We start from the raw sequence: 72,089 nt of genomic DNA, 5'->3' as shown, positions 1-72,089 counted from the left end.
TGATACTACAGTGGGTCACAGTGATGTGCACAGTGACATGCTCATACAAAAATCACTGACAAGGGTCTATTTCAAGCTGGCGATAATTACCATTGAAGGACAGGGAAAATAATGTGAGACTTAATTTAAATCCCATCCAGGAGTGACTCGTTTGGACAAATGTATAAAAATATTCTACTTTCCTCATGTTGATGGCCACATTAAATGCACGCTAAACTTGTAAAAATATTCCGACCTTTTAAAATACAGTGAATAGGAAAAGCTAAAATACTCCACTAAATCATTTTTAGAGGAGTCTGAATCACTTCTTTCCAGGAGTTGATGAAATTAAGTATCTACATTTTTCAGTTTGCAGCCCGCTGTAGTATTTGACACAATGTGTCTCACAGTGACATACTGGGGTGACACTGCAATTATAATCAAAACAAAAACCCGCCCAGCACCCATTGTTTGAATCGAGTCAATGTTTACCTGTACAGACTACCTAAACTCGCATTTCAGTATTAGTTCTCTGGGCTATTGTGCAATTATCATTGTTTAAATTGTAAATTTAATTCGCAAAAGTGGTGATTATTATTGTAGCAGTTGGTGGTTTTGAGAATCAGCTCTGTGTTACTCTGTGAAGTATAAAACATTATAGTAATTTAATAAGAATGATCAGTATCCACTGTACAATTATAATGAGATGAAGATTTATCGCGACTTCATTTTGACAGTGGTTCTGAATATTTAGAATAATGCAGGTTTTTGTTTGTTTTTATGCAAAGTCAGTTATTGTGTGACCCAGTCCAGAGAATGTAACGCTGTGATTATCTTGGTTACTGGGGCCAAGGGACCATGGTGACGGTGACTTCAGGTAAGAATGTGAACTTTCTCAGTGACTTTATTTTTTGCTAACGTTCCATTCATGTGAATAATTCCTGAATTAAATGAAACTTAGATCCTGTGCTGAGCTTGGTTTGGTTCAGTTTGATTTTTGTTAAAACTGACAATAGACTTACATTCAGTCTCAGAAAATGACTGAAGTAGTGGTGGCGGATTCAGATACTCAGTGTATATATTTTTTAAAATCAGATGGGCATTCTGTGTGGCTGACCTACTTGAAACACCTAAAGTCTCTCAATCAGTCAGGTATAAGCAAAGTTTAATGACACCCACTATCTGTGAGTTTTATTATCGACAACAAATGGCAAGAACTTAAAGGTGTTGGAAATATCACTAAACTGGATGAAAATATGTTAATTTATTGAATATATTCCCTGGGTGCATAATGCTCTTACCATGATTGCATATTGTCATTTGAGTTGTTAATTTTGTTGATGACAAGCACGTTGGATACTGTCATGGAATCTTCTAGCGGTGCTGCATTTCATTCTTTTGACTGGATGCTGAATGTGTTTTATTTGCTTCTGTTGAAAAGTTGATTGGGTTCTGACTTTGCTTTATTTGATTCTGTTGAATTGAGTTGTTCCATCTTGTGGAATTGAACTGCGTTTTCATGCTTTCAGTAATCGGTGTTTTCTATCAGCAAAAGAGATTGTCTCTCTGGATGACTCTCAATTACGAATATCTGTGAAGTTCTTTGTTTGTACTGAATCGTTTCTGCATTTGTTAAACGCGAGGCAATATTTTTTCTGATTGATTGAAAACACTACATCCGTTTGTAACTGTCTGAAGACCAACTTAAGGCAAAACGACAGAAGTGTGAGAAATGAAAAAAAACGACGACTTTTTAGAGCTTTTTTTATATACACAATCTCAGTTCTCATTTTAAACTAGTTAAAGTCTGTTTTGAGTAGCCTCATTCAAAATAAAATTTGGGACTAAAATCTTAAGCTACCGAATTCATCAGATTTCATGATTGAGACTAACTTATCATAACATTCAATTATAATGTTTGTCCATTGAACTAATTTTATTTTGACCTTAAGGCGAATAATCAATAGATGCCTTCAGCTGCTCTCCTGTGCACTGCACAAGATTGACATGATCAGAAATACTATATAGGTTGATAACAAATTGACTTGTTGCCGAAAATGTTAAAGCTTTAAGCTTTGTTCAATAAGTTATCTCAGAACCAAGGCAACTGTTATGACTTTTTATTTCTATTTGATTTAATTATTCGCTTGTGTGATGGTGAGCAGTTTTGATGGTTTCCAATTTGGGATATTTATTGTGAGATTATGTTCTTGGTTCTGTTGAAAATGTTTGCAAAGAGACAGTTTTGCTGCAAACACATCATTGATCCTGAGTGTTGTGATTTGGTAATCGTTGTTCAGTTGATGAGAGAATGTGCTTAGGTAAAATTAAGCTAATATATTGTTGAAGCTGTTTTTGATTTCTACATTGCTTTAGAAATGTTTGCATGGTTGTTGACAGCGAACTGCTCCAGTTTCCTCATTCAATGAAATCAGCTTTGCAGTTGAACTTTCATTAAACCTAATATTAAGTGAAAGGCAAATCGCAAAGAATTTGGAAATGAAGGGAAACCAGATCCGTTAGGGCGCGAATTTTATTTGAAAGTAACAATTGGGACTGGTCTAATCCAAACCTTAAATTCGAAACTCAGAACTCAATTTTCTACTTAAATCACAAAGTCTGTCTTGAAACAGTTGACAAGTCACAAGAAATATAAATAGAATTTCAAAAATATTATGTTCTAATTTTTCTTGCGATTGAGCAAAAATGCCATTACTGTGATATCATTAATCAAGAATTACCTTTCAATTCCGCTGTACCCGACACACAAGTTTCCTGGCTGGAAGAGATCGTTGGAAAAGACGATTAAGAAATTCTGCTCCAAATATTTCGATGCAGAACAAATTGATTTCACTGAATTGATCAGTTTTTCAGTTTAACTTGAAATAATTAATTCTTATACATCTGATTAAATTAGATTTACAGTATTAAAAAATGTAACATTAACTGAGTGATTTAATCCATGCCATGCTTTAGATGTTCCCAATCCGTGTGTTTTAAGTAAGTAGATACATTTTGCAACAACATATCAACTGAAGAGTCATTCATTAGGAAACAGCTGCTATTGTCGATTATGTCACCAAGTCTAGATATCGAATCAACTAAAATAATCCATCATCAACTCACCATGGGGATAAATGATGCAAAATCGGAGATTTTAAAGATTCCCTTCGGCCCAACAAGTCCAAACCTACGCTGAGCAACCACCCAGACACGTTCCCCGACATTTACCCCTAACACTATGGACAATTCAGCTTATACACATCGCCTGACCTGTACATCTTTGGACTGTGGGAGGAAACCAGAGCATCCACAGGAATGCCACCCAGACACGGGGAGAATGTGCAAACTCCATGCAGACAGATGCCCGAGGCGGGAGTTGAACCCGGATCCTCTGGCACTGTGAGAACCACTGAGCCACCGTTCCGCCCCCTTAATGTGCCTGTCCATGCTTTCCGACAGTTGCAGAATTCACAAATTTAGAGAAGACAGGAACTGGAGGGCAGTAGAGCACATTGTTTATTTAGACACTGAGAATAGAGGAACATTCATTTCAATTAATATACTGACGCGATTTTTGGAATGTAGCAATCTGAATGAGATTGCTCACATTAGTTAAGTGTTGATGATCATTTATTTCGACATCAGTTAAAGCGGGGAATGCAGACAGAAACTGTTTTCAATTCATACATTTGCTTTTTAAAAAAATCACTTTTTAGAAAGAGGTATCAAGGAAATAACTTGCCATTGCCAAGCACATCTGAGAGTAAATACTTGCCCTAATGTATCCAACAGACATGCATTTACACAATGGAATGCAGTATTGGTTTTGAGTAGTGCGTGCAAAATTTCCAGAGTTCAAGAAATATTTTAAGAATATGCAGAAATAATTTGGAGAATATTCCATTTCCGCCGGAACTGTGCTTCAATTGGTGAAATGGTACACCTCAATAATTTTCTTATTTACAATTGATTAAGTTTATTAAATCAGTAGGTAATCTTACTTCACTGTGAAAACGTTCTGAGAAGCATTGATGCTTTCTCTCTGGCTCGTCCCTATTATGAAATTTAAATTACAGTGAACACATTTGATGTGACGAATTGAGCAGATATATCTGCTCAGATCAAAACTGTTGTACAGTGTGTTCCCGTGTTACTCGACCGAGTTGTCAGCTGTTCCTGACCAGTTGTAAATCGACCCGTTCGGACACCTGAATCTCAGACATTTGAATTACATGCGGCGCTTCAAAACCACTTTTGTCTGCCAGAAATTAGGCATCACAGAATTGAGAGACCTGACTGAATTCTTACAATCAGAATAAACACCTCAGTAACAAATTGTTAGACCCCTGAAGTCAGGTGTTAGCAATGAAGGATATATCATTCAGTGAGACAGAGGGAAATATGCTGCATATTTTCTTTCCGCCTCTCTTCTCAGTGACGCATTTAGTGGCACAATGTAGAATCAAATTATTAAGAACTTATTGTCAGCATGTAATGTTACTGGCAAAGGTGATGTTACACTTCAAAAGCTTCTAATCTATTTCAACCTAAGCAGACCATCTGGTGCAGCAACATACATAGGATTAAGGGGAAGGGAGTTCACAGTTGAAATCCAGTGACAGTAAATTTATGGCAGAGCAAATCCTAGTTTTATTCCTCTACAGTTCCCATAGAGCTTGAAAAATTCGGAATTGCTATCAAACCATTCTTGGATAATTGTTGAAATGCTACTTTCATCGGGTAAGCATTTTGTAACAATCCCTGGTTGCTGAAATCCTTGGTTAATTATTAACAAATTTGTGCACTCTCAAACCGGTAGTCTGTGTTGTCGGAGATTGTGTTCAGATCTGGTATAATGTAGTGGTAGTGTCTCTGACTCTGAGACATGTGAATTGTGTACATTTACAATGTGTTGGAGAGGAATGTAATACCATGTCTTATCCGGTTAATTGGGGGGAAAAACATTGAGTTCTTTGAGTTCTGTTGGAAGTCCACTCACAGAGGCCTGTGAAATCGATTTAATCGCTGTCCAGACTTGGGCCTCAGGTATTAGACGGAGGTTTGGCGATTTGCAGCCTGTTTCAACTCAATATTTGTTCCCTGGCTTTTGGGAATTGTTAGCTGGGTTAATAGTGTAACTCCTCAAAGAAATCCGGGATCTTGACTTGCTGTTCTATCAATACCATTTATAACTAACCCACAATTAATTATTCCCAAAGCATATTTGATGACATTAAGTTGGAGCAGTTTTCGTTTGTATCAAACCATTACTGTTCAGTCCGGTGGGATTTTGGTTGAATCCAACACTTTGTTGTTAGCTTTTCAACCAGTCTTCAACGGATATCTCAGATCATCCAGTACACCTTCTTATAATGCTTTTCCAACAGAAGTCAGGTAAACTTAATCACTGTCTAAATCAATAGGTATAATTTCTCGTGCGGGAGAATATGAAAACAATTTGCTGAAGAAGGATCACTGCACTTGAAATGATAAGCTTCCTTTCTCTACACAGGAGCTGCCAGACCTGCCGCATTTCTTCAGAGAATTCTGTTTTTATTTCGGATTTCAAGCATTCAAAGTTTGTTGTTTCATATAAAATGTACTTTATATGAAACAAGTTGTTCAGAGAGAAAATATATTTTACCAAATTGTGAATTGTCAGAAATATTTAATACCACGTCATCGTTGAAAGTGAGTGATCTCATGTAGAGCCATAATTTCAGAAGAAACTGTATGATGAAGTAACAACCTGTTCCAGAGGGCAATGGCTGCTGTATGGAATTATAGAATCTCTATAGTGTGGAAACAGGCCATTTGCCCCAACAAGTCCATACCTACCCTTTGAAGAGTAACCCACCCAGACCCATTTCCCTACCCTATAGACCGTACATTTAACGCTAACAAATACATCTAACTTAGATATCCCTGAACACCACGTGTAATTTAGCATGGCCAATTCACCTGACCTTCGCATATTTGGAGTGTATTTGGGTGGGAGTTATTCTGACCACTCAAACAGAGAATATCAATGTTCCTGTTCCAAATAATCAACACGAATTTTTAAAGAATGTTTTTAACAATTAATTTGTTGATATATCGTATTGAAAAGTGTCCAGCAACTTTGCTAGCTGAATGAATGACACAATAATAGGAATATATGATCAGGAATAAAGCACTCAGCCCCACTTAAAACATGGTACATCTGCGAGCTAACCTTTGACTAAAACTCTTTAACACATCTGATTAACAAGCAATAACTATCCCAGATTTAATGATTCAACTGCACATAACAAAGAGAAAAACAATTTCTGAAAGATATTTATGGTGGAGTAGGCTGAAAGTTGGAAGCTGGTGATCTCGTGAGGAGGTAGGTTGGTGATGTGGTAGATTTTGAGCTGATAGGCCGTGAGGTGTTGGGTGGCTGCTGGGTAAGCTTGCATGCACCTAGTCTGGCAGGGTGGCATCAAAGCAAATCATAATGGTCACAAGGAAATAACTTGGTTACATTGTGCTTAGTAGGTGAGGGGTCGTTTGAGCAGCAATGTAGGGTGTCTCCCTGGTGCCAAGATGGTTAATTGAGTGGCCAGCAGGCTGCAGGGCTGGTTAGTTGAGAGCTGAGGAGGGTGCAGGACTGGTTAGTTGGAGGTGGGCAGGGTGCCAGGCCAATTTGTTGAGAGGTCAACAGGGTGCAGGGCTGGTCAGTTGTGAGGTGGGGAGGGAGTCATGTTGGTTAGTTGAGTGGTAAACAGGGTGTCAGACTGGTTAGTTCAGACATTGGCAAGACGTCAGACTGGTTAGTTGAGAGGTGGGCAGGCTGCCGGGCTGGTTAGTTGAGAGGTGGGCAGGGTATCGGGAAGTTTAGTTGATCGGCTTAGCAGAGTGCTGGGCTGTACTGATGTGACAAGCGGATATGATGTCAAAATGTAAAAGTCGGAGTGTGGCGAAGGGCAGATGGGAACAGAGCTAGGATGCAATATGCACAGGTTGACTTGGGTAAAATGAGAGGTCAGTGGTGAAGGTCTGAGGTCATATCTGGTGGAGTGGCATCCTGTCAGGGGTTGTGAAAAGTCTGATGTCAGGACTAGATTCACCAAGGACCAGGTGCAGTGTAGCAGGAGTGGAATTGAGTGAAAGGAATCGAGATTACATTCTCGTCCAGAATATGGATTGCCTTGAATGTGTGTTATCTCTTGCGATGAGGGTCATGTATTCCGAGGGTGAATGAGCGTGTAACAGTGTAGGGGTTGTCAATGTGAGTGGAAATTGAGGGTGAGAGAGAGAGTCAGAGCGGTGGTTAGTCTGAGAGATTAGAGTTTTACCATGAACTGCTTGTAAGTTTAATAGTTATTGAAGTAAAAGAGTACTTGTTCATCTCTCGAATCATATTCACATAAATGCTCAGTTCAGCTAGCTGTCACACTCCAAAGTCTCTGAACATTAATGGTCCTCTAAGTTTCAGAGGCCTCCAGAATTCAGATAATTGTCAAGTCGATCATTGAGCTTCCAAATAATTGGCATGATATCAGCTGTGACAGACATTCTCTCAGTCCCAGTGCCCTGCAACTGCCTTCTTCACAGAGAGGAGATTCTGACTGACATTGATAAGCGAGGAAGTGATACTGGACTAGAAACGTTCACTCTGGTTTCTCTCCACTGATGCTGCCAGTTGTTGGGTTTCTCCAGCAACTTCGGTTTTTATTTCCAATTCCAACTTCCACGTTTTCTGGGTTTGCATTTTGTGAGACGACTGTGCTCGTCACCTGCAATCCAATGAAAGTGTTAGTTGGGGAGATTTTCTAACAGTTACTTTTCGTGGGATCAGGGCGTTCTTATTTCTAAGTTATATAGTAATGGTCAAGGTCGAGGGCATGTTTCTGAAGAGGGAAACAATAGATCATGATGAACGACTGATTGGAAACAAAAATAAACTCAAGGTATGCTGAAGATTTTAGCAGGAACACACTGGCATACATTTACAGCTGAGGAAACATTTGGGTCACCAATAAGGTCGAATTAACCGCAAGTAACTTGCTCAATTGTTCATTCTATCCTAGAAACTGTATCTACCCCCACACTTTATGGACTTGTCTCCTCCTGTCAGCAACACAACGCCGACGGTTCAGTGATCTTTGGTTGTTTGGCCATGGACTATTCCCCTGACGTTACCAAGGTGACCTGGAAGAAAGGTGGGCAGCCAATCACGACTGCATTGAAGACTTATCCATCCGTGAGAAACAAGAAGGGAACTTACACCCTGAGCAGCCAGTTAACCCTGCCTGAGTCGGAAGCGGATTGCAGCAAAATCTCCTGTGAGGTTCAACACAGCGGTTCAAAGCAGAGCACTGGAATGCCATGTAAGTCTTGTGGGAACTGAGGTGAACAGTACATCTGTGGTTAACATGAATACGGCATTAGTTATAATACATTTGACATAGCCATAGAGATATGCAGCACAGGAAAAGGTCATTCGGCCCATCCAGTCCAAGCCAATCAATAACAGTTCCCTAACTGTTCCAGTTCAATATGTCCGCAATTGATCCATTGCTTTGTGTGACTTGGCATTTCTTATATGCATCTAAATATTTCTCACATATTATGCGGGGCTAAGCTTCGACATGACTTACTGGCACTGAGCTACAGATTCACACCCTCTGTGTGATTTTGTTTTCCCCGATATCCTCCTGTCCTTACCTTAACCCTATGCCCTTGAGACATTGCTCCATCCATTAAGGGAAAAGGTTTTGTTCTGTTTACTCTGTGTATGTCTACCATAATTCCAGACATCACAATCATCTTCTCTCTCAATCTTCTCTGCTCCAAGGAAAACACCAGTTTGGTGAATCACATTTTATAATTAAAAACTTCCAGCCCAGGAAAAATCCTGGAATATCTCAACAATGCTGCCTTCTGTCTAATCACATTCCTTCCATAACATGGAGTCCTATACTATGCATGATGCTTCATGTCTGGCTTAACCAGTATTTCATTAATTTCCAGTATCATCTCCCAACACCTAATGTAAATGTCTTGGCTCATAAAAGCAAATACCCTTCACACATTCTTAGCCTTTTTATCCCCCTGCCACATTACTATAAGGGATCGATGGGCATGCAATCCTTTTCAGGGTTCCACCATTCAAAACATAATACCTCTTAGTTTCTTCTGACCAAGTGCATCACCTTACAGTTATCCAGAATGATTTCAATTTGCCATTTCTCAGCACAAGTGGCCAACCCTTCTGTATCTTGCTGCAATCTAAAGCTATCATGGTCACTACCTGCCAACATGGCAATTTTCGCTTCATCTGTGAACTGACTAGCCAAATCTCCTGCAGTATATTCTAAATCACTTTTACGTAATAGAGACATCAATAAATCAACACTGAATCCTGCAGAACACCGCTAGACATATACTTCCAGCCACACAAACATCCTACGGCCATTATCCTCTGCACTCCGCCACTCAGCTACCTCAGGATTCAATTCGTCAAATTGACTTGATCTCACCTGGCTCTGATCTATATGATCATCTGGACATCGACTTATTTCTGCGAAAACACCATCAAATTGGTCAGACATGACTTCCTCACAATAAATTCGTGCTGAGAATTGTTGATTACTCTTCCAGATGAAGGTTAATTCCCCTCTCCATAGTTACAATGTCTTCCCTACTACTGAATCTAGCTTGAGCCGAGCCTGTGGTTTCATTGTTTTTCCCTTCATCCGTCCTGCATAACAATACCACACTGGCAGTTTTGCCATATCCCCTGTGGCCAGGAATTATAAATTATTGCCAGCGACCCACTATTTCATCCTTTGCCTGGCATACATTTTATCTGTCCTGGAAATATAACTATTATTCATCCAGCAAGGCAGCACATCACATCATCTATCCTCATTCCTGAAAAAAAACATCACAACACTTCACCATGTTTTCGATACCCACATATTCCCTCACACTGATGAACATCAACAATCTTTACCGCCCTTCTACATCTTTCCCTGTCTCGCTTGAAGGCATTATATTTGGAATATTGAACTGCTACTCCTGCCCCTCTCTCAACATGTCTCCATGATATCAACACTTTTTCCTTTATGCCGTTAACTCATCTGCCTTGTTTATCATACTCCTTTCATTGAAATGAATACCATCCAACCTTACTATCTCACCCTCTGATTTAACTGGCCTATCATTTCTGTGCCTTCTTGACTTCCTTGCTGTGACCTGTAGTTTTGGCATTACATTGTCATTATCACATCGTCCAGCTAATTGTAATGTGTTGATCTCAGCTTCTATAACACTCTGCATAATTATGATACTTGTAATATCAAGGTTAGTATCAATTAGCCATAAAAAACTTTGTTATAATAGAAGTGAATATATTTGTTATCAGATTTGTCAGATAATTTATGCAATGTTTTCCATAAAGGTCCACTTCTCCAGCCAACTCTTCTTCTCACCGTGAGTCCCAGTGAAGAAATCGCAAGCAGCAGGTTTGCAACCATCGTGTGTTCAATCATGGATTTCCATCCGAAGGAAATCTCCGTGACATGGTTGAAAAATGGCCAATCCGTGGATTCTGTTGTCTTCACATCTCCTGTGTGTGAGGCGGATGGGAACTTCTCGGTGATGAGTCGGCTGACAGTCCCTTATGGTGAATGGTTCAACAGCGCAGTGTATACCTGCCAGGTCACTCATGGAGAGAACACTCAAAGTCAAAACATCACCACACCCCAGGGTAAGACATACATACGAGAGAACTAGAAATCATTTTGAACTCCGATGTTAATCAGATACACACATTTATCAAATTTAGTGAACAGCACTAAGGTGTACAGCATCCCATTCACAAACGTGTCATGTATTTCAGTTTGAGTGTTACATTGGCGTTGCTCATAATTCAACATTATGTCAAATCAGAAAAGCATGTTTCCCTCTATATTCAAGACATATAGACAGTGAGCTGGATTAACCGTCTTTTTTTAAAGTAGTTTGTTGGCAGACCACATTTGGAGCGGCAGAGTGCCGAATCCATACCTGGTGACTTGCTTAAGGATAAAGGGGTTGGGGATGGGGGAGGGGTCCGTGTCTTGTGGGGGCCGGGCAGCAGGGTCAGAGAAGTATTTCTTTGAAACATAGAACATGCTGAGAGGCCGAGATTGGGTGAAAGTGGAGTAAATGTTTTGGCCAGTAGGCTAGAGTAGGACATGATGGCATATCCTTGGAGTCATAGGGTGCACCATTTGGCACTGAGATGGGGAAGAATTTCTTCAGCTAGAGGGTGGTGCATGTGTGGAATTCATTGCTGCAGAGGGTTATGGAGGCCAAGTCAGTGACTGTATTTAAGGTGGCGATAGATCGGTTAGTACATGGAGAAGGCTGGAGAATGGGGTAGAAGAACATACCAGCCATGATCGAATGGCAGGGCAGACTCGATTGGCCGAACTGCCTCATTCTGCACCTTTATCTTAATATCTTGTGGTCTCAAAATGACATGATTGAAATGTGCAGCGACCCTTTTTTCAAAGTAGATAAAAATGTGTTCAGTGCTTCATTTCCAGCACAGGAATGACCTGTTGTCCTTGGGCATTGTACGTCATAGATTTTATCTGGTACTGAGCTCTTCAACTTCATTCATGGGACCAGATCGCAGACCAAGTTTGTATCACATTTGATTAATCTGGATAAACATGACCTAATTAAGCCTCTTTAAGATACTCTCTGCAATTAGTGGATGTGGCAGGAGAATACATTTTAGTGGTAAGGCGACAGTAGGGATGAACGATCTAGGAATTTGAGTCAGGCTGATTGAGCCCAGGGTGAGGATGGAAATGTTCATGCAGTAAGCAGTGGAAGTCTGAATAATACTCGTGCAAATTTCCATCAAGTTGGTAGAATAATTTAAGATACTCGTATTTGTTTAGTCTTTGTTCTACTAAGAAATTCACTGTTTTGTTTTTAGATCAACTCCAAATTTGATAGGAGTAATAATATCTCATGGTATGTTTTAGAGAATGATCTCACACCAATAATGTCAATTATTTTCAATAACGTTAAACATATTGAATAGAATTTCTGTGACTGATCACTGCCCCGTAACACCTTATATCCTCTGCAAATGCATGAGAACAAAGACAATAATTATGATTGTTTACAGTTTGCCCAAAATTGGGGATATAATGTGGCATCCAGAATGCCCAGCAGCATTTGCAAGTAAGTTTCATGAACATAGAAATGAAGTCGTTATGTTCAGAATACTCTTGTCACAAGTATCAATGGATGGTCGTAAGTGAGAGAAGAAGTCTGGAAGGAAGGTAATTCCATGTGTTACGCCATGGTATCTTTGATTTTACTTTTTCACAGGTTTCACTTGTTACAAATCCAGTGTTCTTTATGAATGATTACACGGGGTATGTTATAGATAATAACAAATGTTTTCACAAATCAAAATATCTCAACAACAGGAACCATCATTTTAGCAATAGTTGGAAGCTGCCATGTCAAAGGTGGTTTCTTCACTTCATGTGGGAGTAGCCTGAAGGCTCGGTGTTTTGATTCTAAAGAGGCATTTTTCATTGATTTGATTTTTGTTTCATAGGAGGTAATGAGTGCCACGATTACACAGTTAAAATCCTACCACCGCCAGTAGAACAGGTCTTACTGGAGGCGACGGTGACATTAACCTGTGTTGTGTCCAATCTTCCTTCTGGAGTCAATGTCACCTGGATACAAGAAAAGAAGACTCTGAAATCAGAGATTGCTAACCAGCCTGGAGAAGATCCCGACAGCGTGATCAGCAAATTGAGCATTTCTACTCAAACCTGGCTGAGTCACGTTAGTTTTGAATGTGTGGTGAACCATCCGTATCTACCGACTCCTCTGAGAGACTCCATCCGCAAGGGAAATGGTGAGCGGTGAGATGAAAGAACAAAGTATTCCATGTGTAATCTAGATCCAGTTACATACATGGCATGCTTAGATTGGCTCCAAATAACGTTGGGAGCATGAAAGATGTGTCTGATAGCAGGATAGCTAAATATTTGATCGAGAACAGAATGGACCAAAGGTTGATCTTTTATGATCATAAGTCAAATGAAGTGGGAAGAAACCTGGTTTGTGTTTTTAACATCAGCAATGTCAAATGGACAGGATGTCTTAGAAACATGGTGTCGACTTTCGAATTAAACTCTTTACTCTTAATGAACAGAATGGATATCATTCTGCTGGTTTAGAAAATGAGAGTGTATAAAGCCCAAATTTAAAAACAAAACTGGCATATTTTAATATGTAGTGAAATTGCAATATTGATTCTGGATTTTTATAGTTAATTTATATTTGTTTCAAATATTCTTCAGGAGAAAAGCTACTGGAGCCATCAGTGTCTATCCTACTGCCACCAACAGAAGACGTTTCCGCTCAGAGGTTTCTCTCCCTCACCTGTTTAGTGAGAGGCTTCTACCCCCGAGAGATCTTCATCAAGTGGACAAACAATGACAAGCCAGTGAATCCCAGTAACTACAAGAACACCGAGGTGATGGCGGAGAGCGAGAACACCTCCTTCTTCATGTACAGCCTGTTATCCATTACAGCAGAGGAGTGGGCCAGCGGTGCTTCTTACTCCTGTGTGGTGGGACATGAAGCGATTCCATTGAAGATCATCAACAGAACAGTCGATAAATCCAGCGGTAAACCAAGTTTTGTGAACATTTCACTTGCACTGATGGACACTATTAATTCATGTCAATAAAAAACTCAAAGTTGCTTTTAATAATTCAACAAAAGTAATAAAGCTTTTTCCTCAAATTGTGATTTAAATATACAACCGTTTAATTAATTGTGTTTCCCACTTTTACTTACATTCCACCTGTAAAGTTAAGTTGGATTATTAACAGGTCTAGGACTCGTGTCTTGTGCAGTTAATGTCCCCTGCTCAGGTAAACTTAGGATCGGAGGCAGAGTAAAGCTCACTCAATGCCAGATTCTGCAAAGTACCTTAACCATCTTAAATTCCATTAAAACGAAATCTGAAAATGCCCAATTTCTCTCAAGTAAAGACCACGAAATTTGAACTTTGTTTTCCTGATTCCCCGATTGCACATTCTCACAAAATTCATGTCGGCTTTAAACTGCCACAATGCAACAATTGCGAACGCAATCTTAAGAGACATTTGGAATTAGTTTTGATTGGAAAATGCCAATCGCAAACAGTGCAGAGTAAGTTGAATATAATCCTTGTTTCTGTGGAACGAGGGATCTTGTACCAGTGCAGTGGTTGACAGAATGCATCTTTATTTCCACACCAAAGAGACCCGAAAGGAAGGTTATTGTTGTTGAGCCGAGGTAGGGGGAGAGGGGAATTATTAATGGTCTGTACTCTTACTCACTCTGCAGAGTTTTCAAGACAGAAGTCCTCTGTAATGTAACCCAGTTGCTGACAGTAACAACCAGCTTCTTATTTACTGTCCGAAGATTCCATGTTTCCATATAAAATAATACATTTGTGTCTGCCGAATTCGATTGACCCTATTAATCGTTTGTTAACATTGACTCCCCTTAATCCAAAACTGGTATTTACATTATCCCAGTTTGTCGTCCATAGTTTTGTCTCAGTTTTCTGGAGCACATGGGGATAAATTCTGGTATTCGAACATCTGACATAATTTTGCTTCACGTACAGAACATTTGTAGATATTTTGTAATCAGCATGTTCAGAAATGCAATTCTGCATATCTGGAGTAGTGGGGATTTGAGATCAGGTCTCTGGTCTCAGAGACAGAAATTCTTTCGCTGTAACAAAAGAGTTGCTCACATCGAGGGCCGAAGGGCCTGTTCTGCGCAGTATTGTTCTATGTTCTAAAGCATTTATCTCTCCACGACGATCAGAAATGTTCCTGACAACATCAGAGTCAGATATAAATGTTGACAATCCATAAAAACTGGAACAATAATTCAAATTACAGTCTAGTATAACAACTGAAACAGTTTCAGAGAAATGCTCACAAATACACACATTAAAAACACATACACAGGCTCTCACCTAAAGACACATGCTTATGCACAACATAAACGTGCACACAGATGAACTGTCACACACTCTTACATACACAGAGCCACACATGCAAATGGTACTTGAACACTCATCTAAGCTCCCACAAAAACGCACATACACAGAAAGAATAGCACGTGCACAAGTGAACAAGGATATCCACACATAATTACGAAAAGCATAGACGCAAATTAATACACAAATGGACATGACTGCATTTCTATTCATGCAGCATAATGCTGACAGACATACATTCGTACGCACACAGATACAACATCTGAAAAATATCCTCCCACATGTAAACTCACACAGACACATATGAGCACAGAGTTAGACATTAATATTATTATTTTTTAATTTTCATAATCACAAACATATGATTGCAGAGGCAGCTTAATTTATTTTTAAACCACTTTGATCAGCACTTATACATGGTCACACGCACACATAAATTCAGAGTCTCTCATGCAGACGCGCAAGTAATGGGGCGTTTATTAAACAAGGAGAATGGCACAAGCGTCAGCAAACATCCAAACATAATAACACAAACAAGCACATCAGACAGTGGTTTAGGATAGATTGCCACACAAACAGAGATCATCACGCAAAGATAAACATCCACCAAACATGACGTTGCATGCTCACATTTATTGAGCACAAAAAGGAAAATAACCTAATGTAGGTAGGACCTGAAATAGACAGATCCTACTGTCTATTGGTAGGATGGCACTAACGAAAACTAAACACGCACAAGGACATTAAAAGATTAACATAGGCGTCAACGAAGTGCCATTTTAGCATGATGATGCTTACACATTGTGAAGGGAACAAGATTTACATACAAAATACACGTGAGCACATCAGCAGTAAAGAATATGAGTATGTTTATTCATGCACACACTCCAAAATGGGCAAGTGCAAAGTAAGAGACACGCCCACAAACACAAGGAAAGATATACACATCAAGCAGTAGAAAAAATAAATTAAGAGAGACATGGACAAAAACTTAATCCTAAATATGCAGATCCTACAAACAAAAATATGAAGCAATGTTTTTACTGTGGATGAAATTTATATTCATGATTTGCCAAGCAATTGGTCACCAATATATCATGAAGATGAGAACCATATTTGAACCTTTATCCAGTGATGGACAAAACTTTGAACTAAACTGCGATCACAGCCCATATTTAAAGTATAACGATAAAATTAAAATATTTGTTCTCAGTAAGTATTCCTCAAATGATAATATTCTTCAATGATAGATTAAAAGGCAAAGTAATTCAAAGTTTTCTGGCACGGACAGTAAGGAAAAATGTACAGTTAGTATTAGTAATTTCTTGCTGAGAATCAGTAATGCATTAGTACATGCAGATAGAGTCAGACCTGAGAAACACCTGACTGCCTGAAGAAGATGTAACGGTCTCTAATTACAATACTTAGGTGCAGATAGATCAGTCAGGATCAATAAACAATCTGAATACATTCTCTCGGCTTTATATTCATAGATTCAATAGATCGCACTTGGATTGAAGACTATGAGGATGATAATGGCAACATCTGGACAACTGCTTCCACATTCATCACCCTGTTCTTCCTGAGTATTTTCTACAGTGCTGCCGTCACTCTGGTGAAGGTGAGAGTAATCAAATATTTCACACAGCAAGGAGCCAAAGATGTCTTGTGAAATATCAAAGTGTGCCACTGAATACAACTGAGAACCTGAATGCATCTGATCATAAACATCTGCATCATGACTTTATCTCTCTTTTCCAGGTTAAGTGAATGAGTTGTGGACACCGTAGATTTTCCTCATCTATTTATCAAGGCTTCTGAATTCCCAATCCACAATCTGTCCTGTTGCTGACTCGAACAGTGAGTTCACTTAAGTTTGTCAGTGTGTAACTGTAATAAATATTGATGGCCTTTCGCTTTCACTTTGATATCTTTGAGATTATTATAGTTGGAATAATTTATAGCTTCCCAATTCAACTTGTTTTTTTTTACTTGTTCCTTATTCAGAATGGTTGACTCCCTTATATGTTGAGCCCTTGTATTCTCTTTCTGGCGAATGTTACAGATGTACATAAAATTCACGGCTCATAGTGCATGCAATCTCGTCTCAATGTAGCATCCAGTCAATATATTCACTTCTATTAACTTTAACATAAGCTTTTCGATAAAAATGCTTCTGAAATGGTTAATAAATCTTGAATGAAATGCACTAACTTTGAGTTTGCTTGATTCTTTCTTCAAGTCCAATAAGCAAAAATATATTTTCCCAAGGATACACGTCCCATTCCCTTCCCAGCAAACACTTTTCACTTGATCTGTCCAGTTGTGTTTCATCCAGTCATAAGGTTAATGCTGCGCCACCAAGTGGACCACTAATATAAATGCATCTTTCACACTGTCTGTCTTCTCGAATTCTCCAGAGGCAGAATGATGAGACACCGTTTCCTCTTAAGCACAAATCGTCACACCCACGGGTCATGTGATAATAAAAATCAGGAACATTGCTCCACAGAAACGTATAAGAGGCAGGCAATGGAATTAGAAAGTTGAATCTGTTTAAAAACTAAAACTAAAAGTACTCCCAATGTCAGGACAGCCTGGGTTAGTAATGCATAACTCGACACCCCAAATGTCCAACTAAACGTTCATCAGCCAAAAATGTCAACGTTCAGTCACATATGCAGGCACAACACATGGACAAACCAGGGCTGGATTCTCTCAACTAAAGTTTTTCTCACACATATGACTCATGGAGCATAAATTCTAGGATCTATTTGACACACCACACCTCTCAAATCACATTAAGTGAGGCTGTGATATGTTTTATACAGGAATATTACTGAACAGAAACCCTCAAAAATTATAAATCACAGCTCGATTTCGATCAGGCAAGGCAGAAATCAGATGTACAGTCGGAATTCAGCACCAATCATTGAAACTGTTTGCAGAGTCTGGATCCGATCTGGTCTAGAGACTCTGAAGACGTCTCTACTGATCATAGTTTTTTAGTTCGGGAAGCTATATATGTAGTATGAATCCCTTATGAAAACAATTGTACATTTTTCAAATAATCCATCAATTTAGATTTGTCTCTGCCAAATCTGATATCTAGAACACCCAACGATCTGTGACTACTCGAGACCTGATAAGAAATTCACAAAACGAAGCTTTCCCATGTATTTTAATTTATCATTTCATCGTTAAACATGAAATTTATACCTCTGCAAGGGACAAATGATCAACTTAAATACAGACATTTACCTTCTTAAATTTGAAATGAATTGGTCATTTGAAGAAAATCGGCACACACAGAGGCTCTCCCTAAAACGTTCGAACATTAGTCGCATATGTTGTGGTTCTGCTCGCCGAGCTGGGAATTTGTGTTGCAGATGTTTCGTCCCCTGTCTAGGTGACATACTCAGTGCTTGGGAGCCTCCTGTGAAGCGCTTCTGTGATGTTTCCTCCGGCATTTATAGTGGTTTGAATCTGCCGCTTCCGGTTGTCAGTTCCAGCTGTCCGCTGCAGTGGTCGGCATATTGGGTCCAGGTCGATGTGCTTATCCACAGATCAATCACAATTGCTGTTTCAAAGCATCACGCCAGGCAAAAAGCGAATGCACCTTGAATGTCATAATTAATCCTGAGTCCGCTGCACATTTTACAGGAGTAGAAATTATCTAAAGCATTCGCTGCATTCAAGTAAGTTTCACTTTATCTTGTTTTGTGATATTTCGATTGCCAATTATATTTAGAAAGTGCCTGAATGCTCTGAATTCTTCTTCAGCGGGAACAGTTTCTCTCTAAGCGAATCTACCAAAATGTATCAGGGATTTAAGGGTTCAATCAAATTAAAAATTCCTGTTCAGCAAAGAACAGTCCTAATTTCTCAAAGTCGATGAGATGGATCATCCCAGGAACACTGTTGCGAATCAGTCATGCACCCTCTCTCATGACTTTGCATTGTTTTTCAAAAACGTAGCACCTGAAACTGGATGCAATATTCCAGGTGAGACAACAGACTGTTTTATTTCAGTTTAACAGAATTCCTTTGTACTTGTTGTCTGCAGCACTCTTTATGAAGTTGGTATTTATTTGTTCTTCTGTCGACATGTCATGGTACATTCCCTGATTTGAGCACACATACACCGATGATCCTCTCCTTCTGCTCACCTTTGGATTTACACTTTTACTATTATATGTTCTTCTGAGTTCATCACAAAATAAAGAAGCACGTCATACCTTCACGAGACTGAGATATATCTGACACAAGGAGGTCGTTACTGGAACTTCTGCTACTTTCCATTTGATGTCCTTCCCTGCAACATCTGTAAAAATTTGAAGTTCTATCTTGTTCTTCCAACATCGCAATAAATGACCTTAAATTGTTATTCATGTCTCTTCTTTAATTGCGTCTATTGGACCGAGGCAGAGGTTGTATCAACAAGTACACCAAACATTGAACTCCGAGGATGTCGATGAAAAGGCAACTTACATCCTGAAAAAGCAAACCTCTGGTAACAAATGTTTGGCTACTACAAAACAGCGAATGGGATGAGTTTGATTTCATCAAAAAAGCAAGTAGAAAATACTCTGAAGGTACAGCAGCCCAGACAAGACCTGAGCATCTTGTCTTATGATATAAAGCAGGGCATGTGATTGAAGTGTTTGTAGCGGAGCAGTTTGGGGCCAGTGACTATAATTCAATTAGTTCTAAAATACTTATGGAAAGGATAGGTCTTGTGTAAAAGTTGACGTTTCTCAGTGGATTAGGGGAAACTTTGATAGTATGAAACAAAAACTACCAAGAGTTAATTAGAGTAAACTGTTTGCAGGTAAAGGGAGAGCGAACAAGTGCGAGGCTTTCATAAGTGAGATAACGAAACTTCAGCGGCATTGCGTTCCTGTTAGAGTGAAGGTAAGGCTGGAAACACGAGGAAACAATGGAGAAATAAAGATGCTAATGTTCTGGTTAAGAATAAAAATGAGTTGTATATTAGATATAGACAAATGAGATCAAGTGAATTTCTTGAAGAATATAAGAGTTGTAGGGACATTTTTAAAAAGAGAAATCAGGAGGGAGAAAAGTGATATGATACGATATATAATATATGAAGGTTGTACCAACCTTCACCACTTCCTCTGGCAGCTCATTCCATACATGCAACATCCTCTGCACTAAAAAGTTGCCCATTAAGGCCTTTTCATTTTTTTTCCTCTCTCACCCTAAACCTACACCCTTTAGTTCTGGACTCCCTCAATCCAGGAAAGAAATCCTGTCTATCCACTATATCTACGCCACTCAAAATGTTATACTCCTCGCCCTCAGATGCTCCAGGGAAAACAAGCAGCTTATTAAGCCTCTTTTTATATTACTGAATGTGGCCGTGAAGATGTAGAAACCGGGAGGGAGTCCTTCATAAATCATGCTGCATTTTACATGAATGATATCATTGTTTTAATATCAGTTAGTTTGAAATCGCGGATGGGTGACTTTTCAATTTCTAGAGCTTGCTGTTAATAGAACCTATAAATTATTTCTGTATTTGTAATAACGTTTATCAACCGGTCATTTTACATTTAGTTGTTACAGTTATCATGTGAATTACTGCACTTCACTGAGTACTTAACCAAAAAAATCCCCAAAGCACAATAAAGTATAACTGCAAATTAAATACTGTCTCTAATTGTTACAAAATAAAAGTATTTAGCAATTCAATGACATCAAATTGCTGGGAATGTGGTAAACAAGTCAGATCTGAGGTCGGCAAAAATTTACAGAATGTCATTAATAAATTTACAGTGTGGTGAAATAATTGGCAAACGAAGTTCGATACAGATTAATGTAACGTGATGTATCTTGGTAGGAATAGTGTAGCAGGTCACTTATTCGAATTTGCACGTCTAAGTGGGAGAGACAGATAAAGAGATCTCATACAATTACATCAGTCACTAAAAAAATTGCAAAAGGAAAACGAAGACCATCAAAACACAAACAAAGCTCTAAGCTTTATGTATAAATGGAGAGATTTGAAAGTAGGGATATCTTGCTAAATACCTATTAAAACTGGTTTCGACTATAATTAAAAGTATTGCCTGCAGTTCCTGCTGCCACGTTATAGAATGGACACACAAGCAGTGGAGAGGATGAAGAGAGATTTAAAAGAGTGAAACACAAATTCATAGGTGTGTATATTTTTTGGAGGAGTTGTGCCGTTCACTTCTTTCTTGAAAAGAAAAACAGGCTGAGGGGTCAAAAATTATGAAAGGTTTTGATAAGAGCAGGTGCAGAGAAAACATTTCCTCCATGGAGTAGAGCAGAAGTAGAGGTTGTCAATAAAAAAAAGGAAGCACATGTCAGCTATAGACAGGATAGATCGAGTGAATACTTAGAAGAGTATAAAGGCAGTTAGTGTGTACTTAAGTGAGAAATCAGGCGGGTAAAAAAGGGGACAGGAGATGGCTTTGGCAAACTGAGTTAAGGAAAATCCAAATGGCTTTGACAAATACGTTAAGGACAACAGGGTAACTAGGGAGAGTATAGGGCCCCTCAAAGATCAGCAAGGTTAGATTTCATGGAATACTGTGGCTACTCACCATTTGGATACAGAACTGACTCAAAGGTAGAAGACAGAGGGTGGGAGTGGAGGGTTGTTTTTCAGACTGGAGGTCTGTGACCAGTGGAGTGCCAAAAAGATCGTTGCTAGGTCCATTACATTTCATCATTTATGTAAATGATTTGGATGTGAGAATAAGAAGTATAGTTGGTCCGTTTACAGATGACACCAAAATTGGAGATGAAGTGGACAGCGAAGGTTACTCCAGATTATAATGGGATCTTTTTCAGATGGGACAATGAGCTGAGAAGTGACAGATGGAGTTTAATTTAGATAAATGTGAGGTGCTGCACTTCGGGAAAGCAAATTTTAGCAGGACTTATGGTAAGGTCCTAGGGAGTGTTACTGAACTAAAAGACCTTGAAGTGCAGGTTCATAGCTCCTTGAAAGCGGAGTCGCAGGCAGATAGGATAGTGAAGAAGACGTTTTGTATGCTTTCCTTTATTGGTCAGAGTACTGAGTACAGGAGTTGGGAGATCATGGTGCAGCTGTACGGGACATTGATTAGGCCACTTTTGGAATATTGCGCGCATTCTGGTCTCCTTCCTATCAGAAAAGATGTTGCGAATCTTGGAAGTGTTCAGAAAACATTTACAAGGATATTGCCAGGATTGAAGGATTTCACCCATCGGGAGAGGTTGAAACGGCTAGGGCTATTTTCCCTGGAGCATCAGAGACTGAAGGGTGACCTTATAGAGGTTTATAAAATCATGAGGGGCTTGGATAGGATAAATAGACAATGTATTTTCCCTGGGATGGGGGAGTCCAGAACGAGAGGGCATAGATTTAGGGCGGGAGGGGAAAGATATAAAAGAGACCTAAGAGGCAACATTTTCACTCAGAGGGTGGTATATGTATGGAGTGAGCTGCCAGAGGAAGTGGTGACGGCTAGTACAATTGCAACATTTAAAAGACATTTGGATAGGTATATGAATAGGAAGGGTTGGAGAGATATGGGCCGTGTGCTGGCAGATGGGAATAGACTGGGTTGGGATATATGGTCGGAATGGATGAGTTGGACCCAAGGGACTATTTCCGTACTGTACATCTCGATGACTCTATGAGTCCCCACGAAATCCAAAAGGGAATTAAGATGAACCTGCGCTCCAAGGTCTCTTTGTTCAGCAACACTCCCTAGGACCTTCCCATTAACTGCCTAAATCCTGCTAAGATTTGCTTTCCCAAAATGCAGCACCTTGCATTTATTTGAATTCAACTCCATCTGCCACTTCTCAGCCCATTGGTCGAACTGGTAAAGATCCTGTTGTAATCTGAGGTAACCTTCTTCGCTGTCCACTGCACCTCCAATTTTGGTGTCATCTGCAAGCTTACTAACTGTAACTCTTAAGCTCGGTTCCAAATCATTTATATAACTGACAAAAAGTATAGGTCCCAGCACCAATCCTTGTGGCACTCCACTGGTCACAGGCCTCCAGTCTGAAAAACACCATCCACCATCACGTTCTGTCTTCTGCCTTTGAGCCAGTTCTGTATCCAAATGGTTGGTTCACCCTGTATTTAAGATCTAACCTTGCTGACCAGTCTCCTCTGGGGAGCTTTGCTGAATGTCTTACTGAAGTCCATATAGATCACCGGCACCGCTCTGTCCTCATCAATCCTCTTTATTATTTCTTCAAAAAAGCTCAGTCAGGTTTGTGAGACATGATTTCCCACGCACCAAGTCACATTGACAATCCCGAATAAGTCCTTGCCTTTTGAAATACATGCACATCCTGTCCCTCAGGATTCCCTGCATCTTTATGCGTTTCAAGACATCCAGCACTTCCTTCTCTGTAATATGCACATTTTGCAAGGTATCACCATCTATTTCCCTACAATCTATATCTTCTATATCCTTTTCCACAGTAAATACTGATGCAAAATACTCGTTTGGCATCTCCCCATTTTCTGCAGCTCCACACAAAGGCCGCTTTGTCGATCTCTGAGGGGTCCTATTCTCTCCCGACTTCCCCTTTTGTTCTTAATGTATTTGTAAAAACCTTTTGGATTCTCCTTAATTCTATTTGCGAAAGCTATCTCTTAAATATACTCCTCCTGCCATTATACTCTTTTTAGGATGCACTCGATCTATCCCGTCTATACCTTACATATGCTTCCTTCGTTTTCTTAACTAAACCCTCAATTTCTTACCTGGATAGGTGCAACTCTGACAATCCTGAACAAGCTAAACACAAAGCTGCCCGCCTGTTTGGCACCACATCCACAAACATTCAGTCCCTCCATCACCAGCACTCAGTGGCAGCAGTTATTACACTCTACATGGTGCACTGCGGAAATTAACCAAAGATTCCAAGACAGCATCTTCCAAACACAGAACCACTTCCATCCGGAAAGACAAGGGGAGCAGGTACTTGAGAACACCACCATCTGCAAGTCCCCTCCAAGCCACTCACCATCCTGACTTGGAAATATATCGCCATTCCTTCACAGTCGTTGGGTCAAAACCCTGAAATTCCCTCCCTACTGGCATTGTGGGTCAATCCACAGCACGTGGACTGCAGCAATTCAAGAAGGCAGCTCACCACGACCTTCTCGAGGGCAATTAGGGATGGGCTATCAATGCTGGACAGCCAGCGACTCCCAAGTCCCACAAATGAATAAACAATAATCACGATTGTATGAAACGAATTGAGTATTAACAATATTCCAAATCCTTTCACACAAACACACACAGAAACGTCTCAAGTGTAAAGCACTGAACGTGAATATTTTTTCTCGCATGGCCGCTGTTCAATTTTAGCTTGACAGCACTGAAATAGCTGTGTTCATAATACTGCCGCTTGGTGAAGTTCCATGCGCCAACTGGGGGGATGTTAAATGAATCATTAATGGCCTCAGCAGAACCTGCCAACCTGGCCCTGGCAACATTGTGTACACTCCGCCGCCCATGGCCTCTTCTACTCATTTGCTTGGGTTTCCAGTTCCAGTAATGACTGCGATCATGGATAGGAGGCTGTTCCAGTATGCAGTTGGGATACGCTGCTGTTAGCTATATGGTCTTGTTTAGGTGGGACATCCTAAGTCTTCAGGCGTGCCTCTTGCATTCCGGATATGGTATCCCACACAATGGAGGACGCACCTACTGCTAATAAAACGCTAGCATTGATGGGAACAGACTCCACATTGTCCAACTGAGTGGCCATCCTTTCCCTGTTTTGAAATCAATAACATACCATTCAGATGGAAATATAAGAGGCACTGCAACTTCTTCCTTCCCTAGGGTGAAAGTGTGGACTGCAGATGCTGGAGATTTGAGTCAAGATGAGAGTGATTCGGGGAAAGCAGAGCAGGTCAGGCAGCATCCAATGAGCAGGCGTCACCATTCCTGATGAAAGGCTCTTGCCTAAAGCGTCGATTTTCCTGCTCCTCAGATGCTGCCTTAACTGCTGTACTTTTCCAGCACCACTCTACACTTGACTCTTTCCTTCCCTTGAAATTTTACGGCCATTTATTCACTGAACGACCTTGCAGCCTGTCCCGTTGCGGGTACGTTGCGGTTCGAGTCTGTTTGTATTTCATCATTCTTTACACAATATATCGACAAGTAAATAAGGGTCGAGGACACATTGAATTTGGAACTGGGGAATGAACCCGGCCAGTTTTTAGATTTGAAGGTGGGTGAGCACTTTGCTGACAGTTCCCACAATTCGGTTATGTTTACTTTAGCGCTGGAAACGGACGTGCATATACCGCAGGGCAGGAGTTATAGCTGGGACAAAAGCTATTATGATGTGATTTGGCAAGATTTAGGATGCATAGCATGTGGGAGGAAACTGTAGGCATGGCACAATTGAAATGCGAAGCCTATTCGAGGAACAGCCACTGCGTGTCTTTGATAAGTATATGACTGTAAGGCAGGGATGAGGCTGTCGAATGAAGGGACCATGGTTTACTCAAGAAGTTGAATCTCTTGTCAAGAGGAAGAAGAAGGTTTATGTTAGGATGAGATATGATGCCTCAGTTACGGTGCTTGAGAAGTACAGGTTAACTAGGAAAGACCGAGATCGAGTGCTGAGGAGATCCCAGGAGTGGACACGAGAATCCATTGGCGGATAGTATCAAGGAAAACTCGGAAGGTTTATCAGGAATAAAAGAATGGCTCTAGTAAGATTAGGGGAGAAAGTGAGGTCTGCAGGTGCTAGAGATCAGAGCTGAAAATGTGTTGCTGGAACAGGTCAGCATCTAGGGAACAGGAGAATCTTCAGAAGGACTTATGCCCGAAACGTCGATTCTCTTGTTCCCTGGTTGCTGCCTGACCTGCTGCGCTGTTCCAGCAACACATTTTCAGCTCTAGTAAGATTAGGTCCAATCAAGGATAGTAGTAGGAAGTGTGTGTGGAGTCAGAGGAGATAGTTTAAGCACGAAGTGAATATTTTTATCAGCATACGTGATGGAAAACGACAATGTTATCGAGGAGAATATTGAGATACGGGCTACCAGACTAGATTGGAGTAGGGTTCACAACGAGGTGGTGTTAGCAATTCTCGAACGTGTGAAAGTAGATAAGACCCCTGGCACAGATGGGATTTATCCGAGGATTCTCTCGGAAGCCAAGGAGGAGATTGCAGAGCCTTTGGTTTTGAACATAGAACATAGAAGAATACAACGCAGTACAGGCCCTTTGGCCCTCGATGTTGCGCCGATCCAAGCCCACCTAACCTATACTAACCCACTATCCTCCATATACCTATCCAATGCCCGCTTAAATGCCCATAAAGAGGGAGAGTCCACCACTGCTACTGGCAGGGCATTCCATGAACTTACGACTCGCTGAGTGAAGAACCTACCCCTAACTTCAGTCCTATATCTACCCCCCCTTAATTTGGTCTTTATTTTGTTATTGTTTACAGGAATAGTGCCAGAAAGCTGGAGGATGGAAAATGTTGCTCCCTTGTTCAAGAAGGGGAGTTGAGACAACTCTAGCAATTATAGGCCAATGAGCCTTACTTTGGTTGTGCGTAAAATGTTGGACAGGGTTGTAAGAGATAGGATTTATAACGATTGAGAAAAGAATATGTTAATCATGGATAGTCAACACGCTTTTGTGAAGGGTAAATCGTGCCTCACAAAACTTACTGAATTGTTTGAGAAGGTGATGAAACAGGTGGGTGAGGGTAAAGCGGTTGATGTGATGAACATGAATTTCAGTAAGGCGTTTTATAAAGTTCCCTACGGTAGGCTATTGCACAAAATATGGAGGCATGGGATTGAGGGTGATTTAGCGGTTCAGGTCAGAACTTGGCGAGCTGAAAGAAGACTAAGAGTTGTGGCTGAATGGAAGTGTTCATCCTGGAGTTCATTAACTCGTGTTGGACCACAAGGATCTCATTTGGGGCCACTGGTGTGTGTCATTTTTACGAGTAATTGGGATGAGGTGTAGAAGGATGGTTCAGTGAATGTGCGAATGACATGAAGGTCGGGAGAGTTGTGGATAGTGCCAAAGGATGTTGTTGGTTCCAGGAGGACATAGATAAGCTGCAGAGCTCGGCTGACAGGTGGCAAATGGAGTTTAATGTTGAAAACTGTGAGGTGATTCACTTTGGAAGGAGTAACAGGAATGCAGAAGACTGAGCTAGTGTTAAGTGTCTTGGTAGTGTAGATAGACAGAGAGATGTCGGTGTCCATGCACAGAAAGTTGCCATCCAGGTTGATAAAGGTATTAAGACACCCTACGTTGTTTTAGCTTTTATTAATAGAGGAATTGTGTTTCGGAGCCATGAGGTCATGCTGCATCTGCGCAAATCTCTGGTGCGGCTGGTGTTGGAGTATTGCACATAGTTCCAATTGCTACATTATAGGAAGGATGTGGATGCTTTGGAAAGGGTTCACAAGATATTTACTGGGATGTTTACTGGTATGGAGAGGAGGTCATATGAAGGAAAGCTGAGGGACTTGAAGCTGTTGTCATTAGAGAGAAGAAGGTTGAGTGGAGTCTTAAGTGAAACATATGAGATGATCAGAGGTTTAGATAGGGTGGATGATGAGAGCGTTTTTCCTCGGATGGTGATGGCTCGCACGATGGGACATAGCTTTAAATTCGGTCGTGATAGAAATAAGACAGATGTCAGAGGTAGTTCATTTACTCAGAGAGTAGTAGGGTTGTGGAATGCCCTGCCTGCAACAGTGCTCGACACGCCAGTTTTCAGGACATTTAAATGGTCATTGGACAGACATATGGATTAAAATGGAATAGTGTCGGGTAGATTGTTCTTCAGATTATTTTGACAGGTTCACGCAACATCGAGGACCGAAGGGTTGAATATTCGATTCTCTATTTTCTATGTATGGAACTAACTGCCAGAGGAAATGTTAGAAACAAGTACAATTAAAACATGGGGGAGACACTTGAGCAGGTACATGGAGTGGAGAAGGTTTGAAGAGATATGGGCCAAACGCAGGCAAATGCGTTTAGGAAACCTGGTTCGCATTGACGAGATGGATTGCAGAGTCTGTTTCTGTGCTACACGTCTCCAGTTACTGGAAGAGAACGATACCGAGATAAGGCATGCTATGGAGACAATCACATGTTACAGAGATAGGGATGATCGTCTGGGTTGGAGTACGTTTCAAATATGTGGAGAAATAAGCGAGACGAGAAAGTTACAACGTTGGTAAGTGTTATAGGAGTTAGAATGATTGAAGACACTGGTCGACAAAATGTGCCACAGATACTGTTTCAGAGAGGGAACACAGAAGACAAGGATCCCAGGAAGCATTGCCACCGTCTCTTGGTAGAGCTGCTTTCACCTGTGTTGTACTGATGCCCACTCGACAGTACAGGACTGGATTGATGACTGTGTTCTCCTTTTGCTGTCTTACTACAACATACATTAAATTAGGGATGATGATTAAGCTTGGAGTGTGTCCGTACTGTGCTCCACCTCCAGAAATGTATCTACGCCACACTTTGTTAGCTGATGATTGGAGCCCTCCTATTGATCTCTGCTCTGTTCACAGTGAGTGATCTTACCTCACTGCAGGATTTATTGAAAGCTCCAGGCCTCCATTAACGTTTGTCCCCCTGGATAACAAACCATCTTCAATGACGCGATGGACGAGACACTCAGCAACTGTGAGATCTATAGAGACAGGAACTTCCTAAATACATACAGGAGTCAGGGAGATAGACAGAATGGGAAATTAGACTGGTGAAGTAAGGCTGACATATAGATAATGGCACTGAGTACCACAGAGACCCTGATAGAGGTAAGTTTGGAAACAGATTTGTTAGGAGTTATCAGTTATCTGTAAGAATAATAGGATGGTTATGGTAGGGGATTTCCAACCATTGACTGGGACTGCCAAAGTGTTAAGGGTTTAAATGGAGAGGAAAGTATTAAGTATGTATTCGAAAACTTTCCGATTAACTATGTGGATGCACATATTACAGAAGGTTTAAAACTTGACCGGATGTTGGGAAATAAGGCAGGGCAAGCGACTTGGCTGTCAGTGGGGGAGCACTTTGGGGCCAGTAATCATAATATCATTAGTTTTAAAATAGTGGTGGAAAAGGGTAGACCAGATCTAAAAGTTGAAGTTCTAAACTAGAGGAAGGCTAATTATGATGATATTGCGCACACACTTTCAAAAGCTGATTGGGGCAGATATTCACAGGTGAAAGAATGGCTGGAAAATGGGAAGCCTTCAGAAATGAGATAACGAGAGTCCAGAGACAGCATATTCCTGTCAGGTTGGGAGGAAAGATTGGTAGGTGAAGGGAATGCTGGATGAGCAAAGAAATTGTGGATTTGGTCAACAAAGCGAAGGTAGCATATGTCAGGTACAGACAAGATAGATCGAATGAATCCTTGGAAGAGAACAAAGGCAATAGGAGTACACTTAAGAAGGAAATCAGGAGGGCAAAAAGGGGGCATGAGAGAGATTTGGCAAACAGAGTTAAGGAGAATCCAAATGCAAAACATGAAATGTATGCAGTATGAAGCAGAGCGGGCACAGTCTCGGACGAGAAACAGAGTTCAGGTTTCAAATCAAATCAAAGATGTGTTCATTTTATTTTGCTGGATCTCTATCAATACTTTTCACACGACGTCCAGGGGAATGAATTCGCTGGCTCAACTCTCATGCATCAACATTGGAGTTATCATATAACCCTCTCACCCTGTTAGCAAAGTGCTCAGCAATATCATAGAGCCATTAGATATGGACAGCAAGGAAAGCACAGACTTCAGTCCAACTCGTCCATGTCCAACAGATCTCCTAAACCGATCCTGCCGCGATTGCAAGCACTTGACCCATGTCTCTCTAAACCCTTGCTATTCAAATACACGTCCAGATTCCTTAAAAGTACTGGAATTGTACCAGCCGCCTAACAACTCATCTGGCAACATATTCCAGCCACTCACCACCCTCGGCGTGAAGCCGTTGCCCCTCACTGCCTTTCGAATTTTCACCCTCACACACCAGATCTATACCCTTTATTTCTGCACTGCCCCACCTGAGCGGAAGGAACTTGTGTATTTACCCTATTCATGCCCCTCATGATTGAAAAACCTCTATAAGATCAGCTCCCAGCCTCTGACGCACCCGGGAAGATAGTGACAGGCTATTCAGCCTATAAATGTTTCCATCTTTTCCATTTTCAAATGTAGGATGTAGCAAGTGGGACACATAAATAGCAAGCGGGAAACATAAATAGAAAGTGGGAAACATAAATAGCAAGTGGGACACATAAATAGCAAGTGGGACACATAAATAGCAAGTGGGACACATAAATAGCAAGCATGACACATAAATAGCAAGTGGGACACATAAATAGCAAGCAGGACACATAAATAGCAAGTGGAAAACATAAATAGCAAGTGGGACACATAAATAGCAAGTGGGACACATAAATAGCAAGCGGGACACATAAATAGCAAGTGGGACACATAAATAGCAAGTGGGACACATAAATAGCAAGCAGGACACATAAATAGCAAGTGGGACACATAAATAGCAAGTGGGACACATAAATAGCAAGCGGGACACATAAATAGCAAGTGGGACACATAAATAGCAAGTGGGACACATAAATAGCAAGCGGGACACATAAATAGCAAGTGGGACACCTAAATAGCAAGTGGGACACATAAATAGCAAGTGGGACACATAATAGCAAGTGGGAAACATAAATAGCAAGTGGGACACATACATTGCAAGTGGAAAACATAAATAGCAAGTGGGAAACATAAATAGCAAGTGGGAAACATAAATAGCAAGTGGGACACATAAATAGCAAGCAGGACACATAAATAGCAAGTGGGACACATAAATAGCAAGCAGGACACATAAATAGCAAGTGGAAAACATAAATAGCAAGTGGGACACATAAATAGCAAGTGGGACACATAAATAGCAAGCGGGACACATAAATAGCAAGTGGGACACCTAAATAGCAAGTGGGACACATAAATAGCAAGCAGGACACATAAATAGCAAGTGGAAAACATAAATAGCAAGTGGGACACATAAATAGCAAGTGGGACACATAAATAGCAAGTGGGACACATAAATAGCAAGCGGGACACATAAATAGCAAGTGGGACACCTAAATAGCAAGTGGGACACATAAATAGCAAGTGGAAAACATAAATAGCAAGTGGGACACATAAATAGCAAGTGGGACACATAAATAGCAAGGGGGACACATAAATAGCAAGTGGAAAACATAAATAGCAAGTGGGACACATAAATAGCAAGTGGGACACATAAATAGCAAGCGGGACACATAAATAGCAAGTGGGACACCTAAATAGCAAGTGGGACACATAAATAGCAAGTGGGACACATAATAGCAAGTGGGAAACACAAATAGCAAGTGGGACACATACATTGCAAGTGGAAAACATAAATAGCAAGTGGGAAACATAAATAGCAAGTGGGACACATAAATAGCAAGTGGGACACATAAATAGCAAGCAGGACACATAAATAGCAAGTGGGACACATAAATAGCAAGCAGGACACATAAATAGCAAGTGGAAAACATAAATAGCAAGTGGGACACATAAATAGCAAGTGGGACACATAAATAGCAAGCGGGACACATAAATAGCAAGTGGGACACCTAAATAGCAAGTGGGACACATAAATAGCAAGCGGGACACATAAATAGCAAGTGGGAAATATAAATAGCAAGTGGGACACATAAATAGCAAGTGGAAAACATAAATAGCAAGTGGGACACATAAATAGCAAGTGGGACACATAAATAGCAAGTGGGACACATAAATAGCAAGCAGGACACATAAATAGCAGGTGGGACACCTAAATAGCAAGTGGGACACATAAATAGCAAGCAGGACACATAAATAGCAAGTGGGACACATAAATAGCAAGTGGGACACATAAATAGCAAGTGGGACACATAAATAGCAAGTGGGACACATAAATAGCAAGCGGGACACATAAATAGCAAGCAGGACACATAAATAGCAAGTGGGACACATAAATAGCAAGTGGAAAACATAAATAACATGTGGGAAACATAAATAGCAAGTGGGACACATAAATAGCAAGCGGGACACATAAATAGCAAGTGGGACACATAAATAGCAAGTGGAAAACATAAATAGCAAGTGGGAAACATAAATAGCAAGTGGGAAACATAAATAGCAAGTGGGACACATAAATAGCAAGTGGGACACATAAATAGCAAGTGGGAAACATAAATAGCAAGCAGGACACATAAATAGCAAGTGGGACACATAAATTGCAAGCAGGACACATAGATAGCAAGTGGGACACATAAATAGCAAGCGGGACACATAAATAGCAAGTGGGACACATAAATAGCAAGTGGGACACATAAATAGCAAGTGGGACACATAATAGCAAGTGGGAAACATAAATAGCAAGTGGGACACATACATTGCAAGTGGAAAACATAAATAGCAAGTGGGAAACATAAACCGCAAGTGGGACACATAAATAGCAAGCGGGACACATAAATAGCAAGTGGGACACATAAATAGCAAGTGGGACACATAAATAGCAAGTGGGACACATAAATAGCAAGCGGGACACATAAATAGCAAGCAGGACACATACATAGCAAGTGGGACACATAAATAGCAAGTGGAAAACATAAATAACATGTGGGAAACATAAATAGCAAGTGGGACACATAAATAGCAAGCGGGACACATAAATAGCAAGTGGGACACATAAATAGCAAGTGGAAAACATAAATAGCAAGTGGGACACATAAATAGCAAGTGGGACACATAAATAGCAAGTGGGAAACATAAATAGCAAGTGGAAAACATAAATAGCAAGTGGGAAACATAAATAGCAAGTGGGACACATAAATAGCAAGTGGGACACATAAATAGCAAGTGGGAAATATAAATAGCAAGTGGGACACATAAATAGCAAGTGGGACACATAAATAGCAAAACGGGATACATAAATAGCAAGTGGGACACATAAATAGCAAGCGGGAAACATAAACAGCAAGCGGGAAACATAAATAGCAAGTGGGAAACATAAATAGCAAGTGGGACACATAAATAGCAAGCGGGAAACATAAATAGCAAGTGGGACACATAAATAGCAAGTGGAAAACATAAATAGCAAGTGGGACACATAAATTGCAAGCAGGACACATAGATAGCAAGTGGGACACATAAATAGCAAGCGGGACACATAAATAGCAAGTGGGACACCTAAATAGCAAGTGGGACACATAAATAGCAAGTGGGACACATAATAGCAAGTGGGAAACATAAATAGCAAGTGGGACACATACATTGCAAGTGGAAAACATAAATAGCAAGTGGGAAACATAAACCGCAAGTGGGACACATAAATAGCAAGCGGGAAACATAAATAGCAAGTGGGACACATAAATAGCAAGTGGGACACACAAATAGCAAGTGGGACACATAAATAGCAAGCGGGACACATAAATAGCAAGCAGGACACATACATAGCAAGTGGGACACATAAATAGCAAGTGGAAAACATAAATAACATGTGGGAAACATAAATAGCAAGTGGGACACATAAATAGCAAGCGGGACACATAAATAGCAAGTGGGACACATAAATAGCAAGTGGAAAACATAAATAGCAAGTGGGACACATAAATAGCAAGTGGGACACATAAATAGCAAGTGGGACACATAAATAGCAAGTGGAAAACATAAATAGCAAGTGGGAAACATAAATAGCAAGTGGGACACATAAATAGCAAGTGGGACACATAAATAGCAAGTGGGAAATATAAATAGCAAGTGGGACACATAAATAGCAAGTGGGACACATAAATAGCAAAACGGGATACATAAATAGCAAGTGGGACACATAAATAGCAAGCGGGAAACATAAACAGCAAGCGGGAAACATAAATAGCAAGTGGGAAACATAAATAGCAAGTGGGACACATAAATAGCAAGCGCGAAACATAAATAGCAAGTGGGACACATAAATAGCAAGTGGAAAACATAAATAGCAAGTGTGAAACATAAATAGCAAGTGGGACACATAAATCGCAAGCGGGGACATAAATATCAAAACGGGACACATAAATAGCAAGTGGGACACCTAAATAGCAAAACGCGATCCATAAATAGCAAGTGAGATACATAAATAGCAAGTGGGACACATAAATATCAAGCAGGACACATAAATAGCAAGTGGGACACATAAATAGCAAGTGGGACACTTAAATAGTAAGCCGGAAACATAAATAGCAAGTGGGACACATAAATAGCAAGTGGAAAACATAAATAGCAAGTGGGAAACATAAATAGCAAGTGGGACACATAAATAGCAAGTGGGACACATAAACAGCAAGTGGGACACATAAATAGCAAGTGGGACACATAAATAGCAAGCGGGACACATAAATAGCAAGTGGAACACATAAATAGCAAGCGGGACACATAAATAGCAAGCAGGAAACATAGATAGCAAGTGGGAAACATAAATAGCAAGTGGGAAACATAAATAGCAAGTGGGACACATAAATAGCAAGTGGGAAACATAAATAGCAAGTGGGAAACATAAATAGCAAGTGGGGCACATAAATAGCAAGTGGGAAACATAAATAGCAAGTGGGAAACATAATAAGCAAGTGGGAAACATAAATATCAAGTTGGAAACAAAAATAGCAAGTGGAAAACATAAATAGCAAGTGGGAAACATAAATAGCAAGTTGGAAACAAAAATAGCAAGTGGAAAACATAAATAGCAAGTGGGAAACATAAATAGCAAGTGGGAAACAAAAATAGCAAGTGGAAAACATAAATAGCAAGTGGGAAACATAAATAGCAAGTGGGAAATATAAATAGCAAGTGGGACACATAAATAGCAAGTGGGACACATAAATAGCAATTGGGACACATAAATAGCAAGCGGGAAACATAAATAGCAAGTGGGACACATAAATAGCAAGTGGAAAACATAAATAGCAAGTGGGAAACATTAATAGCAAGTGGGACACATAAATCGCAAGCGGGGACATAAATAGCAAAACGGGAGACATAAATAGCAAGTGGGACACCTAAATAGCAAAACGCGATACATAAATAGCAAGTGAGATACATAAATAGCAAGTGGGACACATAAATAGCAAGCAGGACACAATGAATAGCAAGTGGGACACATAAATAGCAAGTGGGACACTTAAATAGTAAGCGGGAAATATAAATAGCAAGTGGGACACATAAATAGCAAGTGGAAAACATAAATAGCAAGTGGGAAACATAAATAGCAAGTGGGACACATAAATAGCAAGCGGGACACATAAATAGCAAGTGGGACACATAAATAGCAAGCGGGACACATAAATAGCAAGTGGGACACATAAATAGCAAGTGGGACACATAAATAGCAAGTGGGAAACATAAATAGCAAGCGGGACACATAAATAGCAAGTGGGACACATAAATAGCAAGCGGGACACATAAATAGCAAGTGGGACACATAAATCGCAAGCGGGACACATAAATAGCAAGCGGGACACATAAGTTGCAAGTGGGAAACATAAATAGCAAGTGGGACACATAAATAGCAAGCAGGACACATAAATAGCAAGTGGGAAACATAATAAGCAAGTGGGAAACATAAATATCAAGTTGGAAACATAAATAGCAAGTGGAAAACATAAATAGCAAGTGGGAAACATAAATAGCAAGTGGGACACATAAATAGCAAGTGGAAAACATAAATAGCAAGTGGGAAATATAGATAGCAAGTGGGACACATAAATAGCAAGTGGGACACATAAATAGCAAAACGGGATGCATAAATAGCAAGTGGGACACATAAATAGCAAGCGGGAAACATAAATAGCAAGTGGGACACATAAATAGCAAGTGGGACACATAAATAACAAGTGGGACACATAAATAACAAGTGGGACACATAAATAACAAGTGGAAAACATAAATAGCAAGTGGGAAACATAAATAGCAAGTGGGACACATAAATCGCAAGCGGGGACATAAATAGCAAAACGGGAGACATAAATAGCAAGTGGGACACCTAAATAGCAAAACGCGATACATAAATAGCAATTGAGATACATAAATAGCAAGTGGGACACATAAATAGCAAGCAGGACACAATGAATAGCAAGTGGGACACATAAATAGCAAGTGGGACACTTAAATAGTAAGCGGGAAATATAAATAGCAAGTGGGACACATAAATAGCAAGCGGGACACATAAATAGCAAGCGGGACACATAAATAGCAAGTGGGACACATAAATAGCAAGCGGGACACATAAATAGCAAGTGGGACACATAAATAGCAAGCGGGACACATAAATAGCAAGTGGGACACCTAAATAGCAAGTGGGACTCATAAATCGCAAGCAGGACACATAAATAGCAAGTGGGACACATAAATAGCAAGTGGGACACATAAATAGCAAGTGGAAAACATAAATAGCAAGTGGGACACATAAATGGCAAGTGGGACACATAAATAGCAAGCGGGACACATAAATAGCAAGCAGGAAACATAGATAGCAAGTGGGAAACATAAATAGCAAGTGGGAAACATAAATAGCAAGTGGGACACATAAATAGCAAGTGGGAAACATAAATAGCAAGTGGGACACATAAATAGCAAGTGGGACACATAAATAGCAAGTGGGAAACATAAATAGCAAGTGGGACACATGAACAGCAAGTGGGACACATAAATAGCAAGTGGAAAACATAAATAGCAAGTGGGAAACATAAATAGCAAGTGGGACACATAAATAGCAAGTGGAAAACATAAATAGCAAGTGGGAAACATAAATAGCAAGTGGGAAACATAAATAGCAAGTGGGACACATAAATAGCAAGCGGGACACATAAATAGCAAAACGGGATACATAAATAGCTAGTGGGACACATAAATAGCAAGCGGGAAACATAAATAGCAAGCGGGAAACATAAATAGCAAGTGGGAAACATAAATAGCAAGCGGGAAACATAAAGTTGCAAGTGGGACACATAAATAGCAAGTGGGAAACATAAATAGCAAGCGGGACCCATACATAGCAAGCGGGAAACATAAATAGCAATTGGGAAACATAAATAGCAAGTGGGAAACATAAATAGCAAGTGGGACACATAAATAGCAAGCGGGACACATAAATAGCAAGCGGGACACATAAATAGCAAGTGGGACACATAAATAGCAAGCGGGACACATAAATAGCAAGTGGGACACATAAATAGCAAGTGGGACACATAAATAGCAAGCAGGACACATAAATAGCAAGTGGGAAACATAATAAGCAAGTGGGAAACATAAATTTCAAGTTGGAAACATAAATAGCAAGTGGAAAACATAAATAGCAAGTGGGAAACATAAATAGCAAGTGGGACACATAAATAGCAAGTGGAAAACATAAATAGCAAGTGGGAAACATAAATAGCAAGTGGGAAATATAAATAGCAAGTGGGACACATAAATAGCAAGTGGGACACATAAATAGCAAAACGGGATGCATAAATAGCAAGTGGGACACATAAATAGCAAGCGGGAAACATAAACAGCAAGCGGGAAACATAAATAGCAAGTGGGAAACATAAATAGCAAGTGGGCCACATAAATAGCAAGCGGGAAACATAAATAGCAAGTGGGACACATAAATAGCAAGTGGAAAACATAAATAGCTAGTGGGAAACATAAATAGCAAGTGGGACACATAAATCGCAAGCGGGGACATAAATAGCAAAACGGGAGACATACATAGCAAGTGGGACACCTAAATAGCAAAACGCGATACATAAATAGCAATTGAGATACATAAATAGCAAGTGGGACACATAAATAGCAAGCAGGACACAATGAATAGCAAGTGGGACACATAAATAGCAAGTGGGACACTTAAATAGTAAGCGGGAAATATAAGTAGCAAGTGGGACACATAAATAGCAAGTGGAAAACATAAATAGCAAGTGGGAAACATAAATAGCAAGTGGGACACATAAATAGCAAGCGGGACACATAAATAGCAAGCGGGACACATAAATAGCAAGTGGGACACATAAATAGCAAGCGGGACACATAAATAGCAAGTGGGACACATAAATAGCAAGTGGGACACATAAATAGCAAGCGGGACACATAAATAGCAAGTGGGACACCTAAATAGCAAGTGGGACACATAAATAGCAAGCAGGACACATAAATAGCAAGTGGGACACATAAATAGCAAGTGGGACACATAAATAGCAAGTGGAAAACATAAATAGCAAGTGGGACACATAAATGGCAAGTGGGACACATAAATAGCAAGCGGGACACATAAATAGCAAGCTGGAAACATAGATAGCAAGTGGGAAACATAAATAGCAAGTGGGAAACATAAATAGCAAGTGGGACACATAAATAGCAAGTGGGAAACATAAATAGCAAGTGGGAAACATAAAAAGCAAGTGGGACACATAAATAGCAAGTGGGAAACATAATAAGCAAGTGGGAAACATAAATATCAAGTTGGAAACATAAATAGCAAGTGGAAAACATAAATAGCAAGTGGGAAACATAAATAGCAAGTGGGACACATAAATAGCAAGTGGAAAACATAAATAGCAAGTGGGAAACATAAATAGCAAGTGGGAAACATAAATAGCAAGTGGGACACATAAATAGCAAGCGGGACACATAAATAGCAAAACGGGATACATAAATAGCAAGTGGGACACATAAATAGCAAGCGGGAAACATAAATAGCAAGCGGGAAACATAAATAGCAAGTGGGAAACATAAATAGCAAGCGGGAAACATAAAGTTGCAAGTGGGACACATAAATAGCAAGTGGGAAACATAAATAGCAAGCGGGACCCATACATAGCAAGCGGGAAACATAAATAGCAATTGGGAAACATAAATAGCAAGTGGGAAACATAAATAGCAAGTGGGACACATAAATAGCAAGTGGTAAACATAAATAGCAAGTGGGAAACATAAATAGCAAGTGGGACACAAAAATAGCAAGTGGGACACATAGATAGCAAGTGGGAAACATAAATAGCAAGTTGGATACATAAATAGCAAGTGGAAAACATAAATAGCAAGTGGGACACATAAAAATCATTTGGAAAACATAAATAGCAAGTGGGAAACATAAATAGCAAGTGGGAAACATAAATAGCAAGTGGGACACATAAATAGCAAGTGGAAAACATGAATAGCAAGTAGGAAACATAAATAGCAAGTGGGAAACATAAATAGCAAGCGGGACACATAAATAGCAAGCGGGAATCATAAATAGCAAGTGGGATACATGAACAGCTAGTGGGACACATAAATAGCAAGCGGGAAACATAAATAGCAAGTGGGATACATGAACAGCAAGTGGGACACATAAATAGCAAGTGGGACACATAAAAAGCAAGTGGGACACATAAATAGCAAGTGGAAAACATAAATAGCAAGTGGGACACATAAATAGCAAGTGGAAAACATAAATATCAAGTGCGAAACATAAATAGAAAGTGGGAAACATAAATAGCAAGCGAGACACAGAAATAGCAAGCGGGACACATGAACAGCAAGTGGGACACATAGATAGCAAGTGGGAAACATAAATAGCAAGTGGGACACATGAACAGCAAGTGGGACACATAAATAGCAAGCGGGAAACATAAATAGCAAGTGGGAAACATAAATAGCAAGTGGGAAACATAAATAGCAAGTGGAAAACATAAATAACAAGTGGGAAACATAAATAGAAAGTGGGACACATAAATAGCAAGCGGGGCACATAAATAGCAAGTGGGACACATAAATAGCAAGCAGGACACATACATAGCAAGTGGGACACATAAATAGCAAGTGGGACACATAAATAGCAAGTGGAAAACATAAATAACAAGTGGGAAACATAAATAGAAAGTGGGACACATAAATAGCAAGTGGAAAACATAAATAGCAAGTGGGAAACATAAATAGAAAGTGGGACACATAAATAGCAAGCGGGGCACATAAATAGCAAGTGGGACACATAAGTAGCAAGCAGGACACATACATAGCAAGTGGGACACATAAATAGCAAGCAGGACACATAGATAGCAAGTGGGACACATAAATCGCAAGCGGGACACATAAATAGCCAGTGGGACACCTAAATAGCAAGTGGGACACATAAATAGCAAGTGGGACACATAAATAGCAAGTGGGACACATAAATAGCAAGCAGGACACATAAATAGCAAGTGGGACACATAAATAGCAAGCAGGACACATACATAGCAAGTGGGACACATAAATAGCAAGCAGGACACATAGATAGCAAGTGGGACACATAAATCGCAAGCGGGACACATAAATAGCCAGTGGGACACCTAAATAGCAAGTGGGACACATAAATAGCAAGTGGGACACATAAATAGCAAGTGGAAAACATAAATAACAAGTGGGAAACATAAATAGAAAGTGGGACACATAAATAGCAAGCGGGACACATAAATAGCAAGTGGGACACATAAATAGCAAGCAGGACACATAAATAGCAAGCGGGACACATAAATAGCAAGCAGGACACATAGATAGCAAGTGGGACACATAAATAGCAAGCGGGACACGTAAATAGCAAGTGGGACACCTGAATAGCAAGTGGGACACATAAATAGCAAGCGGGACACATAAATAGCAAGTGGGACACATAAATAGCAAGCAGGACACATAAATAGCAAGTGGGACACATAAATAGCAAGCAGGACACATAGATAGCAAGTGGGACACATAAATAGCAAGCGGGACACATAAATAGCAAGTGGAACACCTAAATAGCAAGTGGGACACATAAATAGCAAGTGGGACACATAATAGCAAGTGGGAAACATAAATACCAAGTGGGACACATACATTGCAAGTGGAAAACATAAATAGCAATTGGGAAACATAAATCGCAAGTGGGACACATAAATAGCAAGCGGGACACATAAATAGCAAGTGCGACACATAAATAGCAAGTGGAAAACATAAATAGCAAGTGGGAAACATAAATAGCAATTGGGAAATATAAATAGCAAGTGGGACACATAAATAGCAAGTGGGACACATAAATAGCAAAACGGGATACATAAATAGCAAGTGGGACACATAAATAGCAAGCGGGAAACATAAACAGCAAGCGGGAAACATAAATAGCAAGTGGGAAACATAAATAGCAAGTGGGACACATAAATAGCAATTCCCCTCATTTTGGGAAAGCAAATCTAAGCAGGACTTATACACTTAATGGGAAGGTCCTGGGGAGTGTTGCTGAACAAAGAGACCTTGGAGTGCAGGTTCATAGCTCCTTCAAAGTGGAGTTGCAGGTCAATAGGAGAGTGAAGGAGGCGTTTGGTATGCTTTCCTTTATTGGTCAGAGTATTGAGTCCAGGAGTTGAGAGGTCATGTTGCGGCTGTACAGGACATTGGTTAGGGGCCCCTGTTGGAATATTGTGTTCAATCCCGGTCTGCCCGCTACAGGATGGATGTTGTGAAAGTGTTCGGAAAACATTGACAAAGATGTTGGAGGGTTTGAGCAACAGGGAGAGGCTGGACAGGCTAGGGTTGTTTTCCCTGGAGCGTCGGAGGCTGAGGGGTGACCTTATAGAGGTTTATAACATCATGAGGGGGTTTAGATGGGATAAATAGACAAGGTCTTTTCCACCTGGAGAGGGGGAGTCCAGAACTAGAGGGGGGTAGGTTTAAGGTGAGAGGGGGAAAGGGACCTGAGGGGTAACTTTTTCCCCCAGAGGGTGGTGCGTGTGTGGGAGGAGCTGTCAGAGGAAGTGGTGGGGGCTGGTACAATGACAACATTTAAAAGGCATCTGGATGGGGGACAGGAACAGGAAGGGTTTAGAGGGAGATGGGCCGAGTGCTGGGGAATGGGGACTGGATTAGGTTAGGGATATCTGGGTCAGCATGGACGGGTCGGGCCGAAGGGTCTGTTTCTGTGCTGTACATCTCTGTGACTCTATCCCTCGCTTTCTCTTGAGTTTAAAGTGATACAATGCCACCCTCCGGTGGTCTCCCCACGTCACTGCACAAGCGACAGATTTTTTTCTTGGAGGAAGCTGTAAAGGCTGGGAATCTATCAGGCTGCATAATCGTTTCCCTCTTCAAAACAATGTCTTCGGAGACACAGAGCAGTTTTCTCTGATTGATGTTGCCCCTGAGACATGAGCAGAAGCAGATGAACTAACCCAGGGCTGGTTGCCACCCCCCCCAATCTTCAATTTGTTTCTCAATTCGAGTCTAAGAGAGTCCGTTGCAAAACATTAGAAATTGCAGAAAGTGCCTTAAAGTTGACCCTGTCAGGACGATTCACTCAGAGGTGCCTGGATACTCTATTCAATGTGGATAATGTCCGGAAAATTGTCCAAAGACAATTCATTTCCCTCATTTCAGAGGGGACACTTACATTTCCTGAACACGGTTAAAAATCTTTAACTTTGTCCACCCCAGTCCTACACCAACACCTCCAAGTCATGGCTATTTCTGAACATGAACACGTTTCACTCTGAGGAGCCTCAGTACAATTACAATCCTCTCCAAACTAGCATATGTGTGTGAGTGACTGTGTGTGTGTGTGTGAGTGTGTGTGTGTGTGAGTGTGTGTGTGTGTGTGAGTGTGTGTGAGTGCTTGTGTGTGTGTGTGAGCGTTTGTGTGTGTGTGTGTTTGTGTGTGTGTGAGTGAGCGAGTGTGTATGCACGCTTGTGTGCATGCTTGTTTGAGTGAGTTTGTGTGTATGTGTGTGAGTGAATGTGTGTTTGTGCACTTGTGTGATTGAGTGTGTGTCTATGTGTGTGAGTGAGCGAGAGAATGTGTGTTTGTGTGTGCGCTTGTGTGAGTGAATGTGTATGAATGTGTGTGTGTGAGTGAGAGAGTGTGTTGTTTGTGCGTGCGCGTGTGTCTGCGCTTGTGTGAGTGAGTGAGTGACTGAGTGAGTGAGATTGTGTCTGTGTGTGATAGAGAGAGTGAGTGAGAGTGAGTGTGTGTATGTGTGTGAGAGTGTATGTGTGTGTGAGTGAATGTGCGTGTGTGAGTGAGTGAGAGTTTGTGTGTGTGAATGAGTGTGTGTGTGAGAGAGTAAGTGTATGTGTGTGAGTGTCTGAGTGAGTAAGTGTATGTGTGAGTGAGTGTGTGTCTGTGAGGGACAGTGGGTGAAAGTGTGTGTGTGTGTGAGTAAGTGTGTGTATGAGTTAGAGTGTGTGTATGTGCACGTGTGTGTTTGTGTAAGTGTGTCTGTGCATGCCTGTGTGTGTGCATGTGGCATTGTATCGCTTTAAACATAGAACGGGACAATTGGGAGGGAGACCGAGGACCTTTCTCTCTGCATGTCTCTCTCTCTCTCTTCCTCAATGTGTATGTATCTGTCTGGAAGGTGAATTTTCAGATGTATCATCCGAGATCCTAGAGGAATGGCATCCAAACTGCAACTAATTCAACAAACTCATTGACTTGGATTCCATTTACCACCCACTGAGAAAAATAACAGGAATTGACGTCACCATAGGAAATGATGTCACCGGCCAATGGAACCTAAACACATAAATAGAAAGTGGGCCATACCACCAGTGCTTCATCCGGAGGCTCACTGAAGATGTTACTTAGTAGCGTGACGAAACGTCTGAAGACGAATCTTCCAGCTCAGTGAGCAAACCTACATCTAGAACCTCAACCTGAGCCACAAGTCTTCGCAATCTATGAGGTGGAACCTTACCAAAGGCCTTACTGAAATCCGTATAGACTACATCTACGGCTCTGCCCTCATCAACCTTCCTGGTCACTTCATCAATGAACTCTATCCAGTTCTAAAAGTTATCTTTCATTTATTGAAATGAAACTCCATCTGTCACTCCTCAGCCCAGTGGATGATATGACCGCTCCCCCCCCCATGCCCCTTCAGTGTTGAGAGACCCTCCCTCCTCTAGGAGGCCTACTTACTCCCACCTTGATTTTCACAAAACCCTGACTGAGCAAGAGAGAGAAGGAATGGGATGCAGAACCAATCAGTGAGGAGGAGGGGCAGACAATTCATCAGCTGCCTTGTAGTGTTTAATGATTTTCCAAACAGAGCAGTCATACAAAGGACAGGGAATATTACAGCACAGGAACAGGCCCTTCGGCCCTCCAAGCCTATGCCGACCCAGATCCTCTATCTAAACCTGCTGCCTATTTTCTAAGGGTCTGTATCACTTTGCTTCCTGTCCATCCATGTATCTGTCTAGATACATCTTATTTTATGCTATTGTTCCCACCCCGACCACCTCCGCTGGCAACACACTCACCACCCTCTGCATAGAGAACCTTCCACACATTTCTCCCCCAACCATTTCCCCTGTCACTTTGAACTCGTGACCCCGAGTAATTGAGTTCCCCACCATGGGAAAAGGCTTCTTGCTATCCACCCTGCCTATACCTCTCACGATTTTGTAGGCCTCAATCAGCCCCCCCCCAAACCTCCTTCTTTCCAATGAAAATAATCCTAACCTACTCAACCTTTCCTCATAGCTAGCGCCCTCCATACTAGGCAATGTACTGGCGAACCTCCTCTGCACTCTCTCCAAAACATCCGCATCCTTTTGGTAATGTGGCAACCTGAACTGTACGCAGTATTCCAAATGTGGCTGAACCAAAGTCTTATACAAGTGTAACATGACCTATTAACTCTTGTACTCAATACCCCGTCCGATGAAGGAAAGCATGCCATGTGCCTTCTTGACCACTCTACTGACCTGTGTTGCCATCTACAGGGAACAATGGCCCTGAACACCCAGATCTCTCTGTACATCAATTTTCCAGGGACTTTTCCATTTACTGTATAGTTCACTCTTGAATTGGATCTTCCAAAATGCATCTCCTCAAATTTGTCTGGCTTGAATTCCATCTGCAATTTCTCTGCATGACTCTTCAATCTATCCTTATTCTGCTGTATTCTCTGACAGTCCCCTTCACTATCTGCAAACTTGCTAATGAGACATCTATACCTTCCTGGAAATCATTTTGTATATCACAAAGAACAGTGGTCCCAATATGGATCCCTGTGGAACCACTGTCACATATCTCCATTTTCAGGAAGTCCCTTCCAACTGCTACTCTCTGTCTCCTGTTGCCCGGCCAGTTCTCTACCGATTTAGCTCAAGCACCCTGGACTCCATGTGACTTCACCTTCTCCATCTGCGTACTTTATCAAAAGCCTGGCTAAAGTTCATGCATTCTTCCCCTCATCAATCAACTTTGTCACCTTTTCAAAAAATTCTATTCGGTTTGTAAGACATGACCTTCCCTGCACAAAACCATGTTGCCTCTCACTGATTAGCCCATTTTCTTCCAAATGGAAATATATCCTAATCCTCAGTATCTTCTCCAGTAACTTCCCTGTCACTGACAACAGACTCACAGGTCTGTAATTACTGGATTATTCCTGCTAACCTGCTTAAACAAGAGGAAACCAATAGCAATTCTCCAGTACTCCAGGTCCTCACCCGTGTTCAATGATATTGCAAAGGTATTTGTTAAAACCTCGGTAATTTCCTCTCTCACTTCCCTCAGAAACATGGGATAGATCCGATCCAGACCTGGAGACTAACCCACCTTTATGCCTTTTTGAATACCCAACACTTCCTCCCTCCTTATGCCAGCTTGACCGAGAGTAATAAAATATCTATCCCTGACAGTTACATCCACCATATCCCTATCCTTGGTGAACAGCGTTGCCAGGTACTCAATAAGAATTTCACCCATTTTCCCTGACTGCACGCAAAAGGTTCCTCCTTTGTCCTGAGTGAGCCAATACTTTGTCTAGTACCCTCTTGCTCATTATATCTGAATGAAGGCACTTTCCTTAACCCTGCTCACTGAGGATATCTCATGACCCCTCTTAGGCCTCTTAACTCATCGTTTCAGATTGGCAGTACATTCCTGATGTTCTTTCAAAAGTTCGTCTGTCTTCAGTTACCTAGACCTTAAGTACGCATCCCTTTTCCTCTTTTCACCTGGTATCCATGGTTCCTTTGTCTTGCCATTTCTATCGCTCATTTTCCAGGAACATCCTCTCTCCTGAACGCTAATCAACCTTTCTTTAAAAACCACCCACATATTGAATATGGATATACGTTCAAAACACCTGTTCCCAGTCTGCATTCCCCAGCTACAGCCTAATGTTTATATAGTTGGCCTTCCACCAATTTAGTCCTCTTCCTTTAGGACCACTCGTCTTTCGTGAGAAGTCGACCGAATCTGTCGCATTTACTCTCAATGAAACTGCTTCTGCATTTTTATTTTTGATCTTTTCATCTGAAGAGTAGTTTCTACTTGCATTCGAGCATTCACAGATTGCAAAAAGACCTTTCAGCCCATCATGCAGTGCGGCTCATCAGGCATCCATCTGGACTAGACCCAGATACCAGCTTTGACACATAACCTTGTGTGTTCTGATGCTCCCAGTGTAAAAGTCAATGAGATTCTCCTTGTGATCTTAAATGACACAGAAATGGGACCGACGTTTGGCCTGTTCACAGTGTCTTGTAACCCCATTGACGAACACATCTCCTTTTTCACCCACAGAGGGAGACAAACAGACACGTTCCCTGTGAGGGTCAAAGGTTTCAGGATTATATCCGCTCTTTGTGCTTCACTTGAGCCCTTTGTCTTCACACACAAGGTTCTCTGACAAAAGGCAGCTTTAGGTGGAACACAAGCCAGTTGCACAGTCAATGAGAGACGTTGAGGTGAGCTGGAATTGAAAATGGGCAATGGGTCCAGGTGCAACTCTCAAATTCAAAAGCACAGTGATCCAATCGCTGCAGCTCCTCAGAACCTGACATAACATGACCTTTCACAAACCTCTCTGGCAATGAGGTGCAATGGACCCAAAGGCAACATTCAAATTCAAAAACACTTGGATGGAATCCGTGCAGCTCCTCAGAACCAGGCAAATCAGGACGTGTTACACACCTCTGTGGCAATGAGCTGCAATGGACCCAACTGCAATTTACAAATTCAAAAAAAAACCCACTGATCCCATTCCTACAGATCCTCAGAAGCTGACAAAACAGGACCTACCATCCACTTACCTGGCAATGAAATGCAATGGGCCCAAATGCAACTTCCAATTTCAAAAGCACGCCAATGAATCCCTGCACCTCCTGGAGAACACAGACAAGGTAAGGGCATGCAACAAGGTAAAAACAATGACTGCAGATGCTGGAAACCAGAGGGTAGATCAGAGTGGTACTGGAAAAGCACAACAGTTCAGGCTGCATCCGAGGAGCAGGAAAAATCGACGTGTCGGGCAAAAGGCTTTCATCAGGAATACAGGCAGAGTGCCTGAAGGGGTGGAGAGGTGAGACATGCCACAGGGAACCCGCACAACTCGAGCCGACAACTTCCTGATCCGAAGTTAGGACGCGTTATCCATTACTCCACTAGACCAATGAACGTGCAATGAGCCCACAGCTTGCCAACATGGAATGTAAACACGGACATTGGGGAGAGAAAGCATTCACAAGGTGAACAACCCGCTGAGATAATCCCCGTCACTGCTTCACTTGGAAGTCCCCACTTTGTGAAGCAGTGCCTTTCAGTGCAAAAGGAAAGACATCTGTTCACAGGTGCCTACTTCGGGGTCGCCTGCTCCTCTGCTGGACGTTTCCAGCGTTTTATTCACAAGTCACTGCGCGATTTCACGATCCACTCCAGTGAAATGTACTTCCATACTTGGCGTCATGGTCTCTTCCAGTCGTGAAGAAATTCCGCGAGAAAGCTCCAGTTATTTCTAGCCCCGGGATCTGGAATCAGACGAGTTGAATGACGCGTTTATAGATGGCGCCACTTCACCCCCACCCATCGCCTGAGAACGAGCCCTTGTTCTGTACCTTCCGTCAGTGTTACTCCTGAACAACATCAATTTATCAAAATCCACTTTCTTCACGTTGAAACCCAGGGCGATAACATGAACTGTTTGGAAACTTGGAGAGAGAAGCATTGTTGCCGAAGGTGGGTATAACCCAAAGGACAGAGACAGGGTGCTCCAGTTTCCTCCCACAATCTAAAGATGTGCAGGTCAGGTGAATTGGCAGTGCTAACTTTCACACAGTGTTAGGTGCGTTAGTCAGGTGTAAATATAGGGTAGGGGAATGGGTTTGGGAGGGTTTCTCTTCGGAGGGGCAGTGTGGACTTGTGGGCCAAAGGGCATGTTTCCACACTTAAGGGAATCTAAACTAAAAAAATGACTGTGTGTAAGTCAGGTCAGAAAGGTTACAGTCAGCAGCACGGGGGTGGGTTGGGGTGGGGTGGGGTGGGGTGGGGTGGGGTGGGGGGTGGGGGGTGGGGGGGATCCCTGCTTAAGAGTCCGAATTTGCATCGCCCAGACTTGGATACGATTCCCAGTCAGGGAAGGAACATTTATCTCTCTTTGTGTGAATTACCTGAATGAGAATGCGTTCCTCGTTGCGCATAAAAGACGCATGTGGTTTCTGCCAGAATCAGTCCAGTGATTATTTGCATCGATCTATAGAACATAGAACATAGAAAAATACAGCGCAGTACAGGCCCTTTGGCCCTCGATGTTGCGCCGATCCAAGCCCACCTAACCTACACCAGCCCACTATCCTCCATATGACTATCCAATGCCCGTTTAAATGCCCATAATGAGGGAGAGTCCACCACTGCTACTGGCAGGGCATTCCATGAACTCACGACTCGCTGAGTAAAGAATCCACCCCTAACATCTGTCCTATACCTACCCCCCCCCCTTAATTTAAAGCTATGCCCCCTCGTAATAGCTGACTCCATACGTGGAAAAAGGTTCTCATGGTCAACCCTATCTAAACCCCTAATCATCTTGTACACCTCTATCAAGTCACCCCTAAACCTTCTTTTCTCCAATGAAAACAGCCTCAAGTGCCTCAGCCTTTCCTCATACGATCTTCCTACCATACCAGGCAACATCCTGGTAAACCTCCTCTGCACCCGTTCCAGATGCCTCCACATCCTTCCGAAAGTGTGGCGACCAGAACTGCACACAATACTCCAGATGCGGCCGCACCAGAGTCTTATACAACTGCAACATGACCTCAGGGCTCCGGAACTCAATTCCTCTACCAATAAAAGCCAGTACGCCATATGCTTTCTTCACCGCACTATTTACCTGGGTGGCAACTTTCAGAGATCTGTGTACATGGACACCAAGATCCCTCTGCTCATCCACACTACCAAGTCTCCGACCATTAGCCCAGTACCCCGTCTTTTTGTTACTCTTACCAAAGTGAATCACCTCATACTTACTTACATTGAACTCCATTTGCCACCTTTCTGCCCAGCTCTGCAACTTATCTATATCCTGCTGTAACCTGACACATCCTTCCTCACTGTCAACAACTCCACTGACTTTCGTATCATCCGCAAACTTGCTCAGCCAACCTTCTAGCCCCTCCTCCGACTCATTTATAAGAATGACAAACAGCAATGGTCCCAAAACAGATCCTTGCGGAACACCGCTAGTAACTGCACTCCAAGATGAACCTTTACCATCAACTACTACCCTCTGTCTTCTTCCAGCCAGCCAATTCCTAATCCAAACCTCCAACTCACCCTCAATGCCATACCTCCGTATTTTGTGCAGTAGCCAACCATGGGGAACCTTATCAAACGCCTTACTAAAATCCATATACACCACATCTACCGCTTTACCCTCGTCTACCTCCTTAGTCACCTTCTCAAAGAATTCAATAAGGTTTGTGAGGCACGACCTGCCCTTCACAAAATCATGCTGACTATCCTTGATCACATTATTCCTATCCAGATGTTCATAAATCCTATCCCTTACAATTCTCTCTAAGACTTTGCCCACAACAGAAGTGAGACACACTGACCTATAGTTACTAGGGTTATCCCTACTCCCCTTCTTGAACAAGGGAACCACATTTGCTATCCTCCAGTCTACTGGCACTATTCCTGTAGACAATGAGGACATAAAAATCAAGGCCAATGGCTCTGCAGTCTACTCCTCCTTTGTTTCCCAGAGAATCCTAGGATAAATGCCATCAGGCCCAGGGGACTTATCTATTTTCACCCTTTCCAGAATTTCCAACACCTCTTCCCTACATACCTCAAAGCCGTCCATTCTAATGAATTGTGAGTCAATATTCACATCGGCAACAATGTCCTGTTCCTGAGTGAATACTGACGAAAAGTATTCATTCAGTGTCTCCCCAATCTCTTCAGCCTCCACACGCAACTTCCCACTAGTATCCTTGACTGGACCTATTCCTACCCTAGTCATTCTTTTATTCCTGACATACCTATAGAAAGCCTTAGGGTTTTGCCTAATCCTACCAACTAAGGACCTTGCTGCTCTTAGCTCTCTCTGCAGTTCCTTCCTGGCTACATTATAACTCTCAATTGCCCCAACTGAACCTTCACACCTCATCTTTACATAGGCCGCCCTCTTCCATTTAACAAGGGATTCCAATTCCTTATTAAACCACGGCTCCCTCACACGACCCTTTCCTCCCTGCCTGACAGGTACATACTTATCACGGACACTCAATAGTTGCTCCTTGAACAAGCTCCACATATCAATTACGCCCTTGTCTTGAACCCTACTTTTCCAAGCCACGCATCCTAGGTCGTGCCTCACCGAATCATAATTTCCCTGCCCCCAGCTATACCTCTTGCCCTGCAGTGCACACTTATCCCTCTCCATCACTAGAGTAAAACTCACAGAATTGTGGTCACTGTCCCCAAAGTGCTCACCTACCTCCAATTCTCACACCTGGCCTGGAATCTCGAAGGACACTGGCAGCAGATACAGGGGGAACCTATCAGTGGAAACCCCCTTCCAATCATCTCACCGTTCTGAGTTGGAAATGTACCGATGTCCCTTCAGTATCGCTGGTTCTAAATCCTGGACCTCCCTCCCTCCAGAGCGGTATCATGGCTGCACAACCCCGCTGAGGAATTCAAGTGTTCGGGAAAGTAAGGCATTACCTGCATCTCTGGGGTAATTAGGGATGGGCAGTGAGTCCCATTCCATTGAGTGACAGCGACATCCCAGGAATGCGTTTCTAATAGTGATAGGGTCTATTTGGACACCTGCAATCGGCCGGGTTGAAATTGAGAAGTGGAGTGGGGAAGTGAAATAAAAATGCACCGTGCTATGGACTAGGCCAGACTGCTCAAAACGTTCTTAAGCAGGCAGCCCAGTCCATAACTTTGCAATTTGTATCGGTAAGTGTACAGTTACAATTACCCAGATTAAGTTAGCGAAGTTGACTACCAGGTTTAATTCACAAAATTACACAATGAAACACGAACAACACAATTAGGAACCCCTACAGAACTCAGTCTATCCAAATTTGACCTAAGTGTGCAGTTCCGAATATCCACAACAGTCCCAATAAGCAGACCCCCTTTAAAACAGAGTACACAAAAAGGTCAAATGGTTCCAGGTTGAGGTTAGAAGGGCAGAAGAGAGAGTTTCCACTCAGCTCACTGTTGAACTTCCAACCAGTTCTGGACTGCACTGTACTGCTCAGCGAGAACTCACCACATCCACGGATGACTTCTCAGACATGACCACTTTGGCCTGAAGTCTCATCTGTTTATATATAAACAAAAGGCTTCTCAAAACCCTTTTCATCCCTGTACCAACCCGGTCTCATCGTAAGCCTGACCTGCTTTGTTATCCATCTGAAAAAATAAATCATGGACAGGGTATGCTTGAGAGAAGGAACAACTTTTGGCAAAAAAGGGACCAGGTTTATGACAACAGCAAAGATGACTGGGAGGCATGAGGCAGGATGTGAGGTGGAGCTGGTGGTACAAGGCTCAGTGTCGGTGTTCATGGGTCAGCCTTCACTGCACACTGTTTACACTGCCTCAAACACCACCCCTGGCCAATTCACCTCAATGACCCTGTTCCTCTTGGTGTGAGGTTCCCAGAGTGTGTATTAATATGATTAAGGGAGGCCAAGAGGTTGAACACATCCTCTTTCCCCTATCAGTTTAGACAGATCGAAAGAATCATGTTGAAGCCAATGCAAAAGGAGATTGTCTTTTTTTCTGTCCATTTTCAGTGGAGAATGTTCAGCTGTGAACTGTTTTTGCAAAAGTGGAGGTTGATTGCAATTCTCACTGAGCAACATTGATACAGAAAACACATTTTGGAGTGAGTGACTAGGTGGTTACAGGACTGCACCTATCGGTAAGTGAAGCTGCTCACGTCCCGGTGCTGTGATTTAGTTGGTTAATGCACCTGCGAAGTAGATAGGGGGGTTTTTCCGTTCAGATCTGCGTGGTGATTGCTTATTGTGTTAATGGGTCGCTGTGTCAACTTGTTGCAAGTGTGTGATCTCCGATCACAAACAATTCCGCATCCTGTTTGAGTCGGTGATCCGGCTTATGTTTCCTGGTTTAATTCCACGAGTGAATTTTATTTCTCTCGAACTATTAATTCAGTTTATTTCAGTTGTTTCACAAGCATTTCTGCTTCCGCTCCTCTTTTACTCCGCCCCACCCCCAGCCCCGCTTCATTCCCAGTTTGGTGGAAATGACGAGGTGAGGCAGGAGACACTGCAGACTTGCTGGGGAATGATCTGGTAATGGCACAGACACCTCGAGCCGATCCCCCCGATTCTCTGCTGTCACCGTTCTTTCATTTCACACCCACAGTAAATACATCATTGTGCTCCTATAGTTGGCCTGTAATTATGCTCGTTTTCCTGATAGATTAGGAATTCTATTTTGATTTCGAAAGGGTCATAAGATATTGAGGAGGAAATGTCTCCTGACCTCAGGTCGGAGGGACAGACATATTAATCGGAGCACGTGAGTTCAGTTCTACACAGTCCAGCTAGGGTGGAGAAAGCCACTCAGCAGCTCCACTCTCAAACTGTCTCCTAATGTCAGGCTTGTGAAGAACAGAGATGGGAAATGAGGGATATGGACAGACAGAGAGTCGGAGAATGTGGAGGAGGGTCAGATGGATACACAGAGAAAGAGACACAAATGGATGCACATGTTGACGTAAACACTAAAAGGACTAATTCTCCTTTTGACATAGTTAAAAATCACACAACACCAGGTTATAGTCCAACAAGTTTAATTAGAAGCACACCAGCTTTCGGAACGACGCTCTTTCATCAGGTGACATGGCTGCGAACTGACAGAAACGAAACGACAAAAAAGGTAAACATTTAAGCACAATCTTTCAGCAGCTCAGGGCAATGGAAACAGCATTACAGCCGATAGAGTCCTTTTGAATTTGTAACGCTGTAAGCTCATGAGAGATTTTGATAAACATTCTGACAGATAAATCTGATCATTTTCCCGGCAATATTACATAGAAATGTAAAACTAACCTGGTTCTGTCGGCTCTGAAACACTAACCCTGCTTCTCTCCACAGATGTTGCCGGGCCTGCTGAGTTTCTCTATCATTTCTTGTTTTTTTTTTATTTCGGATTTCCAGCATCTGCAGCTCTTTGTTTTATGTTAACCTTATTAACGTTTGGGACAAATCCAATGAACTTGCAGGTTTGGAAAATTGGTCAGAAATACTGTTACCACGATATGTTTACGGAACAAAACACCCATTCCCTGACAGGGATTAGAACCGGTGCGGCGGTGAGAGCACCGAATCTGAACCAGGAGGTAACATGAGAAGGTGAGAGAAGCATTCGCATTTATTCTCAGTGAAACCGCTTTTGTCTTTTTCTTTATGATTTTTTTTATCTGCCCATTAGTTTAAATTTGTCTTTGAACTTTTGCAGAATGGGAAACGACCATTCAGTGTATCGTGCAGTGCGTCTCAAAGACATCCATCTATTCTGGCCCCAGTTTCCAGGTCTTGACCCATAACATTGCTGTGATCTTACATGGCACAACAATGGGACTGAAGTTTGAAATGGTCACACTGTGTTGTGCCCCCCTTGACGAACACTTACTTATTTTCACCCACAGAGAGAGACACACAAACTCATACCCTGGGTGGGGCAAAGATGTCAGGATTATACTCGCCCCTTGTGCTTCACTGTTGTCCTCCAACCCCACATACATGCTTCTAGACTTTTAGGTGTAATTCAAGCCAGTTGGACAGACAATGAGAGATGCTGCGGTGAGCTGGAATTTAAAACGGTCAACAGATCCAGTTGCAGCTTTTAAATATCAAAACGTACTGTTCCAATCCGTGCAGCTCCACAGACGCTGACATAACAGGAGCTGTCATACATCGGTCTGACAATGAGCTGCATCGGGATGAAATGCAACTTTCAAATTCATAAAAGCACGAACATAATCCCAGCACCTCCAAACGGAAATGCAACAGGAAACATGCGCTCGAGCCAGGTAGGACTCGAACCTACAATCTTCTGATCCGAAGTCAGACGCGTTATCCATTACGCCACTGGCCCAACTCGCACAGACCGCTCTCCCAGGTTGTCAGTATGTAATGTAAACATGGACTTCGGGCGGAAAGGGCATTCCCAAGCAGAAAGATGTGAAAGAACCTCCATCTTACCCTGCCCTTAGCCGTAGTCAGCAGGATTCGGAACCCCAAATATAAACGCCCCAGGATGTCAAGTTCCTGAAGAAGGGCTCATGCTCGAAACGTCGATTCTCCTGCTCCTTGGATGCTGCCTGACCTGCTGTGCTTTTCCAGCAACACATTTTCAACATCGATGTAATCACTCAGCTACGACTATCGTACCACGTCACGTGGTTGCCTTTCCGGGTCGCTCTGTCTGTGGAGCTGAGGGACAGTGAAAAATTATTGCATGTGTTTGAATTCAATGACCTAAGCTTCCAAAAGGTGTAAATATCGATGCATTGTGTGTGTGAGTGTATCATCCTGATAGATGGAATATACATTCAGATAAAAACCAAATCATAAGTAGCAGGAAAAATTCAGCAGGTCTGGCAGCATCTGCACAGATTGAACCAGAGACATGGGTTCGGAATTTCGCCAGAACTTTCCGAGAATTCCGTTTTCTCCCACAGTTTCTCCCACACCTGCTGAGTTTCCTCAGCATTTCCTGTTATTGTTTCAGATTCCCAACATCCACAGTCATTTGCGTTAGCCATAAAAACAACACACAAACACATATTTTTCTGGCCCCATTAAAAACCCGGCGCTGTGGAGGAAAGTGAGAGCAGTGACAGCTTCGACCGTGAGGGATCTGCGCAGCAAACGTACGAATCCAATCCCTGCACCTACGCGCAAATGAAAATGAGTGCACAAGCCAGAGAATGCCAAACGAGCCAGGTAGGACTCAAACCTACAATCTTCTGATCCGAAGTCAGACGCGTTATCCATTACGCCACTGGCCCAATGCGCTTGGCCGCCCTCAAGAGCTTTTGAACAATCAGCAGAGATTATCACATTCATGCTTCACTTTGATGGCTCCCCTTTGGGAAGCAGTGCCTTTCACTGACAAAGGAAAGATATTTGCCCTCACGTGTCTGCTTCAGGGTCTCTTGCTCCTGTGCTGGAAGTTTCCACTGTTTTATTCACAGTCAGTATGCGGGTTTCGGTTCCACCCCAGTGAAATGTACTTTCATACATTGAATCATGGTCTAGTCTAATCGAGGCATTGACCAAATTCAGCGAGAAAGCTCTGGCCAGGGATCTGGAAAAACACGAGATATAACAAAGTTGGCAAAGCAAGTGTGAATCCGAGCTGTTCAGTGAGTGTATTGGAGATTGACACCACTTCTGACCTGAAAGAAGTGTTTCCCCGCCGGGATTGGAATCCCAAACAAAGAGATGCGAAACAAACTCCCTCTTGCGCTGCCTTCAGCCATAGGCAGCAGGATTCGAAAACGCAAAGAGAAACCGGAGCTCCCGGTCAGCGGTGCAATCACTCAGCTATACCTATAGAACCATATAACGCCTCTGCTCTTCTGAGTTTCTCTGTCTGTGGAGCTGAGGGAAGTGCATCGTTCTGCATTTGTTTGAATTCAATTACCTAAGCTTTTGAAAGATTTAAATATCGGTACAAGGTGTGTCTGGGTGTATCATTCTGGTCAATGGAATAGACATTCAGCTAAAAGCAAAAGCAGAAACTGCAGGAAAAAGATCATCCGGTCTGGCAGCATCTGTGGAGAGAGAATCAGAGACACCGTTTCAGAATTTCTACAGAACTTTATGAGAATTCCGTTTCCTCCCTCAGGTCCTGCCGCACCTGCTGAGTTTCCCTCAGCAATTCCAACAGCAGAACTTGTCATAACAATTCTCTTTATTTCAATCCGGACAACCGAGAGGCACAGATGTGCTTGCAAGGAATTATACGATCCTGGAAGGTGAAGAGGGAGGAGTGAAAGACATGTTGGGTTTAATTGAGATGTGGACCAGAGTACCCCAGTTGCTATGCTGAGGTTTGGAGGTGACATGACAAATTCTCTCAAATGCAGAGTCCCTAAATCATCAAACAAATGTGTCTGAACATGAGTACGGAATGGCTGCATATGACTTGTGAATTTACTTTTTGCATGGTGAGATTTCTACAGTAAGGCAAAGGATCCGCTTCAAGAATGATTAAGAATAATATGGTCTTGCTCTTGAGGGAGTGCAGTGAAGGTTTACCAGGCTGTTTCCGGGGATGGTGGGGCTGGCGTATGAGGAGAGATTAACTGCGTTAGGAATGTTACCTCCAGTGTTCAGACGGATGAGGAGGGAGTCTTATAGAGACTTATAAAATATAAACAGGACTAGACAGGATACATAACACATTCCTCAGAAAAGGAGACCAAAACTGCACACAATATTCTAGGTGTGGCCTCACCAAAGCGACAATGCATCCCTGCTCCTGGACTCAACCTCTCACAATGAAGGCTAATATACCATCTCTTCGTCAAGCAGTAAAGCTACATTGCATGAAAGCACATTACCTGAAATGCACTTGAGCATCTTCCAACGACCAGAGCATGCTGGTGACCTCTGACAACCAAAGTGGTTTCAAGGCAATATGATGTGCTTACATGGCAATAGACGCATAAATGTATATGCAGTTACATAATTAAACACACGCGCTGCTGTAGAAAATCACTGCAGGCAGACCTAGAGCATTAATCAGTTTATTGCACGATGCACCATGGGGACACACTCCTTCCGAAGAGAGGCTCAGTAGAACTCCGAACTACTGCAGGAAATTACAGGATTATAGAGAAAACAAAGACAATGTCTCCAATTTTGAATATTCGAGTGATAGCAGCTGCTCTCCAGTCTGCAGGAATGTTTACAATCCTGACAGTGAATGCATTCTCTACTGCTGGAACCACTTTGTGAAGTACGCTTGGATGTCGATTATCAGGCTCTGGGGGTTGATCCACCGTCCATCCCCGCAATTTTCAAAGCAACATTTCTTTACTAATATTGATCAGCCTCAGTTCTCCCACTCAGTAAAATTTGCATTCTCCAACATTTCTGGTATCTGATTTGTGTCCGAGAGGGTTAGAGTTGCACATCACAGAGACAGGGCTTTGGCCCAAACAGATCCATGCCAAACAAATTATCCTACCACGATAATCTTATTTCCCTGCACTTGACCCTTTATTCATCTGAACCATTCCTGCGCATGTATTTGTCCAAATACCTTTTAAATATGGTTAATGTTTCTCCCTCAACCACTTCCACTGGCAGCTCATTCCATATGCTTAACAGTCTTAGTGTATAAAAGTTGGCCCTCAGGTTCCCTTATATTATTACCATCCTAACCTTAGACTGATTCCTTCCAGTCCTGGCATACCCAACGCTGGGAAACTACTGAGTGCATGCCTCTCATGGTCGTTTACATTTCTATAAGATACCCCGTAAATCTCCTACCCTTTAAATGTAAATTTAAAGTTTCAGCAACCGAGTCTCCGCATCAACGATCTCACTCCCCATTTTGATTAAAAAGTTCTAGCGTGTCCTGGTTGCTCGTCCCCAAGGGATCTGCTCCAGTTAGATTAGCAATGATTAACTTCCCATTACACAGCATCCAGTGTAAGATGGCCTTCTTTCTAGTTGGTTTCCGCACGTATTGGTCAAGGAAACCATCCCACATACAATCCAGAAATTCCTCCTCTCCACCATTGTAACTACATTGATCAGTCCAGTCGATGTGCAGTTAACATCATGCATGATCACCAAAATACCCTTATCACATGCATCTCTAATTTCCTGTTTACTGCCATTCCCAACATCACTCCTGCAGTTTGGGGGTGTGCATGTGACAGAGCTGGTATCCTTAAAAGAGATGAACATACCTACACGACAAGGAATGGAGACATTTCGCTCAAATGTTGACCTTGATTTGATGCTAATTAGTCTTATCCGCTTTCAATGAGTTGTTTCATAATCCTACAGCTGCCAGTTTAAGGTGATGAGCTAGAATAAGCGTGCACTTGCTTTCTCAATAGATTGATATCAGACGCGTATTGTTGACGTTTTCACCATCAGTGTAATGTCAGTGCTTCTCCAGCAGATGGCAGTGAGGACTGATAGTCGCTTCTCCTATCAACATATTCAGGCCTGTTGTGACACACTGCTGGTCCAATTGAGACTTAATTGCCGGTTTTCTTAGTCACGTCACAACCATTGCACAAAGCGGTATTAGATGTTTTTGAAAGACATGACGTAAAGCAGGCATGCTTAAGTATTACTGACCCATAGGCTTTATCATTAGTCGGTATAGAATCCATGTAGGTGAAGGTCAGAAATACCATGGGAAAGACATCTCTGCTGGAATATATGTTAGAATCATGGAATCATGAAGAAAGCATGACAGAGATCAGAAGATAATGAAGCATGGAAAGAAAGGCAGTGTATTAATCATAGGCAAATTAATCTTCACATCAATTGACAGACAGACAGAAAGACTTTTACACTTCATAGTAAGGTCCTAGCGAGTGTTGCTGAACAAGGAGACTTGGAGTGCTGGTTCATAGCTCCTTGAAGATGGAGTCGCAGGTAGATAGGATAGTGAAGAAGGCGTTTGGTATGTTTTCCTTTATTGGTCAGAGTATTGAATGCAAGAGTTGGGAGGTCATGTTGCGGCTGTACAGGGCATTGGTTAGGCCACTGTTGGAATATTGTGTGCAATTCTGGTCTCCTTTCCATCGGAATGATGCTGTGAAACTTGAAAGGGGTTAGAAAAGATTTACAAGTATGCTGCCAGGGTTGGAGGATTTGAGAGGTTGAATAGGCTGGGGCAGTTTCCCTTGGAGCATCGGAGGCTGAGGGGTGACCTTATCGAGGTTTCCAAAATCATGAGGGGTATAGATAGGTTAAATAAACAAAGTCTTTTCTCTGGGGTTGGGAGTCCAGAACTGGAAGGCATAAGTTTATGGTGAGAGGGGAAAGATATAAAGGACACCGAAGGGGCAACTTTTTTCATGCAGAGGGTGGTACGTGTTTGGAATTAGCTGCCAGAGGAAGTGGTGGAGGCTGGTACAATTGCAATATTTAAAGGATATCTGGATAGGCATATGAATAGGAAGCGTTTGGAGGGGGATGGGTCAGGTACTGGCAGGTAGGACTAGATTGGGTTGGGATATCTGATCGGCATGGACGGGTTGGACCGAAGTGTCTGTTTCTGTGCTGTACATTCCTATGACTCTATCAGCAAAGGTAGTCACAAAGAAGAATTCAGATAGATTCCTGAAACAGTATGTCGTGGTTCAACCTGGAATCTTGATGTACTGAATCTGGTATTGTACAATGAGTCAGATTTTATACATGGTGACAGACTGAAAGATTGCCTCGGAACAGCAAAGTTTGAGCATTCATTTGGAGAGGGAGAATCTGACATCCGAAACAAACGTGCTCAGCTTATATAAGTGTAAATTGTAAACGGATGAGGGAAGAGCTTGCTGGAGTGGACCAGAAAACGGGTTTAGCAGCAAAACCCTGTGAAGAACAATGGCAATCCATTCAGAAAAACAGTTCAACGCTCACATTAATGACATAATTCAAGTGAGAAGGATAAAATCTAGGAAGGGGACGAGTGTATTATGTTTACGGAGAAAAGTTGGAAATAGCAACAAATTGAATTAAAAGGAAAACATAAAATGTGGGAAATATTTTCGGTGAGCAGGACATTCGGAATGTTTACAGAAATATCAATAAGCCAGCAAATTGGACAGGCAAATGGACGTACAAGGAATAGTGTAGGTGGGATAGGCTTCCGATCAGTCTGACAGGGCGGCGCAACATCGAGGGCCCAAGAGCCTGTACTGCGCTGTAACGTCCTATGTTCTATGTAAAGATTAATAAGGAGGGAGAAGGTAAACATCGAAAGCGAAACTACAGCTGATATTAAAGTGGACAGCAAGAGCATCCTTAAATAGAAAGAACTGAAGAGAAAAGCCAACGTGAATATAGGCCCATATCGAATGAAGCTGGGAATTCGTGACTGGGAACCACGAAATGACAGAAAAGATGAATAAATAGTCTGCACCTGCTGTGAAAGTCGCAGGCAAAGAACATTCTATAATTACGAAATAATGAAGGGCAAAAGAAACGGCGAGCAATGCAACTCAATGATTTTCACTACAAAGAAAACGTCAGAGAAATTTGCTGGAGTATTTACCGCAAAATGCACTGGAACTTATGAGGCGCAATCCAAGATAGAAAAATAAATAAGAAAAAAATGTGTTGGATGCAATAGTTGTAACTTTCCAATAATCATGAGGTTTCAGAAAAGTATTACTGGATTGGCAAAGTGACAAGGTAACACCTTTACTCAAAAAAAGTATGGACACAAAAATGTCTGACTGAGGCCATTATTGGCAAATTAACATAATTTATTGGAAAAATTGCGTCGTCTTTAATAAAGCACGTAACACCCGAGCATTTAGAAGTACATGACATGATCAAGAGGACTGAGAATGGATTTACAAAAGGGAAATCTCGCTTGATAAATGTATTAGAATTCTTTGAGAAAAAGGAGGAAATAGTGATTTTTTTTGTTTTCTGAAGACATTTGATAAGGTACCACACATAAGATTATTTAACAAGATAACAGCCTGTGGTTTCGGAGGTATTGTGTTGCCACGGAGAGAAGATTGTGGAAATCACAATCGTAAGAGTGCTTGATTACACATTTAACTTTACAGGATGTCAATCTGTAGTTGGTGGATACCACATAAGTCAGGTTCAGGGGACACAAATATTTACAAAATATTTTAACGACTTAGATGAGGGAAGTGAATGTACTGCAGATAAGTTGGCAAATGACAAAAAAGTTGTAGAGGAGGTAATTAGTGGGTATGAAGCAAAACAGTTTGCAGAGGGCTATAGATTGGAAAAGAGAGGGAACAAGAAACTTTGCATATTAATATAACGTGGTGAAGTAAATGAGAAATGCCATAATAAATGAAGGTATGAATTTTAGCAGGAACGGTAGAGCAACTGAATATTATTTACATAGAGATTGAATTCTGATATCTACAGAACAGATTTGGGAATCGTCATCACAGAATGACGAGAAGCTAGCTTTTAATTTTAACTGCAACAAAGGCAAACATAATGCTGGGCTTTGTTTAAAAACTAATGGGATATTGAGAGTTGGAACAAAAAGAAAGACCGAGCAGATAAATGCGTGGCTGAGGAGCTGTCGCAGGGGCTAGGATTCTCATTTTCCGATCATTGAGGTCTCTTCACCAACAGAAATGACATGTATAAGAGGGACAGGTTTCACTTGAATTGGAAAGGGACCAATACACTTGCAGGAAATCTTCCTCGTGGTACCCTGAAGGCTTCAACCTGGTAAGGGTGATGGTGAGACTCAACACAATAGTGAGAAAAAGGAAAAGGTTGAGGATCGTAAAATAGACACGGTGAACCATTCTAAGAGTCAAGGCAGGCAACAGTTTGGCATAAATGAGGTAAGCCTGAAAAGCAGCATTTACTTGAGTGCAAGATGCCTGATAGATGGGGCAGGTGAACCTTGGAAATGGATGGGAATGTGGGATGGGGATATCATAACCATTACAGAAAGGTGGCTCATGGATGAACAGGACTGGCCACTTAATCTTCAGGGGTGCAGATGCTATATAAAGAACAGTCGGGGTGAGGGGGGAAACAAGAGAGGAGGAGGAATGGTACTTCTGGTTCAGAAGCACATTATGGCTGGATGTTGCGAGGAAATTCCTGGGAGACTGCCCAGTGACGTTACATGGATGGAACCTAATTTTGAGAAAGGGGTGATCACCTTACTGGGAGTGTAATATAGTCCTCTCAATAGTCAATTGGAAATTCGCAAGTGAATATGTAAGGAGGTCTCAGCTATGTCTAAGCACAATCGGATTATGGTCGGCGATTTTTAACTTTTCAAACATATTTTGGGACTGTCATAGTGTTAAGGTCTTGGATGGGGAGTAATTGATGAGGTTTATGCAAGGAAAATTTCGTATTCAATATATGGAAGCACCTACTAGAGGTTGTGGAATGCTTGAACATCTGTTGCGATACGGAGCAGGATAATTGACTGAGATGTCCTGGGGGGCAGACGTCGGAGCAAGTAATCGTAATCGCATTAGTTTGAAAACCGTTATGAAAAAGGATAGAATTGATTAAAAAATGAATGTTTCAAAGTGGAGTGAGGCCAGGTTTGACGGTGTCTGACAGGAACTTTGAAAATCTGGTTGGGGTGGAGATAGCGGGCTATTCGCTGGAAAAGGGACGGTTGGGAATTGGGAAGCACTTAAACATGAGATCATGAGAGTTCAGTGATGGTATGTTCCTGTTTGTGTGAAGGGCAAATCTCGTCGGTGCAGGGAAAGCAGTATGACAAGAGAAATCGAGACTCTGGTAATGAAATAGGAGATATATATATCAGGTGTAAACAGCTGGGATCGAGTGAATCCGGAAAAGGATATAAGGGCAGTCGGAAATCACGAGGGTCAAAAATGGGCATGAAGTCACTTTGTCAAATAGAGTTAACAAAAATCCCAAACGATTCCATTAATGCAGTAAGGGTACAAAAATAACCAAGGAGACAATGCAGCCGCTTAAAGACCAACATAGCTGTCTATGTGTGAGACCACAAGAGATGGATGAGACACTGAGCAAATATTTTGCATTAATAGGTGTATGGAAACTAAGGAAATTGGGAAATACATGGCGATGCCTTAAAAAGAGTTCATCTCAGAGTAGAGGAGGCACTGCATATCTAGAAACCAAAAACAGAGAGAAATCTCTGAAATCCCTGAGATCTGATCAGGTATTTCCCAGAACTTAGTGGGAAGCTTAGGAGGAGATTCCTGAGCCCCTTGCTGAGATATTTGTATCATTGATAATCATGGATGAGGTGCTGGAAGATTGGAGATTGGCTAATGTGGTGGCATTACGTAAGTTGGCTCTAAAGGAAAACCAGGACATCATGGAGAGTTGAGCTTTCTCTCCACTGATGCTGCCAGAGCCTCTGAGATTTTCCACAATTTCCGTTTTCTTTTGTTTCAGATACACGACATCTGCAGTTGTTTTGATTTTTATTTAGTGGTCGTGGAGTGTTGTCTTTTGGATTGGAGGTCTGTAAAAACATAACAATACCAGAACGTAAGAAATGTGAGAAGGATTCAGCCATCTGACCCTACGATGGGGTTCAACAATACCATGAATGATCATCCCATGGACTGAGCTCCACTTACCCACCTGGAGGTTCCCTGCCTCCATTCCTGATGAAGGGCTTTTGCCCGAAACGTCGAATATCCTGCTCCTCGGATGCTGCCTGACTCGCAGTGCATTCCCAGAAACAAGCTCTCAGTGTTTAATCTATAAGGTAACCCTGAATAGTCTGGGGCTTTTCTTTTTCCTGCAGCACGAGGAAAGGGGGCTGAGGGTTGGTCTGAACAAGATCCAGAAATCATGAGGGGCATTGTTATGATGAATAGCCAGGGTCTTTTTCAGAGTGTTGGGGAGTCCAAAAGTATAAGACAGAGGATTATGGCGAGAGGAGAAACGTTGGAAAAGGTCCTGAAGGGTAACGTTTTCACATAGATGGTGGTGTATACACAGAAGAATCTGCTAAAGGAAGTGGTGGAGGCGAGTATAAGTTTAAAATTTAAAAGGCAGCTGGATGTGTGTACGAGAATGAAACATTTAGAGAAATATGGGTCACCTGTTTGCCATATGATACTCGGTCAAATTGGGATATTAGTTCAGCACAGATGAGTTGGAACGAAGGATCTGCTTCCGTGCTGTATAACTGTATGACTGTAAGTTTTGTTAAAACTTAGAAGAAGCTCTCGTCATATCACAGCTGAATACTGGCAACTGAGGGACTGTCTTGAGAACAGAGATTGAGTAGTTTGAGCTTGTACCAATTGGAACATAGATTATTCAGTGGTGACATTCTGAAATTTCAGGAAACATGGTGCTTCAAATGTAGAAATGTTGTTTCCACTTTTGGGAGATTTCAGGACCAGGGAGTGTAATCTCTGGCTTAAAGGTCACAGGTTTAAGGCAGAAGAGAAATTCTTCTCCCAAAATGAAGTGAATCTGTAGAATTCTTTACTACAGGACACTGAGGTTGGGCCATTGGGTACTTTCAAATGTAACTGGGCAGATTTTGAATCTTTAATGGAATCAGTGCTGATTGGGAAAAGGTTGAAAAGCGGAGGTGAGGATTATCAGTCCAACCACAACGTCATTGAATAGAAGACAACACTTCATTGACAAAATCGCCCGCTTCCGGTTCCTCATAATTGACCTTGAAACACATAAAAGTGGATAACTCCCCAGGACCTGATCATGTGTAGGTTAGAACTCTATGGGACGCTAAGGAAGTGATTGCTGGTCCCCTTGCTGAGGTACTTGTGTAATCAAGAGTCATAGTTGAGTTGCTGGGAGACTGGAGGTTGGCTGACGTGGATCCACTGTTTAAGAAACGGTAAGGACAAGCCAAGGGAACTATAGACCAGTGCGCGTGACGTTGGTGGTGGGAAGGGTTTTGGAGGGAATTATGAGTGACAGGATGTACATGTATTTGGAAAGGTAAGGACTGATTCGGGATCGTCAACATGGCTTTGTGCGTGGGAAGTCATGTCTCACAAACTTGATTGAGTTTTTTGAAGAAGTTACCAAGAGGATTGATGAGATGAGAGCAGTGGATGTGATCTATATGGAATTCAGTAAGGCGTTCAACAAGGCTCCCCAAGGGAGATTGGTTAGCAAGGTGAGATCTCACAGAATAGAGGCAGAACTGACCATATGGATACAGAACTGGCTCAAAGGTAGAAGACAGAGGGTGGTGGTAGAGGGTTGTTTTTCAGACTGGAGGCCTGTGACCAGTGGAGTGCCACAAGGATCGGTGTTGGGTCCACTACGTTTCATCATTGATATAAATGAATTGGATGCGAGCATAAGAGGTATAGTTAGTAAGTTTGCAAATGACACCAATATTGGATTTGTAGTGGACAATGAAGACGCTTATCTCAGATTTCGATGGGATCTTGATCAGATGGGCCAATGGGCTGAGAAGTGGCAGATGGATTTTAATTCAGATAAATGCAAAGTGCTGCATTTTGGGAAAACAAATCATAGCAGGTCTTATACACTTAATGGTAAGGTCTTAGAGAGCGTTGCTGAACAAAGAGACCTTGGAGTGCAGTTTCATAGCTCCATGAAAGCAGAGTCGCAAATCGATAGGATTGTGAAGAAGGCGATTGGTATACTTTCCTTTATTGGTAAGAGTATTGAGTACAGGAGTTGGGAGGTCACGTTGCAGCTGTACAGGACATTGATTAGGGAATATTTAATGTAATTCTGGTCTCTGTCCTTTGGGAAGGATATTGTGAAACTTGAAAAAGGTTCAAAAAGGATTTACAAAAATTTTGCTAGAATTGGAGGATTTGTGCTACAGGGAGAGATTGAATAGGTTATGGCTGTTCTCCCTGGAGCGTCAGAGGCTGAGGGGTGACCTCATCGAGTTTTATAAAATCATGAGGAGCATAGATAAGATAAATAGAGAAAGTCTTTTCCCTGGGTGGGTGAGTCCAGAACTAGATGGCGTAGGTTGAGGGTGTGCGGGGAAAGATGTAAAAGAGACCTCAGGGACAACATTTTCACACAGAGGGTGGTACGTGTATGGAATGAGCTGCCACAGGAAGTGGTGGCGGCAAGTACAATTGCAACATTTAAAAGGCATCTACATAGATTTATAGGAAGGGTTTGGAGGGATATGGGTCGGGTGCTGGCAGCTGGGATTAGATTGGGTTGGGATATTTGGTCTGCATGGAGGAGTCTGACAAAAGGGTCTATTTCCACGCTGGACATCGCTATGACTCTATGAGCCAATATATTGGTAAGGCGTTGACTTCATGTTATTTAAGAAAACATTGTCTGATTGTGGAAATGCAAAACACGGCATCAGATATAAAAAATGGGGGAAGGCAGGAGTGGAAAAGCGAAAGAGAGACAGAGAAAGAAACGTTAGCTGTACCAATCAATCTCGAAATTGTATTTTTTTTTGGACTAAACTTGGAAATTGATATCACTGTGATGTTTAGAATCAGACAACTTGTATATTTAAAGGGACTAACATCAATTAGTATGGAAATCCCCTGCTTACCGGCATAATGGGTCAATCCACAACAGCGATTCAAGAAGGCAGCTGACCATTACCTTCTCGAGGGCAAGTAGGGATCAATGCCAGCCAGCCAAGAGATGCCCAGGTCCCACAAATGAATAATAATTTTTAAAAATCCGTTGTTTTATTTGCATATTTGACATTATTTGTGTGCTGTGCTTGTGGGGAAATATAACCTGGGGTTTTGTTGTTCTGTCATCTATTCTGAGAGTTCTATTTCTGTGTTTATTTACATAAACGTTTCACTGGTTTCAAAGCAGAGTTGATGACAGTAAAGCCAGATGAACGGAGTTTCAAATGATAAGTTTCAAATCAAACCAAGTTTATTTGAAGAATGTTGACAGTTTGCAGAAGTGAATGCAAATTTCATGACTATCGATTGCTACAGATATTATTTATATCTGGAAGATGAACATAATTTAACATTTGAATTTAGCTTAATATTTGAATTCTGGAAGTTCATGCAATGAAACATTTCTCTCCAATTGGATCCACTTTGAACATTGATTTTTCTTGTCGTCCTTTTATACAGTAAAATTTCCAACAATGCAACATAGCTCAAAGTGCGTTTTAGAATATTAATATAAAATAGTTGAAATGAAATCAAGAACCGCCACAGCCATTTCACCTAATCGATGTTGTTGTTGCGAGGTTTAGTCACGCTTATATTTTCTTTTAATCTTTCATAACATGTTGATGTTGCTGGCTCAGTCATCGATGGGACCCTCTCCCTAATTACACACTGTGCCACTTCAGAAATCATCAATTACCTGACAGTGGTTGCGGATTCTGATGATTAGATTCTCTACAGTGTGGAAGCAGAGCCTTTGGCCCAACAAGTCCAGGCCGCCCCTCCGAAGAGAAACCCATCTCCCTACCCTTTATTACCCCTGACTAGGGCACGTAACACTGTGGGCAATTTAACATGGCCAATTTGGATTGTGGGAGGAAACCCACGCAGACACAGGGAGAATGTGCAAACTCCAAACAGAAGGAGGGGGGAAATAGAACACAAGACCCTGGCGCTGTGAGGCAGCTGTGCTAACAACTGAGCCACAGTACCATCCATGATGTTGGCTGATGAGGTCAAGGCGATAGACGGATTTTCTAATGGTGATTAGTAAACCAGCTGTTTTAGTATTTTTCCATTGACTGTGGTTACCTTGTCACCACTTTTTTCCTTGATTCCAGGATTACTTTGAATTCAAATTTCCCCTTGGCAAATGGTGTATTCCACCTCCTGTCCACACAAAGTCCAACTGGAGTTTGAAATACTCTTCCAGTGATATTACCACTCTGATCCTAATGTTGGGAATGCAGTGAGAAAGCTCTCACAAACAGAAATGCAATAAATCTGACACTTTATATCACGAATAAACATTGGAATGAAATGCTGGCAGCATCACAGGAGACTTTGCATCCAATACTCAATCTAAAATCTGTATCTGATGCTCTGGCTGCAGAACCTGATTCACCTGGTACATAATTCCCAAATTTCTGTTCTGTTTTTCTTTCAGATTTCCATGCTCCCCCATAATTTGCACGTGTTGAGTTCTTGGTTGAAATATGAAAATGTTAGTCGCATATCCCAATGTTGTCGTCAGCTATCTTTTCGAAAGTCTGCTATCTTGCTAGACTAATTATGGTGCATCTTTCTGAAGAAGCTTTAATACAAATGTTTAGCTTCTGAGTCACGTTCGTCACATGCAAGGAACAAGCGCCTTATTTTTGAATAGATTAGATTAGATTAGATTACAGTGTGGAAACAGGCCCTTCGGCCCAACAAGTCCACACCGACCCGCCGAAGCGAAACCCACCCATACCCCTACATTTACCCCTTACCTAACACTACGGGCAATTTAGTATGGCCAATTCACCTGACCCTGCACACCTTTGGACTGTTGGAGGAAACCGGAGCACCCGGAGGAAACCCACGCAGACACGGGGAGAACGTGCAAACTCCACACAGTCAGTCGCCTGAGGCGGGAATTGAACCCGGGTCTCTGGCGCTGTGAGGCAGCAGTGCTAACCACTGTGCCACCGTGCAGCCCACATAGGGTGGGGAGATCAGGTCGGAAGGGCAGGCGTCCCCTGAAGGACAGTATGAGCCATGGAACTTGCTTGAGAACTTTGGAAAGTCCATGATCATCGTTCATTACACCAGAATTTTCATTTCATATCCTTCAATGAATTGAAGCTACCATGGTAGAGATTGAACTCTGAATCTAGATCTTTCGATTGCTTATCACGTATTCATAATGCCTGCTTAACCGCTTTATTGAACTGATATGTTCACTTCAAGGATTTTTTACTGACCTATGCGACACAGTGAGCGATATTGCCCGTCTGTATGTGTCCTTCAGAAGATCAAAACAATCTGCCTTTTTGAAATGCTGTGGTCCAAAATGTTCTTAAGAAGGGAATTCCTGGAGTTTTGATCCAGTCGCAGTGAAGGATCGATTAACTATTTCCATGTCAGGATGCTGAGTGGTTTAGAGATGAGCTTACAAGTATTGCTGTTCTCATATATCTGCTGCTCTTGTCCTTCGAGATGGACGTGGTCATGGGAAGGTACTGTCTAAGGATGTTGGTCAATTACTGCAGTGTATTTTTTATATACTGAATCCTGATTGTACTGAGTATCAGATTTGGAGGCAATGTGTGCTTGTGAAGTGCTACAACTGAAGTGGGATGCTTTGTCCTGGATGATGTCAAGCTTCTTGAGTGTAGCTGAAGCTGCACCCATCCAGTCAAGTGGGGAGTTGTGCCATCACACTCCTAACTTCTGCCTTTTAGAGAGTCAATTAGCTTTGGGGGTCAGGAGGGTGAATTAGTTGCCACAGTATTCCTAGCCTCTGGCCTGCTATTCTAACCGTTGTGCTTATATGGAATGTCCAGTTAAGTTTCTAGTTAACGATAATACCCAGCATGTTGATAGTTGGGGTTCAATGATGGTAACACCATTGAATGTCAAGACGTTTTGCTAGATTATCCCTTAAGGTCTGGAAGTTGTGTCAATGCCACTCGTCAGTCCAATTCCGGATATTGTCCTTATATTGTTACATTTGAATGTGGACTGCTTCCATGTACGAGGTGTCATAAAAAGTGCTATCATCTGCGCAGATTTCAATTCTGGTCTTATGATGAAAGGAAGATGATTGATGACACAGCTGAAGATGCTTTGGCCAAGGATACTTCCTTCAGGAACTCTAATGGAGATGCCCTTGAGCAGAGACGATTGACCTCCAACAATCAGATCCATCTTTCAATGTACGAGGTGCGACTCCAGGCAGTAGAGAGTTTGTCACCTGATACTCACTGATTCCAGTTCTCGTCGGGCCCTGTAATATCAATCTCGGGCGAATGTGACCTTTACGTCAAGTGCTGTCTCTCTGCCCACACTTCAGGAACTCAGTTCTTTGTCTATACTTAAATCAAGTGTGGAATTCGGTCAGGAGCTGAGTGGAGGTTGTGCAACCCACATTTCATGTCACTGAGCAGGTTATTGCTGAGCCAGTGCTGCTTGATTGCTCTGTTGATGGCATTTTCACAGACCCAACTCATGACTGAGCATGGGAGCAGAAATTTGTCAGTTTGGATTGTCCTGTTTTCTGTGCTCAAGACGTGCCTTGCCTATTTCCTACACTGGGAGAAAGTGAGGACTGCAGATGCTGGAGACCAGAGTTGAAAAGTGTGGTGCTGGAAAAGTGCAGCAGGCGAGGCAGCATCCGAGGAGCAGAAGAATCGACATTTTGGGCATAAGCCCTTTTCAGGAGTCCTGATTCCTGAAGAAGGGCTTATGTCCAAAACGTCGATTCTCCTGCTCCTCGGATGCTGCATGACCTGCTGCGCTTTTCCAGCACCACACTTTTCAACTATTTCACACACTGTCGGATTTTGGCCAGTGTTGCAGCTACACTGGAAGTGTTTGCCTCGCTCAAGCCATCAGTATTTTTGTCGGCTACATAATGTTTGAGTAAGCAGTGCTCCCCAGAGTATCTTGTTATCACGTGGAGAGAAGCGAATTGGCTGAAAACATATATCTGCAATATTGCTGATAATTGGACGAAGCCGAGATGGATCGTAAAATTGGCACTTCTGACGATAGATTGCTGTGAATGCTTCAGCCTTAACTTTTACACTGATATGTTGTGCTCTCCATCAGGGACGATAGAAATATCTGTGGAGCCTACCCCTCCGATGAGTTGTTTAATTATCCACCAGAAAAAATGTTTGATGTGACCCTTTACTCAATGCACATTTGGAAGATTGATAGAATGTGAGCCCTTACTACAAGATAATTTGAACACTGGAGCAATGAAGCTTTGCTTTAGTTGCATAGCAGTTTGGGTAGACCATAATTGGTGAACGGTGTGCAATTAAGTTTTCCTTATGTCTGGAAAGCTATTATCACCATAGAGGCAGTGCTGTGAAAGTTCATTGGCCTTTTATTAGCCCTGATTGTATTGAATCACAGGACAAGCTTGGTGATGTGTATAGCCTACTCATGGTCAATATTTTTATGTTTCAATGACTCCTGTATCTGAATACATTACATGAACTGCTACTCCTTTATCAACTGCACACGCTGAAATTTGTCAGAAATCTGCAATGAACTGCAGGCATGATTTTTCCATTACAAAGTCACATTGATTCCATCTGATTAACTTGACCGTTCCTGATAATAGTTTCTATTTTACTCCTTATGCAAGAAGCTGACTTAACTGTCAAGTAGCTTCTGCTTTCTGTATCTCCCCCTTTTAATGAAGGATTTCAATTGACAATTTTCCAATCTCATAGAACATTCCCTGATTTTGGAAACTAAAAACTAATGCATGAAACATTTTGCGGGTCACTTTTCTGTTAATTTTCCGAGCATGAAGTTGAACCCCTATCTGGGCTTCAACTATTTTATCAGGAACGCTTCACTGGCGATTGTAATTTTAATTCTATCTCAACCTTCTTTGGTTTTCCTGATTTTCCACCTATTTCTGATGTGGAGGACTGTCGCAATGTACCTATACAATGAATTGATCATTTCCTTTTTGTTGCTAGTTTCACTGACTCAATGTCCACAACACCAACGTCCATATTGTTAATTATATTTTAAAACATGTCAGTAATATCTCTGTCTATTTAATCTAACTAGCTAACCCTAACTTTTAGTCTGATACTTGTTTCTTTATTAAACTTATATTCTTCCACTTTCCTATATCTGTCAAATCTTCTGGACTAGCCCCTATCAGTGTGCAATAATATAGATTTATACTCAGTTTAGTGCCGGTATTTTATTTTGAAACATGGATTGTGATTGTTTTCTTTGGGTTTTGTTTTCTTACGCTGCAGAAATGATCTCTGCGGCATATTCTGAAATATCTACTTTAATGTCCA

At 41.8% G+C, this 72,089-nt stretch overlaps 2 non-coding genes and 1 pseudogene across 3 annotated transcripts in view; 1 reads left to right on the top strand and 2 right to left on the bottom strand.

Moving 5' to 3' along the window:
- LOC148134620 (Ig heavy chain C region, membrane-bound form-like) overlaps nt 1-17,252 on the top strand; it is an 18,177-nt pseudogene extending 925 nt beyond the window's left edge. The window contains exons 3-9 of the transcript XR_015755802.1: nt 821-856; nt 8,037-8,336; nt 10,412-10,720; nt 12,581-12,889; nt 13,338-13,667; nt 16,537-16,664; nt 16,805-17,252. The product of XR_015755802.1 is annotated as an Ig heavy chain C region, membrane-bound form-like (transcript). The remainder of the gene's footprint in view (nt 1-820; nt 857-8,036; nt 8,337-10,411; nt 10,721-12,580; nt 12,890-13,337; nt 13,668-16,536; nt 16,665-16,804) is intronic.
- A 37,214-nt stretch (nt 17,253-54,466) lies between these two features.
- On the bottom strand, nt 54,467-54,539 carry trnar-ucg (transfer RNA arginine (anticodon UCG)). Its single transcript has one exon. It is a non-coding gene; the product is annotated as a tRNA-Arg (tRNA).
- Nucleotides 54,540-55,382: 843 nt separating this feature from the next.
- trnar-ucg (transfer RNA arginine (anticodon UCG)) lies at nt 55,383-55,455 on the bottom strand. Its single transcript has one exon. It is a non-coding gene; the product is annotated as a tRNA-Arg (tRNA).
- Between the last annotated feature and the right edge of the window lie 16,634 nt (nt 55,456-72,089).

This window comes from Chiloscyllium plagiosum, unplaced genomic scaffold (assembly GCF_037043375.1).
Source record: "Chiloscyllium plagiosum isolate Xiang-an unplaced genomic scaffold, Cpla_swu_hap1 HiC_scaffold_53Y, whole genome shotgun sequence".
Lineage (NCBI taxonomy): Eukaryota > Metazoa > Chordata > Chondrichthyes > Orectolobiformes > Hemiscylliidae > Chiloscyllium > Chiloscyllium plagiosum.
Note: the sequence above shows the minus strand (reverse complement) of the source record. Positions and strands in the feature narration are given on the sequence as shown.